Here is a 72,089-nt window from a genome sequence, read left to right as displayed (position 1 = left end):
CATTTCAACCTCATGTTGTATTAAACCAAATGGCAAGAAATTTTGACAATGCATCCAGATTTAAAAAGGGCGTTACTGGTTACTCAATAATGAAGGTAATCTGGAAACTGTTGCGACAGAGTTTGTATTCTAAATTTTATTATTTTTTTTTGAATTTGATAAAAAGTTAATCACTATTTAATAGCCTATTCTTAATCGGATTGAAATCGATTTTAAAAGCCTAGATATATGCTTAGGTTTATTACCGTGTTGGAAGGTACCAGCGAGTGGTTTTTTCCATTCAAGAAAGGGAAGATGGTTGTACATAGGATGTCTCTATAACCGACTGTGGCGGTTTTGTACTTTTGATTGACATCATGCGATTGAATATAAGCTTTGTTATCTGACCCGCGTAGGTAGAACTTGGATTCATCTGATTCATGGGCATATACATAATGCAAAGGAAAATTTTCATGCTTACTTTTTTGGTGCTGGTGTTTACTTTTTTCCTGCTATAGTCGCAGATGCAAAGTTTGATGCAGGAGCAATTCAGCATAATATTTTTTTTAATTTATCGGTATTGTAAGTTGAAAGTAAATAAGGACAAGAATTTCTCTGGTGTATGCCGAGGGATGAATCAATAACTCGACGTTTTGATTACCTTATTATGTTCTTTGCCAGTTTTTGCATTGGTTCTGCTCTTTATCTATACCGATTCGAAACAGTAAACGATTTTTATTAGGATCATCCTACCTCAGTTAGTAAGGCGGACGTAGCACTCATATTGAATATGGACCACCATTGCATAATACAACTCCAGATGTTAACCGCCTTTGTGAAAATTCAACAGTTTTTGGTAACTACAACAACCACTTCTCTCTGGAAAGAAGAAAGTTGCTTTTAGCACTTCCCCATAGCTAGAAAGACCTTGAAGGTTCAAAAGTGGTAGTGGTGTAACCCGAACAGAAAATGTGCGCATATGTGGCTACCACAACTCATTTTGTCACAGCCGTCCGGTGTAGCTTGAATACTGAGAACACCGATTTTTCGGAGGGTGAAGTGCCACCTAAGAACAGTAGTTTAAAGGCCAATTCGCGATGTACAGAATACAAAGGGGGCCCATCCATAAACCGCTACTGTTTTCTTGGCAAATCTGACATTTGGATGACGTTAGTACATAAAATAAACAAACCTTTGCGTGCACGATTTTTTCTATCATTATTGGCTTTCCACTCACTTTCCGTTAGTCTTACTCTTCTTTTCGTTTCCTCATTTTCTATACTGACATTGCGAGGCCGGACTGGCTCAATATTGCATTCTATCATACTCGTGGCCACCTGCTTTCCGCTTCGAAAAGTTCGTTGATTAGGGTGGTTTCCCGCTAACAAAAGTTTCACCCACATGCCCATGACTTCATGCGGAACAGTTGCGAATGCTGAAATGGCAATGCCGGGTTCATAATTATTGATGTAGGTAATATGATGAAGGTAATGAGAATAGGGTTCAGTGTAGGTAATATTTTGATTGTAATGAAAATCAGGTTCAATGCTCAAGGCGGATGAATATGCCATTGACAAATATTGCGCAATTAGGTGAAATCGCAGGAGTTTACGAGTCGAGCCGTCTCAAGTACTTAAAACGAGTTTGACAATGCTGATACATCAAACGATCTTCTTTCGAAAGTACCTGGTAATGTGACGCACAGAAAATAGTCAGCCATCTTATCCTCCGCATGTGGAGCTGGGCAGAGTGCACTGTCTGAAATGCCTACTTTTTCCAAATGACCAGTCATCAGTTCAACCAGCTGCCTACTGCTGCGTTCCTTTAATAGCTGCAGAAGGGAGTGGCAGAACGGGCTCCGAGCCAAAGAAATTGGCCTCAGAATCCATCCTAGCTAAAAAGTCAGAGATCTCGATACCCGCGATAGCCACGTATCCCGGTGCCCATGTTAGCATCAGGATATTATGTCTGCCGACATAGTTCCGGCTGGATTTACAAAGCTTAACTCCCCTTGAAGTGGTTGGAGGGCTGTCTAATCCCATGAGCGCAGCTTTGCTGTCGCTGCAGATGCATACAATAGACCTTTAGGCGTCTGTCTCGTTTTCGCTAGGATGAGGTATAATGCCTTAAGAAAAGCGAAATTAAGAGATGAATGTCAGTTCTTTGGACTGCTGTAGACCGAGCACTGTTTTGGTGCATCCTGTTAGATAGTTCAGACAACAAAATGGCAATGCGAATTAAGCTGTCTGGAAACATAAATGAACTCTTTACATTGGCACTGGCACTATGGGCCGAGAATAAGCCAATGTATGTGAAATATTGCGAAAAATATATGAACCTGTAAGACTGCAAGCCGCTACCTATCGAATTAGATATAATCATGAGCTGGCAGTGTTAGCAAAAAACGAAACTGTGATAAGATTTATAAAATCTCAGAGGATAAGATGGCTCGGACACGTGTTTAGACTGCCCAAGGAGAGAACAACTCGATACAAGGTCCGGAGAATACGGCGGATGCTGAAGGTCCTCCCATTCGAGCTCTTTGAGTGCGGCTTTGACGACTTGTGCAACATGGGGCCTGGCGTTGTCGTGAAGGTGTATGGGTTGACCATGTCGACAGGCAGTGTAGCTGGGAAATGCAGAGCTCCTTGTTGACCATGGCATTCTTTTCGAGCATTTCCCAGTGCACCATGATCTCCGGTCCACCAAACACAATTCATGACCTTCTTTGGATAAAGATCTGGCTTGACTCTCAGTTTTGGCGTATTTTCTGGAGCCACTCACACCTTTCTTCGCTTCATATTGATGTGTAGGCACCGTTTCTCATTTACGTGACAATTTGGTACAAAAATAGCTGTTTACGCAGTTTATAATCGCGTGTTGCTCAATGGCGGGCGAGATTCTGAGAAGCAATTTGAAGGCGACTTTCTTTGTTTTTTTCATTGAGCTCGTGAGGCACCCAGGCTCCTAACTTTTTGGTAAATCCCATTGAATGAAGGTGATTGGGAATCGTTTTATGATCGCAGTTCATTTTTTGCGCCCATTCATTACTGATTTGGCGACCGTTTTCCTTGAAAAGTGATTTCAAACGATCTTCATCGAATTCAGAAGTTCTACCGCTGCGGGACGTCGAAGTTGACATTGTTGAACTTTGTAAACTATTTCCGTGCTGTATACTCGTCTATGACATCTTCTCCATACACGTCGCAAATGTCCCGGGCTGCTTCGGCGGCCTTTTGACCTCGATGAAAAGCAAAGAAGTGCAGGGGTCGAAAATGTTGATTTTTGCCTCCTGGGTACTCTATTTCTAAGCCTCAAACTAATAAAGGGTGGCGCAAAATTGATCGGGTGGCGCAAAATTAACCATTCAACTTTTTACTAAAAAAATTATTTTGAATGACGGAAGTCTTTATTTTGACCCTTACGTGCTCCACTGCTTGTCTTTTTGTATGCTGCAGCTGTCTAGCTCACAAGTGCCAAATATGATTGCCGTAGGACGATATTTGCAAATATTATAAATCTTTCCATAATTGATTAATTTTGCGCCACCTGTTATAAAATTAAATAACTCAAAAATGCAAAATAAAATGTAAAAATATGTAAAATAAAAGAGAATATAAAAGCGCTACGCTTCCCCAACCCAATAGCTAACTAATTTTATTGGTTTAGAATTTCCCCAAAATAAGGGCAAAACAACGACTTTGTAGCAACTTTTTGGTGTAAATAGCTGCACTGAGCATCTTTAAGCCCAAATATCAGTTTTGAACGTCTTAGACCCTAACGAGCAACTCAAAATTTCATGACTTTTCTAACAAATAATCCTGCTCGGTAAGCGAATCATTACGGCGGTTGAACAGTGTTACGGAAAAATGGAATGGTAAATCACACACGCAACAGTTAAAGATGACTAAGCCTCGAGGTGCTTAACTTTGGTTTAAGAGGTTTTTAAAAGGCTTTGTTGCGCTTGCCATTAGCTATGTGGCGATTGATTAAATCCGCGATGAATAGCAATTATTAATATTATTAATAAAAAATAAACAAAAGCGCCAAATCGCCAAATCGCTACGGCAAAATAGAAGACAGTGATTGGAGAAACTTAATTGATGAAATCATGCTAAAATTTAATTACCTCGACTGAATGTAGTTTCTTTCAATAATACTTCAATATTTATTAATGATCTTCGCATCCACTCAGCGAATAAAACTAACAAAGTAAGTTAAATAAGTCCATGTGTATGTATGACTTTATGTGCGGATAGTTTCGTACACATACATAAGTAAGCCAGTTTTATAGCTAAAAGAAGCTTTGACTAAATTAACCAGTGCTTTTCTGAGCATCACACGGTCTAGGCTGCTATGACGGAAACCACTCGAAAATTGGTTATTTAAATTAAATACTTTCATACATACACATATGTATATATATTTGTGGATTTGTTATTCTAATTATAGATGAATTTCTTGATAACTGGAATTATTCTGATTTGTTTTGTACTTGTTGAAGGTCAGGAGCCGTACGCTTCTCCCAAACTGGGCCAGTTGGTGCCCACAATAAGACAACAAAATTATGAATTAAGACCTGAAGATGACAATTACTATCTGCGGTAAGCAGCGGGTATTAAACTTTTTTAAATATTGCTTTAATTAAAAACTTGTTTTGATTTTTTAATATTTTTTTTCATAAACAATAGCCTAACCTCACCTTATGGTGGAACTCGCGAGGAACACGTCGAGTTGCTTACGGACGAGAACGGCAAGAAAGTGCTCACTGTCAAAGGATCATTGAACTTAGTCTACAGAGATACACCACTCGAAGTGACTGTTGTATATGAGGCCGATGGAAATGGCTACAGGGCGAAATATATGTACGTTCCGGCACATACCAAAGAAATACCTTCAATAGCAGCCAGCTTAAATCTCTTAAAATCCGCAGCTGGTTAAAACGAAAAATATGTAGTGAAGTGAATAGTAATATATGTACAGGGTGCTTTCCAAAGTGAACAGGGGCTTTTAAAGAAGGCTACTCTGAATTTTACGACATTTGAACGAATGAGGTGATGGTATTTTTGTGTCATGCGCTCAAAAATTTGTAACGAGCGCCCAATTAATGTTAAGTTTCACCTTCAACTTGATAGATCACTTACCTTAATATTGTGCAATTGAGGAACCAAGTGATGATTATTTCCTTAAAAGTCCTTCGTATACGCATATGCTTGAGAGATAAAGTTTGGACTTCTCCACCTACTTGCATCATGCTAACTTGTAAAAGGAAACACGCACGTGGCTCCTTTGCACAGCGATTGGGATTTAAGTGAGCGGTTTTTCATTGCAGAAGTAAACTGGCGATTAGTCATAGATGCTATTAGTCAGAGGAGTCAGGATTTACTATCGAAATGTTACGCTCATGCCCACTTGGCAACTACGGGCGCTAATGAGTTGTGCACACATTTTCGAAAGGATCGTGGAAACCTAAATGGCAAGCAACATATTGAACAGCATAAATTCGTACTCTATAACACTAAGCGAGAATTCACCAAATATCATATAATTTGTTGGTGGCTCTTTCGCAAAAGCCAATTGATGCCCAAAGATGCTTAGGGTTCTACGTTCGAAAGACATGATCAAGAATTCTTAAAATGAAAAGGAAAAACACCTTCTGTTACAGCATTAATTAAGGAAATTATTTCCAATATCTTTCCAAAATCACGCGCCCAAGGAAAGTGTGTAAGGCGAGAGACGACCAAACTCCCTAATGTCGCTTTGACAAATCATAACTTAAATCAGTGATGTGCCCCTTCTACGATCCCGTGGCGCCTAGATCAGTCCGTTAATGCTATTTTGCTATTTTAAAGTGTTTAGTGAACTAAATCGACAATGTTTGGTTAAAAACATGCAAAGAATTAAAAAATAAAAAAGTAAAATTGCATTTTACTTAATCCTGAATCATTCTCTGTATGTTTGCCTATTTGGCACATTTACTTTATCAGAAAAATGCACTTGCCAATCAATAATCCATCCAAAGAGTTTGTATCGACTTCCTCAAGGGCATCCGAGTCGGCGACTTTTAACTCGCATTCGACATTCCTTTAAACAGCGCATATCGCGACACTGAGATGGAGCAGGACTATTTTGCTTAAAATATATGCAAAAAACCAAAAACGCTTCCATTTATAGTTGAGAATTGTTGGAAAGCTTTTGAAAACACCCTGTTTGCCTCCTTGTACATATATTATATTATAAATACATTAATTTATTAGATAAAGCTCATTAATTTATTTTTGATACGAATGTTAAAGTCATAAAATACATTTGTAGTACGAAGTTATAAAAGGTGATCAATTTAGAGGCATCGGATACTAAATTGAAATAAAACAACATGAAATAAAATAACACTCATCACATTTGCTTTTTAATGATAATCCCTTTCAAATGTTGGCCACAAGTGCGCCGTAATTCGGCCATCCGTAAACACCAATTCTGAATGACTCGCTGTCGGTATCTGTCGCTTCAGTCGGTATCTCGTGAATAACTTTAATAATGTTGGCTTCCAATGCCTCAATCGAAGCTGTTTTATCCCCAAAGCATTTAGAATTTACATACCCCACAAATAAAAGTCCAAAGGTGTGATATCTCACGATCTGGCCATTAGATCCACTGGTGCGACACAAGAGATAAATTGCTCGATTCAGTAAATCCATTGTTTCAGAAATGAATAGTGCAGCCAAATCCTTCCGCATCTGATCCTTTCAACGCAGTGAAGGTTTCCGCTTCCTCTGTTACCACTTTCGGGTATCGTATCGAAAACTTTCGAAGCCCTTTCTTTTGTGTCCATTTGTACGACATGGACTAGCTAGCGGAGCCGCTGAATCTTAATTCGCTGCACCATGTCGATCTCCAGGACACTCGTCGTCACTAACATACAAAGGTCCATAAATCCTCAGCAAGTTATTTCTCCCGAACACTCCAAGAACCATTGCATCAGACCTGGGTATCGTCCGTGCTTCTGCGCTATACTTATATGATATGACGGGCGTGATGAGCGACCTATAGTTCGCCGAGAGAGGACTTTACTGTTGAATTGCCTACTCTGTCTAGAGTAGTTCTTTTTGGCAAGAGAGACTCTCCGTTTGGTTTTAAAGCTGACGTTGTTATCGTTGTTGAAGCTGGTTACCAAGTAGTGGGAGGCCTCTACTTTGGCAAATTTATAACTACCAACAGTGACGGCGCTTCTGAAATTTATAAAATGGATATTCTTAACATTATGTGAAATTCAATTGGTACCTTTACTCGAATAAGTATGTGACCGCCTGTTTCAAAAAGTTCAGTGCATGAAACACCAAATGATAGAATCAAGTTGTTTCCTCGGAAGGCAATGGCAAGCCTCCGAGTGTATTTCTGCCATGAAAAAGATCCTCATAAAAAATATCTGCCTTTCGGAGTCGACTTAAAACTGTAAGTCCCTCCGTTTGTAGAACATCATCAAGACGCACACCACAAATGGGGACAAGCACGGCCAAACACCCAAACGGCTGTAAGGGCCAATTATATAATATATGTACATATATACGTCCTGCCATAAATTCTGTGACAAATTTTACAATACATACGGTGAGGAGAAATTCGCAGAAAAAAGTTCCGTTATTTTTGATTTTGTTCGTGTGCATTGTCTACTCATAAATTATATGCACTTTCGTGGCAAATTTCGCTTGTTAACAATGAAGTGGGGCGCTAAAGAAAATCGCATTGCAATGATTGCATTACAAAAGTGGGGTGAAAGTGCAAGACTCACGAATTGCTGAAGAAACTTAATATTTCGAGAATGTTTGTTTATCGCACGATCAATCGTTTTCCCCAAACGTCTGAAGTGACAGACAGAAAAAGAAGTGGTCGTACTCGTGTGGTTCGAAGCAGTGCAACTATAAAAGCCGTTCAAGAAAGAAGTCGCAGAAATCCCCTTAGAAAGCAGAAAATCATGTCAAGGCCAAATCCATGTCAACTGTCCCTTCCGTCGCTCAACTGGTAATCTTTTGACAACGCCCTTGAAGAAAATTAAACTTGACAGATGCAAGCAGCTTCTTCGGTGGCACGCGGTCAACGGCCGTGAAAATACTCTTTTCACAGATGTTAAAGAAGTTTTTAATAAGCAAAACGACAAAATCTATGCTAATACTTCTAAAGGCGTAAAAAATGCTGTTCCAAGATACTGTTCAGCGTGGCCATCAACCTGCTTCCGTAAAGGTTTGGAGGCAGTGTCTTGTAAAGGCGTTACATCTCTTCATTTCTGCGAAAAAGTGGTTAAGACCGCGGCAAAAGTGTACAAGGAAGTTGTCTTAGGAAGCGTGATTAAGCAGTGGAGCAGAACTCGCTTCAATGAAGGGCGTTTGAGCTGCCAGCAAGATTCCGCTCCAGCTCATAAGGCAAAAACCACCCAGCAGAGGCTACAACACAGTATTCCTGGGTTCATAGCCGCAAGGGTTTGGCTGTCTAGCAGTCCAACTCTGCCACAATTGAACTTCAGTTTGTGGTCAGAATTGGAGAAGATGACCTCTCGAAGATCTCACAGAAATTTGGAGAGTCTCATAAAACTAGCTTCATTTAACTTAACTTGTAACAGAACTTATGGTAGGACTAGGTACATGTCTAGCCGGTAAATGTGTAATTTATATTTCCGTCCTCGTAAAAGAGGTGTCGCTGCTAATACTATTTTTGAGTTCGCTCTAGTAATATACTGGTGATTTGAAGGTGTACCTTCTGCTCAAATATGAACGAGACGTTATCAATAAAACGGTTCGCGGATAACATATGGCAAAAATAAATTTTTTGTTTTTGGTAGGACTGTTATAAGCTTACATGGCAAATTTCAGCGTGATATGTCACATAGTTTGTTTTCTGTGCTACTGTAAACAAGTCAAGCTCGAGTGTGTTCTTCGAATTTAACGATGGAAATTCAAATTAAACAAAGAATTTGTTTGAAATTTTGTTATTCCAACAAAATTTCGGCTTCAGACGCCTTAAAAATGTTGCAGACAACCTATGGGGACTCTGCTCTATCCCGTGCACGTGTTTTCCAGTGGTACAAATCGTTCAAAGAGGGCCGTACATCGGTTGAAAACTTGCCTCATGAACGTCGTCCAGCAACATCGGTAAACGACGAAAACATCGGAAAAGTAAAGGAAATTGTGATTGAAAATCGCACAAATCGCAAAATCGGTTAACGCTGAATATTATTTAGACGTTTTAAAGCGCTTACGCGAGAACATTCGTCTTAAAAGGAAGGAATTGTGGGACAACAAGTCATGGTTCTTGCATCACGATAATGCACCAGCTCACACATCACGTCTTGTTCGCGATTATTTGAACAAAAATAATATTAATATCGTTCCGCAAGCACCGTATTCGCCTGATATGGCTCCATGTGACTTTTTCCTGTTTCCCAAACTCAAGACAATTGAAGTCATAAAAGAGAATTCGAAGAACACACTCCAGCTTGACTTCTTTACAGTAGCACAGAAAACAAACTATGTGACATATCACGCTGAAATTTGCCATGTAAGCTTATCACAGTCCTACCAAAAAACAAAAAATTTATTTTTGCCATATGTCATCCGCGGACCGTTTTATTGATTACGTCTCGTTCATATTTGAGCAGAAGGTATATGTGAAGTCTCGATCGCAGTAGTTGACAACCGTTTGAAGCGTAAAGCTAAATACACACCAGGCAACCGTTGAAGCAACGGTTGCAGCAACGTGTTGCCTTTGTTTAAGAAACACGTTGCGACCGTTGCTTCAATCTCAGTATTGTGTACAACTGTGGTGCAGGAAAGGTACGAGCGGAAGATACGTCAAATTAAATTTTTTAAATGATCGACGAAATACGTAAAATTACTTCTCTTATTATAATTCACGAACTTTTGTACGAAATTGAGGAAGAAGAGATGCAACAAAAGAAGAGAAAGAAACTTTGGTCCAAAAATTGGCTTTTAAAAAAAATCGAATTTTCGAACAAGAGGTTGCTGAAAGAACTGAAGGAAAATGAACCAGCGGACTATAAAAATTACATAAGGATGGACGAAGCCCTGTTTAGAAAATTGTTGGACTTCGTAAAGCCCAAAATAACGAGACAAGATACCATAATGAGAGAGGCAATATCAGCAGAAATTAGACTGGCAATAACTTTGCGGTATCTTGCAACAGGAAACTCTTTTGCGGACTTGAAATTTTTATCAATTTTATTGCATTCATTTTTTAATTGTTCGTATGCTTTTTTTCTAAAATTTTTATTTTTATATTTTTCACTACTTATATCCCACAGCTCTCTCAAATTTTTATATTCGTTAATAAAATTAACATAATTTTCATTATTTTCAATTGCCATTTTTTCCTTTTTCACTTAATTTTACTCCGCACGAACCTTCTTCTTCGCTTGTTTTCAACGAACTGAACGAGTAAAAGCAGTAAACAATGATACACACGAAGCAACGGTTGCAGCAACCTATCCCAAAAATCAAATTTATTTGATATTTCAGGCAACGGTTGCAGCAACACGAAAATCAATTGGCAACACAGCTACACACGAGGCAACGGTTGCTTCAACATGGCCGTGTTGCTGCAACGGTTGCCTGGTGTGTATTTAGCTTAAAGATCCTTTTTTATCTGACGTCACAAATGTCTACGTTCGTCCCGAAAAAAACCGCATTTGCGGGAAGTTATGCTTCCTTATTACCTGTTGAAGAAAAGTGCAGCTGAAACGTGTCGTATTTTGATAAGTATTTACGGTAATCAAGCTCCATCAAATACAACTTGTAAAGAGTGATTTCGACACTTCCACAGTGGCAATTTCGACGTGAGTGATAAAGGATGAAGACGCAAGGTAAACTCTTGATGATATGTCTAAAGCGTTGGATGTTGACAGATCAACCGTCGGTAAATGTGTGCTTGCGATGGGAATAATCCAGAAAGCAGGTAACTGGGTGTCACATCAATTGAAGGAGATGAATATCGAGAGACGTTTGGTGACGTGTGAGATGCTTCTTGAACGGCAGAAAAAAAGGTTTTCTGCTTCGCATCGTCTCTGGCGGGGAAAAATGGATATATTATGATAACTCTAAGCGTCGAAAATGTTGGAGCCTGTCAGGTGAACCAGGTCCATCAATAGCGGAAAAAAATATTCATGCTTCAAATGTTATGTTGTGCATCTGGTGAGATCAGAACGGTGTAATCTATTATGAACTCCTTAACCATCTGAAACTATCACAGACGATCGTTACCGACTGTAGCTAATGCGTTTGAATCGACCTCTCAAAGAAAAGCGACCGGAATGGGACGGTAGACATGACAAACTGATTTTGCTGCATGACAACGCCAGGCCGCACATTATTAAATAGGTCTAGAAATATTTAGAGGGACTGAATTGGGAAATCTTGCCCCCTGCCGTACTCTCCAGACATTACACTTTCGGATTAACATCTGTTCTTATCATTTCAGTCGACCCTTATTGGAGAGCGGTTCACTTCTTTCGAGAGCATCGCAAACTGGCTCAATGAATGGATCAGTCAAAAGAACTCGAATTTTTCGTCAAAGGAATCCGTATGTTGCCTGAAAGATGGAGTAAAGTTGTAGCTTCCAACGGCACATACTTCACATAATATCATGTATTATTTAATTGTTTAAATAATTCATAACTTTGGCTAAGAAAGGACGGAAATTTATTCCCCCCATACCCAATATATTTTAAAGATAAGACATACGAAATCATAGATTCAACGAGATTTTTAAATTTTAGATTTAGTGTTGAGACCGTTCATGCAAAAATTCAAAGGGTGCGAATCTTGATGGGGGTTGCACAGTGTAATGTATGCAATTGACACGCACAACACTAAAGATGAGTCAGCGCCGTGGTACTTGACTTGGGCTCAAGAGGCATTGTTTAGCTTGTCATTTCTATGTGTTAATGAATTATTAGGTGTGCAAGCGATGAATACTCGCACACGTCTTAATTAAGATAAAAAAATAAAACGTCGAATCGCCTCAACTACGTAGTGAATTTACCTAGACAAATTTTTTTATTTTTATTTTTAATACAACTTGAATATTTATTATGAATGCTGAAGCTGGCATATTATGCAATATTTGTCTATCTCTATGCACATAAGTACAGCTTCATATCCATAATCAAGCAAGTTTTATAGTCAAATTAAGTTCTGCCTGAATTAAGCAGTGCTTTGCTAAGCATCAAATAGCCCAGACTGCTAGTAAAATGACGGCAACCGCTCGAGAATTGGTTAGTTAAAATTAAATACATTTGCATTCATATATACAAATCAAATATTTGTAGAATTGCAATCCTAATTTTAGGAGCATCTTTGGCCAATTGGAATTATTTTGGTCTGTGCTGGGCTTGTTGCAAGTCAGGAATCGTACCCTTCTCCCAAGTTGGTTCAATTGGTGCCCACAATAAGACAAGAAAATTACGAGCTAACCGCTAGTGAAGACAAATACTATCTGTGGTAAGCAGCGGGCATTAAAATTTTTAAAATCGTTCTTCCATTAAGAACTTTTTTTTTGTGCAAACAATAGGCTAAATTTACCTGAAGTTGGAAGTCGTGTGGAAAACGTCGAATTGCTTACGGACGAGAACGGCAAGAAAGTGCTCACTGTCAAAGGATCATTGAACCTAGTCTACAGAGATACACCACTCGAAGTGACTGTTATATATGAGGCCGATGGAAATGGTTACAGGGCGAGATATATGTACGCATCAAAACAACCTGTACTAACAAATGTGGCTTATGCTAGTGCAAATCTTTTAAAATCCGCTGCTGGTTGAAAAGTGAAAGACCTCGAAAGAATATACCAAGTCAATGTATACTATTAGCACTGGCGCTTATAAATGGGGGTTCGTAATTTCTTACTATGTATTTCTGAGGGGTTCCTTGTAGCTAGTCCACATACGTTTTTTTTTTTACCTTAACTTTTACTAAACTATAAAAGAATTAGGGACTCAATATTTTGACTTCCGCACAAATGCCAAACAACTTTGTACTTCTAGCTTGCCAGTTTACCTGCATATGCATGTTGAGGTGAAGTAACTTCTCGCCGTTGGACTTGCCAAGAGTTATGGCAGGTATTATGCGGCGCTTCCATGTGCTATCGTTTAATTTCAAAGAAGGGGATAAATTCTTTTATCGTACGAGTAGTTTTGGGACAACTCAAAAGTGAACGTTTGGAGTTCATGGGTACAGGACTTTATTCGAGCAAGGGTATGTTGTTGAGCGTTATGGTTTTTGCTTCATAAACTTCGAATTGGACTTGTTGATACACATAGTGTTTAGCGGTTACCAGCGTCACTAACTTACCTCCTCCACGATATTTAATTTTTAGATTATTTAGAAAACGTAGAAACCAAGCTACCATTCGCAGTAGCAAATATCCATGATTGAAGTGTGAATGCGACACGTAAATGACCTGGTTTTCTTCTTTTGGACGAGCTTTTGGTCAACCAATTCAGCGCCCAAGTGTACCTACAGAAATCGGTGACGAAGGCTAGAACACAATTCGAGTCTTAAATAGCCATAGTCTGCTTTCTCTTCGTGTGCAACCGCTTACTGACATAGCGTCTGCTGGTATCATTTGGAGTCCGAAATAAAACTCAGGCGTATTATTGGTGGAATTCCAGGTGTTTAGTGAAATAATTTACAGTTTGAAATGAATTTTTGTAGATGAAGATCTGTTTATGATAATGACAATCAATGCTGAAACGTAAACCCAAAAAAAGCGTGTTTGGCCGAGCTCCTTCTCTATTTGTCTCGTGCGTCTCGTCGTTGTCCCACAAGTGGAGGGACCTATAGGTTTAACCGATTCCAAACAAAAGATATTTTTTTATAAGAAGCTTTTTCATGGCAGAAATACACTTGGAGGTTTGTCATTGTCTACCGAGGGGCGACCGCTATTAGAAAAAACTTTCGGGGATAATACCATTCGGAAATATCTTTGGGAGTTCATGTCGGCGTATTGATTTGTTAATTGAAAAAAAAAACTCAATATCTCCGACAACAGTGATAAGGTATATGTGAAATTCGTGTGTAATGGCTATTAGCTGCTGTGTATTTTCCGACCATTTTCACATAAAGAGTTCATTTGGGTAAGACTCATTTGGTTCGAATTAACGACTCCGCAATATGGTAGATACCAAGTGGTGGGATTCTCTTCCACGTAGAGCAACCTTGCTGTAGTCATCTCGAAAGGTTATTTTCATAACGCTGCCAATATACTTGCTGAACCATAAGTTACTCCGTAATAATGGGATAATCAACTATCGTTTTTGGCTACACAAACAGAGATTGGCAAGCCTTTAAAATGGCGAATGTCTTGACTAGCTGATCTAATCTCTTTACGGTACGCACTTTCTTGAGCTGATACTATGTCTTCGATTATTCTCCTGTAGATTCTTTCGTGATATAATTACTTTTGATACGACTGTAACGTTATAGGCTTTGCTTGACCTTTAAGACTGAAATCCCTCTTCCTGGCAGGTTCGATTGAAACGATTGGCAAACTCTTCAGCAGTTAAACACTATTGCCTAAAATTAACACAACTCAGCAAAGTGCTTGCTTCTTTTCTGTAGCTCAAAGACGGACTGAGTTGGGGATTGCGAAAGAGAGTTTGTTGTGCATACAACTACACCTGCCACACTCTGGCTTGCGTTTGTATCATCCTAAGCTATGTTTCTTCTGCTTCTTGGTTGGCGTGATAACCGCTAAAGCGATTTGGACCGAGTTTAACCAATCGAGCCAGTCATTTCTTTCTCGTGCTAACCGGTTCCAGTTGAACACGCCAAGTGAAGCCAAGTCCTGCTCCACCTTATCTTTTCAACGCAGAGAAGGTCTTTCCCTTCCTCTGTTATCAACAGCCGGAGCGTTTATATCCATTCGGACGATATGACCCAACATACCAAGTGGCTGGACCTTTAGTTGTGTTTACTCTGTATTTATTACCAAAATATGTGATTTTAAAACGTAGTGTCTTAAAGATAAGAAGAGATCACGGGTGTGGAATCCGGACATTGTGCATTTAGAAGAGATATCGGGAATTGTTTAAAAAATAGTCGGAACTTGGCAGCCCTCTAAGATGTCTTAAAAATCTTCAAAAACCCAGAGTCCAAATAAAATCCTGGAAAGACTTCTACGGAAACATTGAAGAAAGCTCTGAATATTATTATCAGATTTCCTCAAATTACATCTAGAAACCAAAAGGCGGCTGTACTTCTTCGACTCTGGTTCGGAAACTCTTAACTTGAAGATCTGGAGCTTCTCCGAAAACATTATAAGTCAAAAAATGTGGATTGGGTCATTTGGTTCTATAAATTTGGTCCGCATAAGCCCCCAGGACAAGGTGACATCTTTACCGCTAAATTACAAGGGGCCTATGATCCTCTAGCCCTCTTTTCACAAATGTCTGTAAGGCTTGTCTCTACTTTTGCCACACACCGAGAGGAGGACCATGGCCGTTGCACGCCCACATCCGATAATAAATCTATCCGAACTGCATTTCACAGTGTCAGCACGTATACTCTTAAGGCAAGTCCGTGAGCATAGCTCTTATATGGGACTCGCCTTTAAAGAATTTACGCTAGGTATTTTTCTCGATATAGAAGGGGCATTCTCTCTCTTTCAGGCGGAGCTGAATCGGCCAGTGGCAGAATTTGTTTGGCTAATTCTTGAAAAAATAAGCATTGGCTCGGAGATGGGGGAACGAGTAATCCTGGTATGCAGCGAGAGGCACTCCTAACGTAGGGGTCCTCTCTGCCATCACCGTAAATACTTTACTCTTAAAATTGTAAATGACTGGCAGAACTGTCAACGCTTTTGCGGCCTATATTGCAGTCACTTTCTCAGAAAAGCAAGTTCAAGTTCCAATCGAACTGATACAAAACGTTCTTTTAGGTAGATATCTGGCCCAGGGTGCTATTCACAAACAATCATTCACGGTCCCCTCAGTAAATGGGATGGGATTTAATTTGGTACTGAGGAAGATTGGAACAAAAGAATAGAAGAAAGATCCAAAAAACCGGTCACTGCGCTTTCGCATGCAAAACGACTGACTATAGGTAAAGATGCTGAAATTATTATACATAGTACACTGATTGTACCTATAATGCGGTTGTGAGACCCATCCTCCTATACGGTGCTACTGTGTCGTGGCCAACGTTGGAAAAGATGGCAGCCAAGATCCAACTGGAAAGCGCTGCAGTCTATGCCTTCCAAAGCCCTTGAGACTCTCATAGACCTGATTCCCATCGATATCTATGACAAACCTCGACCTAATTACAACACGATCAGACTGACTGCATGCCTACCCTAGAAAGATTTAAGATTTGGCCCCTCGAAATTCTTGAAAACTTCCGGAAACACATAGAATATTGTGTGGAGATTGCAATGCTCCTCATATCTGTAACTAGACAGGTCTGGCCTCTGATAATTATGGGAAAAATATGTGGTTTCCCTCTAATGACTTCTGTCGCAGCTACAGGAACGAGCAGGAGGTGGAAAGCGTTGAGCTCTTACCAGAACACGTCATCGTTGTCTAAACTTTTTCTTCTTCGGATATCTGGTACACTTAGAAACCCCATCTATCGACAATATTTAATAAACGGTTCACTAGACAGGGCTAGTTTACTGGGGCGCCAGCCCTTGGTCGAGAAAAAACCGAGTCATTCCGGTAACGAAGAACCTGCTGTAATGGGAGTCGTAGAGTCCAACCACGATCTACAGCAGATGAAGAGCTCCAGCTTCTCCGTAGGAACCGCGAAACATTGGCACAATTACGTTCTGGATATTGTAGCAGGTTAAACTCATTTTTATCCAGAATCAACCCGAACATCCTAAACATATGTTCTGCAAGTGAAGGCACCCTCACGACACTAACCACCTTTTCACATGCCCCACCAAACCCACTGGTGGTCATCAGATTTTGAAAAATGCGAAATTATTGGAAGCCCCTCAACGCCTTACCTTCTTCGTAAATCAGCATGCTTATTAGGAATTCAGACAACCCAAAATTGACTCGAAACCACAGCATGCTATCGCGAAAGATCACCAGACGGCGGATGCAATTTAACAATAAACATTCCGAATTGACAAGAAGGGGGAATAATTTGGTAACATTTGAGTGCACAGATCTCGTAAATGTAACTCGAATGATGAAGCGAACACTTGAATGATGAAGCGAACAGACATCAATACATCGGAGAGATTCATGTATTCCCCCAAAAATAGGTATGGCAACTCCCATTTTCCAACAGTTTTCTTTGATCGTATTTCTTCTTTTGGGTTTGTCAATTTTTACGAAGTTTGAGTAATTTGCATCATTTGTAACAAAAATATTCGGTTTTTAAGACTCGAACACTCGGAGATATGGCTGAAGTAACTCCTATCCTCATTCTAAACCCTTCGAATATTATGTATTTGGGCAGAGGTGCCCACGGGTATAAAAACTTCTTATGTACAACACGAAAGATTTTACCTCAATAAAAACCAGTTGATTTGCAACAATTTCATTGCGGCATGCCTCCACGTTGCAGCAGTTGATGAATCATTTTCATTCTGGTTATGGTGAAAAAATTTAGAAAGTGTGGCCCATATTAGACTGTTAACCTGGTCTCATCGAATTTGAAATAAGCGGCTCATTTGCTGACGCAACCCGGGTTGACAGCGGTTTGTTAACGAAAAAACTGAGATTATGTCGGTGAGATACGAAAAAATCAACACAAAACACCTACGCTGCTTCGTTGCCGTGCGAGCCATAGATAATGTGCGAGCAACGACTGATTGGTCGAAGGTGTAGATACGTGTGAAATGAGCGGGCGGAATTTTGCTGCCGAATACCGGGTGACATGGCAGCCGAAGTTACTCGCCCATTTTCGTTTTTCACCAACTGTAATTTAATGCAAACAATATACTCAACTTTCTTCCACTGCAGGGATTCTCTTAGCCGGCTTGTATAGAAGTTCAGCTTTATAGCCGCAATTTGTATGGTGAGAGGGTCGTTTGTGATGATTTCTATTTTTGTGCTAAGCAACACTGGGCACAAATAAAGTAAGGGTTGATAAACGAGAGCAGGCAAGATACCGAATCATGTTAGCCAACCATTTTGTAAGACCCATAAAGTCAGTATAGAGAATAAACAAACGAAAAGAAGACGAAGAATAAGCGAAAGTGTGGGAAGCTGAAGAATTATAGAATAAATTGCGTGCGCATATATGTATTTGTACACAAAATTTACAATATTATATTTTATGTGCTGACGTCACTCAAATTCACGAAGAATAGAGTTGTGGTTTGTGGATGACACCACTTTGACTACAACGTTGTTACTGTGTGGTTACATGGTGAAAAGATTTTTAGAGGTGTACTACCTAGCACACCGTTATTCGACTCTGAGCGAATTTGACAGATATGCCGACAAAATTTAGCTGTAGCTTAGTGAAACACAAAACGAATGACGTAGAATTCAAAGTTTCCCTCAATTTTTTTCACCATACCTAACGAGCAAACTTGTCGTTCCCATGACGGTCGGTTCTACGTAACCGGAACGACCCGGATTTATATCCGGGCAACGACTGTCACTTCAACAGCTTTCCTCGTATATGATGTTTATGCTGTTACGACAACAACAACAAACCTGGTATCTATCATCCTTGGCATGGTTACTCATCATCGTAAACGCGCAAAACATGTCAGTTGATAGATCGTAGGCGGTGTCTTATGAGAGTACCAAATAAATAAAAAATACCAACTCAGATTTGCTCCTAAAATTATGTCAGCTGATTTATCTCTTCTATGCCTTTTCTCCTAATATATTTGAACATAAAACAAAATTATATAATGTAATATTTTTATTTATAAGAAATAGATAATTTGGTTTATTTGAATTTCATTCATTTGTATTTTACAAAATAATAAGTGAGTCAAACAGTAAAAAATAAGTATAATAAAAACAACGCGAAAGAGTTTATAAGACAATTAAAATAAATAAAATTAGCTGTTAAGCTTTGGTAATAAGTGGACAGTTTGAATTTACTGTTATCGTACTACGCCTTTCTCTTACTTATTTTCCACTTGTTACATCACAGGCAAAAATTCTCTAATAGCCTAGACAGTTGATGGCGTTAATCGAAAAGTTACGTTTAATACATACATACCTACTTAGTATCGGAACAGCTAATACCTCTATTTGTTGCCTGCGGTGCATCTTTTACTAACAAAACTATCCAACAAGGAAATCAGCTGTTCATTAATTTGCGTAACAGCCATCTGTGATACTACAATTTTAATCAGAACTAACTGCGCCGGTAATCGAAACTAACGCCGCCGTCTGTCTAGGCTGTAGCGGATGCCCGCAATGTTGTAGTCGTCATACTTGCCGCTACTCGGCTGTTAACAAATTTGAGAGGATCAGCTATAGAGCTGCCGTATATGCAGATGTTTTGTACATTGTTTTTTTTTTTTTTTTCTTTTTTCCATTCCGCTCTATTTTTCTTCATTACTTTAATTATTTTCTTATAAATTTTCTCTATTAAATATTTTTTTTTAGTTTCTCACAAATATTATCTACATTCACGTCACGGCCAGTTCAGGCTAATATTTTCACTTTATTCTTGAATATTAGCATATTATTCTATCTCTTTGGTGTCAACTGATTCCACTTGTTAACAAACTCAATACCTTACCAATTGAGGTAGTGTGAGCACCTTATAATGATGTTGACGACGCATAGATGGCGACGAAATTATTTATATCGTATCTGCTCTCACAGGTTGCGCTTAACGCGAAGTAGTTTATAAAGTAAAAACTCTATTTCAACGAATGAACTTGGATCTTAATGCAAATATTATTTGTTTGGTTTATGTACACAGCGATTGCATAATTGAAACAAAGGTCTCTGTGCCACCCTGTTCCGTTTCAATTTGTTCTTCCCAATGTAAAGATTGGTGTTATCAAAAGTACTTACATTTAATTTGTGCCCTTTCTCGTTTTTTGACGCAGCTCTTAGCGGCCAAGCTGTATGCGGCTAAAAAAATGTATGAAATAAACTGCCGTCTGTTATCCGCCCGCTTTCCGTAAATAGAGGTGCGAGTGAGATGATGATAGTTGTAGTGGCAAATCAGGCATGCAGCTAGCAGCTGCAACGCGTATTCGGCCGTACTTCCACTCAGTTATTTTATTTATTTGTCGCGCTTGGTTGTGTTAGAAAATGGAAAGAGCTATGAGATCTGTCGATAATGAGCAGTATGAAGAAAGTCAAGAAAAAACGAAAATCAACCACAGGTTGGCAGATAATGATATCGTTGTGAAAATACACTCCATGAAATTAATTCGCTTAGTACGCGGCCAAGAGGTGCTTTATAACAGTTTTGCGGAAGGCTACAACGACAAGAATCATAAAGAAATAGTTTGGGAGAGGATTTACAGATCCTTGTTCCCATACTATGATACATACAAGCCCGAACATCAGGATGTTATAAGTAAGTATATACATATTCAAATAGGCAGCGAATAGCATAGCTAATGTTTGGGTTTTGGTTCGATGTTCGCTGCGGTGCTTTCGCTTAGTTAGGTATGTATGATTAGGCACACCATCACAGTGGTGCAGCCCGAGTGCGCACTATCTATTTTTACTGGGCCAAATAAAGAATGCAAGAGTGGCATTTATAGTTGAGTTCTGCGTGTGGTTGTTTTTTCTTTTATCTTTTTATCAGAAATAGCTCAAGGAAATGCAATTAGTGATTAAACGATAAACTGTTAATCGATAACCAAACCATGCAGAGTAATATGTTCACATATAAATAATGTCAAATCATATTCAGAGTTAGGAGAATATAAAAGCTTGGGCATAACTCGGTACCGCTAGTCTACTCTCTGAAATTGGCAGTACTATGTGTTGGGCTAAGGTAAATTTAAATCATTGTACATTAACTTCTTTTTTTTCAGAGCCGTGACGTCAGTGCAGAACATAAATGAATGAAAAGAAGAATATAGTAGGCGAAAGTAAGTGGAAATCACACAAAGGTTTGTTTATTTTCTGTACTGACGCCACTCAACTGTCAAATTCGCCAAAAACAAAGTAGCCGTTTTTGGATGTTGCCACCTTTGTAGTTTTTACTTCGTGTTCACATTCTAATTTATTTTCTGCATGCAAATTATTTTCGAATATAAGTTAGGATTATAAAAAATGTATGCAATTTCCATATCCCCTCTTGGTGTATTTAAAAACAGCTACAATAAGGCTATATAAATGAGAACTCACCAATGCCTCGTAAACGTAGATATTTGTGTTCATCCTAGTATAATTGAAAAGAATTATGCGTCATTTTTGTTTATTGGAACGTTTTTTTTTAATATCCGTTCATTTCAACATTCGATCGGTGAACTTACATGTATACTTCGAAGCCTCCTCAACCATCATAGGGAGTATCTTTGATCCCATACGCTGACGATTGTTTGATATTGTCGTCCGGCAATGACTTCGCTGGCTTGTGTTCAAAAGTGGAGCGTTGCGTGTCCACACTTTCACGCTTCTTCACTGCAAGGAACCTACAACTTTCCCGTAATAAATCCACGGCGATCCAATCAAACTACCACCGAAGCTTAAAGTCGATAACACACCAATACCGACAGTCAATAATCCCAAGTTTTTGAGAGTAACCTGCAATAGTTTGTTCTGCTGCTCGGCGCATAAATCCGTATTTGTGTCTAAAATCAAAAACCGCGTGACTGTTACTCAAGTCGCTACGCAGTGAACGAAGTTTCAGATTTGCCCAAATACTGTCTTCTAGACAGTCACGGGAAGTGCTTCTATAACATCTATACAGCGAGACAAGTATGCTCCTTTGTAAGGAGCATAATATGCTCAGTAGGAAATTCCTGCTAAGATGCTACCGCAGGAAACACCAATGCAAGGTTCACCGTAAAGAAAATCGAGATTCTGGCATGGCATGACAGTTGTCCGGGCCATTTCGGCTAATCTATCCACTTCCTCGTTTCCCCTTAATGTCTTCATCAAAATTAAGATTTTGTAATAGCCAATCTTGTTAAGCCCAATTTTTAAAAGGATTTCACCTCCTTTTTGGAGTTCATTCCAACTAAACGGATAAAAATAATAATAATAATTGGCGCGTGGTAGGTGTTTGGCTGAGTTCCTCCTATTTATGGCGTGCGTCTTGATGTTGTTCCACAAATGGAGGGGCCTACAGCTATAAGCCGACACCAAACAGCAGATATTTTATGAGGAGCTTTTTCATGGCAGAAATACTCTCGGAGGTTTGCCATCGCTTGCCGCCGGGCGACCGCTATTAGAAAAAACGTGTTCTATTATTTAATGTTCATGCACGGATATTCGAACCTACGCACTCCCGAATGGTAATTATGCACCAACCGATTCGGCTTCGGCGGCGCGGCCAACTAAATGGGTGGATTGCTGAAATAGTAGACGTGATCGGGTACGATGTTCGGGAGTTTAGCATGTTGGTAAGTGTCATTGAGCGTATGTCTAAACACGGTCCGGTAGTTGTCGGTTTCTTTTGTCCTGGATCTCGTCGGAATAGTTGAAGAGATGCTTCCTGATCCTGATTGGGTGAGGTTGTATTACAACTAGCGTTTAGTTAAACAGAGAAGTGGAAAAATATTAAATAAAAATTCAAAAGCTGTTAAGGACGTCCATGTCAGAGGGTTGGGAGTTCCCGTCGCACTTTACCTATTTTGCTTCTGGATAGATCTTTCAGCCGGTCTATATCTACGGTGTACTATTCCTTGTTTTCTCGTAAGCCGCGTGACAGGTGTATGTGGCTCTAATTGTCTTCTTGGATCCATCTGCGTTGGCATAGGTCTTGCCATGCTTAATTCTCAAGATTCCACTCGCCATAACAACCAACCATGATTGCTTTAGGTAACCTAGTTCATTAGATTAAATTGCGAATACAAGAATAACACAAAGTATCACTAACATATTCATTTTACCCTCTCACCCTTTAGGATTAAATGTTCGTCGTCGTTGGAAAACATTGCGCGATTCCATTTCGCGTGAAGTCAAAAAGAATGCCACAGTCGAAAACTATTCACGCAAGAAAGAGAGTCCAATTATATCTGAACTAGAGTTCCTGATACCTCACATCAAAAGCGCGCATTGCGCAAAGTGAGTTACTCTGCAGCTTCACATTTGTATAATAAAAAAATTATTATAACGCTTGATTTCAGATTGGCTGATGAGTTGGGGTTGCGGGAGTGTTACAGCAGCACCTTGCCGACTGATGGTGATACACAGGATGAGGATAGTGGGAACGATCTGATTGACTTAACAGAGGAAGAATGTGATATTAAACCATTTATCAAGCAAGATGGGTTCCAGTACGACGATTTGGATACGTGGGATGATTCTTTTCCGCATGCACCATATTCTCCGCAAGTAAATATTGAAGTTCCAAATGGGCACACTAACGACATCGATGTGCTAACAGCCCAAGGAGCAGATGACTCGGTTCAATCTACATGGGCCAAAGAATTCTGCACCGTGGCACAGTACAAAGGAGGTGAATTTATTACGCCGATAGAGCTATGTGCGGATCTGGAAACTGGAGAGCATCAAGAGTCAGCAGAAATGGAAAATGAAAAAGAGATCGTAACAGGAACAGAAATTGAAAAAAAGGAAAGGGAAAGTCCAAGGGAGATGTCTACGCCACCTATACATATGAATGATACAACCCCCACCGAGCCTTCAAGTAAACGCTCGCGATGCGAGCCAGAAGAATCGTCTAAAGAATTACAAGCTAAAATTCTTCAATTACTTAGCAGTTTAGAGCATCGCGAACGTAGCGACCATGAAGCGCAAGATGAAGATCGAATGTTTTTATTATCGCTTGTGTCCGATTTGAAGCGTGTGCCTGCGTCAAAAAAAATGTTAGTCAAAATGGAAATTGTAACGGCGATTGCCAAAGCCAATGAATGCGCATGAAAATTATATTATTTATATTAGCTTAGGAAGTATATACCAAGAAGTAGCAGAATAGGGCGCATAAGTTAAACGTGTCGAAGGCGTTTTGTACATAAAACTTCTTGTAACACCTAGCGCGGTGCTTTAATTTTCGTTTCGTTTTAGAAAACTAAGACAAAGCATCGCAAGATCCATCCAATACAATTATTACATATAACAGGCTATGTTCGGCGTGGTTGGACAATAAGAAGCGCAGTGTATAGTTGAGTTGGTGTCCTTCTTTGAATGAAACACATACGTCGAGTACACAGAGATCTGTACTGGACAGTGATGAGGGTTTAGCCTGTCACAGTTTACAAAAAATGTACGTTTGTAACGCGAAGTACTTCGAGCTCTTCGTCCGCAATAGGTGACAGTTTGTTATCGATAATGCCATTTACGAGGCAAGGGCCGTTCAAAACTTCCCTTTAGACCTCATTCCTTTCCTCGTTTTTTAGACCTCATTCCGCCGCCGTTTGTTTACGTGCCATTTGTTTCAGTGACCTTGTCGTTGAGTTCACGAAGAAGCCGTGCGCGCTTTTATTTTTTCACTATGCTGGTTTGACAGCATTTTAATTCAATATTTATTAAAAGAGCTTGATTAATCAAAAGTTGCGGTTATAAATTTAATTACATGACTGATATCCTGGATTATTGCACTGAACTTTAGACCAAAAATGTTAAAAAAACGTTAAAGGCTATTTAAATTTAAAGGCTATTTACGCATATCCTGCGTGTATTTCTGTGCCGTAGATTTCTTCTAATCCACTTTATTTAGCAAAATTAAGGTAAATTTTTTTTAAGTTGTTATGATTAGGGATTTAAGGCTACGCTTAATAAAGTTTAATATATGGTAATTGGATAATTACTGTTTTTTGAAATAAATATAATCACATTTTAGAAATTTCAGAAATGTCACATACTTGCCTTCAGTAGTTACTATTTCCATTAATGTTACAAAAAAAACTAAGTTTTTATTATATGTTTGTAAATAATAATCGGGGAGGTTTTGTTATTTCTTTCGAAGTGAATTTCAAGGAACTTATCTGCGAAGTGAATTGCAGAACCTGTTCGAAAACAGCTTCTTAGTAAACACAAATTGCGTGTTATACTTCTACCATTCTTTATACCTTAATCATCTTTGGATATTTATAAGATGTTGGCTGAAAGTTTGTTGAATTCGTCATCATTGTCAACTCGACTTTGAGGTATAAAATAGTCGAAAAAAATATGAGCAAGCATTTTATACTAGAATAAAGAAGTTATTTAAATAACAACATATGAACTTTATTCATAAATGTATTTATTACAATTACTTATTTTAGTAACATAATTATATTAACATAGCTTTCGGTTTGATGCACCTCGTGCACCAGCCTTAAAATCCAACGGAGAATCTCTCTTGCCAACAAGTGCTACTTTACTACTTTTTACCAAGCGGGCAATCGAGTAGTAAAGTCCCCCCTCGACGAGCAAAACTAAGAGTTTATAAGGCGCTCATCATGCCTGTTGTTGTTGTTGTAGCAGTATGCTGCCGGTCATACTCATCATGCCCGTCCTATTGTATGGCACAGAAGCTTGGACCATGACAGATCTGTATATAAAGAAACAACACTGAGTAATCGAACATATAACAGCAGACGGGGAGAAATATAATTTTTGTGTTTGGACTTTTGCAAAACCTGCCATTTTGGGATTGAATAAAAGTTGGACATATGCGGCATAGGAACAACCAAATAAATTAGTATACTACATTCACTTAATGACGTAAAAAATTGAGAAAATCAAAATGGTGAACGAGAGTCTTATTCAGTAATTAGTCCAGCAGCAGCAGCAAAAATTCGCAACATCATACGGTGCACTATACAGTACTAGCTTTGGGTGTAACCTGCAACAGTCTGCTCTCCTTCTCTGCACACACAACATCAATTGCCACTAAAGTCCAAAATCGCAATAAGGTCCTCAATCGCTTGCTGGCAGTACTTGGGGCAAAAACAAAGAAATGCTGCTATCGACAATTAAGGCAATTGGCCGGCCGGTTCTAAATTAAGATGCGCCTGTCTAGTCACCTGGAACTAGTGAAAGCTTCAGACTTGCCAAAACACTGCTATTCGGACACCTACACAACGAGGCATAGATGTAAGTAAAGGAGCACAATAAACTGCTCAGCAAACAGTTTCCTGCTAGGGTGCTAACGTAGATTTCAACCATGTAGACACTTGCTTGAGCCTGAGCCACCTTCCAGGCACGTCTTCAACTACGCCGACGAGGTCCAGGACAAAACGCACCGGCAGCTACTGGACCGGGCAGTGTTTAGACAGACAATAAACGACATTCATCGGGAGACCCTTACCACCTTCTTAAGCTCCCCAATGCCGTAATGGGTGTCCAACCACTACCCACAGCTGATGAAGAGCTCCAGCTACCCCGAGAGACCCGCGTAACCTTGGCTCAATGACGTTCTGGACATTGTAACAGGTTAAACTCCTACTTATCCAGAATTGACCCCGACATACCCAACGGATGTCCCGCATGTGAAGGCACTTCGCACGATGCTAACCACTTCTTCACATGCCCCATCAAACCCACTCTTCTAACACCCCTCTCCCTCTGGACCCAACCCGTCGAAACAGCAAGATTACTGGGCCTATCGTTAGACCCAAGGAGTTAGACAAAGACGACCGTTAATGTACACTGCCCTGTTGCTGCTACAACAACAACAAAAACAGCACACTTTCTGGGTCTACCGTTGGATGAGCTAGACGAAGACAACCGGTGATTTACACTACACTGTCTGACGGGGCTTAGTATTGCTGCTATAAAAACAGCAACAATATTTACAACGTCATTGCTTGAGTAACAAGAGCAGTGGATGCATGCAATTCAGCAGTCCATGCTTAGCAACGCAGTGATCCTAATCGCATGTTGGAATCACCAGTTTCATTGTTTCATTTATTTAATTAGGCATTTTAGGAATTAGGCATCCGACAAGGAGCAGCATTTCGTGGCATATTCGTTAAGCGGTACAGATGCACAGAAGTCGTTTTTACTATAGCGGATTGGACTTTAAAGCAAGTATTCGCATGAAGTCTACGGATGTGCCAAACTTTTTGAAAGCAAGACAAATACTATTTGCTCAAATATCAAAGTTTCGTGAAGAGCCTATCAGTTTAAGTATTTGGAAATCAGTTAGATTTAACTATTGGGTGTCACCAATTGTGTGGGTCCCAAAGCCGGAGGATTCGGTATGAATTTGCCGAGATCGCAAGATCAGTTTAAAATGTGCTTATTTACAGATAAAAAAGACGAATCATCGAATCAAGTGATGGTAGTTAATACACCTTTGGGGTTATTTCAATATCAAAGGCGTCCGTTTGGCTTCGCCAGTGCGCCTGCAATATTTCAGCGCTGTCTAGAGCAACTTCATAGTGGCACAGAAGAGCTGATAAGTCGCGTAGAGCAAGTCCTCAAGATTTTATAAGAAAATGGCACCAAGCGCAAAAAGTGTCGTTCCCACGACGGTCGTTTCTACGTAACCGGAACGACCCGGATTTATATCCGGCCAAGGACTGTCACTTCAGCAGCATTCCTCGTATATAGTTAAGTGTTGAATTGAAAGAAGTCTTCCTTCTTCTAACATTAGAAAATATATAACAATACAATATATGTTTTTTGTTGGCATTTCGTGAGAACGCTTTTTGTGATCCGTTCACATGCCGAAGTTGAAGCTTTAATAACATACACCTGCATTTTGTTTACGTTTATGTCACGTCTTTAGACTCGCGTGTAAAGTGTCTTCATATGTATGTACGTATGTGTGTTTATTTGGATTTATGTGTTTATATATTTATGTATGCAAGTATGTCTTTATAGAGGTGTCTCAAGTGGCCCATATATGATTATATGCACGGGGAATGTTTATGCTGCTACAACACCAACAACAACAACGGCAGAGATTTTGTTTTTGAAAAGAGAAATTGAAGTAGAAAAATCAATGCTAAGGTAATTCTTCCAGACGACTCGGCTGTACAAGCTGCTAAACTGATTGAACCGCCTGTTGGAACCTGTAGTTAGAAGTTTTTATAGGCAAAGTTAATTACTATAGCCATTTTATTTCGAATTTTTCTCAATTAGCAGCGACCCTTAACAATCTACGTAGAAAAATGCATTATTCTCGTGGGGCACTGAACAGCAAGAGTCATTTACATACATACAATTACAATTAGCATATTTCTCTCTTGCTCTTGCAGCTTTTGCATCGCCTTTTGGTATCGGTGTAGTTTTATCTCATTACAGACATGATGGAAGTGAGAACCCCATTGCTCCAACATCAACTTAAATATAGTCAGATTGGAAAAGAAGCTCTCGCAATAGTGTTTGGAGTTCAAAAGATTCACCAATACTTATGTATGCATATGGAAGAAAATTTATGCTCGCCGACGGCCATAAGCCGCTTGCACGTATTTTTAATGCATGTAAATATCTACCACAAATGACGTCGTCTCGAATTTTGGACCTTTGCGAAGATTTTCGGACCTTTCCACGTTAGTGACGGCGAGTATACTAGGCGATCGAACCACAAGCTGTATGAGCATTACGACGTCATATACAGAGTGCAGCGAATAAAGATCCAGCGACTTCGTTGGCTGGGTCATGTCGTCCGAATGCATACAAACGTTCCGGCTCTGAAAGTATTCTAAGCGGTGCCAGCTGGTGGCAGCAGAGGAAGAGGAAGGCCTCCTCTGCTTTGGAAAGATCAAGTGGAGAAGGATTTGGCTTCACTTAGTGGCGCCGGCTAACACGTGAAAGAAAGATTGACGCGCTTTGTTAAACAACCCCAAAATTGCTTAAGCGATTATCGAGCTAATCAAGAAGAATAAGAGCACGTCGTTTGATAAATGGAGCTATCTTAAGGTCTGATCATGAGTGGATCGTGCGTTAAATGACCCTATGTTCCTCGTACCCATCACGCTGATATCCTCGACTAAAGGATGCTTCTCATATTCTCCAGGAGGTCCATACAGTAACAATTAACTCAAACCCTGTACTAATCACCCATTTTCCGAACACCCTGTGAGGTTCAAATAGCACCTCCTGGTCCAGGATGTGGGACATGGTCCAGAGAGTTAAGAATACATTTTTTGGCATGCGGTGTAGTACAGGATGAAGAGCCCAACTGTCCTCTGTGATGAAGCTCAATTCTAACCCAATGGAGTTTTTACAGCAAAATTGTTGCGTTTGGATCAATACTAATTCTTAACGTCTTCAAAAGCTATGTACGAAACCCCACAACATTAAACCTTTCAATCATATTCTATGGACCTTTCCAGGAGGCTTGCATTTTTGGAGAAGCCCATTTCTCTCTTTGCGGATTATAAAGAAGTACCAAATTACCTTCGGAGTTCACAGAACGGTCAAATCGATCCTTCACCTTGTTAATCTTTAGCTGGATATGTTGTCACTCTGCAGTACTTGCCCATGACTATCTTCGTCCATTGCTGAGCGGGACCTATTTCGAACGCTAATTCATCCAAAAGTCTTAAATCGCTTCCAATGATGGTCCTTGCATGTGATTGGTTGGTTGTTTCTTTTACAGTGATAGTCCAACAGGAACATTTGAATGTGTTTGTCCAAATTTCCCTAACCCTCTCCAACTATCTTTCTCAAGTGCTCATTCAAAATGCGGTTGAAGCTTTCGACCAGAGGCAGAGGTAGTCATGATGTCGTCCAGACAGACCAAATACGTTTTCCAGTGAAGTTCCCTCAATACATGCTCCATGGAAAACTATTTCACACCGGAAAAAGTGTCGAGAATGTCATCTATTCGTGGCGACAGGTAACTGCCCTTTTTCGTGACTTCATTCAGCTTTCTGTAATCCACATAAAATCGGGCGTTTCCATCTTTCTTCCTAACTATCACAACCTTTGAGCTGCACGTGACGATGGCTCAATTACTTCACTTTATTGCCAATCTTGGAATATTTGATTTGCTTCCTCGCCCTTTGCTAATAGAACTCGATGCGGAATTTGTCGAATTGCCTCTGCATCTCCTGTGCCTATTTGGTCTGTGTTTATTCGGTATTTCTGTTGTGATTGGTCGCAGCTAACTATGGCTTCTATAGCTCAGCATTTTCCAATTACAGCTCCTTTATATAGAATAACTGCTGACTTGAAATCATTTAGTACCCTTACTGAAACCCTCGTGTTCTTTCCCGCCTTCACTAGAGTTCTTCCCACGATTATATTCGCCTTCTCCTCAGCAGCTTCAATGACCCACACTTCACTTGTCCCACAGCCTGTTTCCACAATAGCCCGTATGACTTCTTCACATTTTGGCGGAATCCGCTGACGATGATTTAGGTACCTTTCTGAACTGTACGGTGTGCTCATATCCGGTACTCGGAAGCATTTCCATATTTTGGCATGACAGAACTCTTTTACCCAAATGATTTCCGTCAGTAAAAATGTGTGAACTATTGCTTTCAATCGCCCATGATTTCAGTCAGTAAAAATGTGTGAACTATTGATAAAGCTCTAATAACGACCTTGCAAACTACCTATGCAGAAATCGTAGATCTCCCTCATGGTTCCACATTACCGGTTACCAAGTCGGACCGGATGATCAAGTTCGTTGCACCTGCGTCCAAAGTAAGCACGTAAGATCTACCATTTATAGCTCTCCTTACGGCCAAATTGTTACTTTTCCGTCAAATTTGCAGGACAGACTGTGGGGCATTCAGTTGAATAAATCAACCCCTTTTCATTTGCCGCTTCCAGCTTAGTTCTCTTCCAGACCTCCGCCTCCAAGGTTACTGCCGCCTTGTACATAAAATCCGACCGCTAATCGCAATACACTTGAAAGTACCTAAGTAACACCCGCCACTCTCACAGACCGGCTTAACTTTTGGACTTTCGTTTACCATCTTTATAACAATTGAAGGTACAGTGAATGCCACTTTCCTCTATTACCTCTGGAAATTTCACCGTCTTCCCTGTCGTTATTGGCAGGATCCTACATCCTTAGCGACTTTCTATCTCCTAGCGACAGAATTTAATATTTAGTTTTGCTGTAGGAAGTCGGACAAGACAAGTCAAGGATAGTGTGTAGGCAAAGACAGTATAGACGCTGCTAATATTCACTTACAAATTTCTTTTTCTTGATTGGCATGATAACCGCTTGCGCGACTTTGGCTGAGCTTAACAAAGATCCGCCACAACTTTATCGGGTCTCACCGGCGCCAGTTGGCACACCATGTTAAGATAAGTCCTTCTCCCCCTGATCTTTCCTCCGACTACGTCTTAATTTTTGAATATTCAAATTGTTCTTTTTCTGGTGGTGGAGTAAGATTTCTATGTTATACAATGTCTTAATGGAACTCAAGCTGTTGTGAATTGTGAAGCTCGATTTATACCTATCACAAGCAACCGAAACTAGTTGCTTTAATGAACTTATTGGCAACCCATTCGGTTTTTTTGCACCAGAAGCTTCAACTGATTGTATCATTGTGTTTATTGAGAAGAGTACCTTGTTTTTTTTACCAAATGCCGTTTTAGTTGTAAGATTGCAAGTTTTTGGTTGTTTTGGTTGGATGTTGTTATGTTCACTTTTTTCTTCCATTTCGCTTTGGTGCTGGTATGATGTCATCTTGTAACGATCAATTACTGCAACCTAAGAAGTCGCCGTAGCCGAATGGGTTGGTGCGTGATTACCATTCGGAATTCACCGAGAGGTCGTTAGTTCGAATCTCGGTGAAGGCAAAATTAATAAAAACATTTTTCTAATAGCGGTCGCCCCTCGGCAGGCAATGGCAAACCTCCGAGTGTATTTCTGCCATGAAAAAGCTCCTCATAAAAATATCTGCCGTTCGGAGTCGGCTTGAAACTGTAGGTCCCTCCATTTGTGGAACAACATCAAGACGCACACCACAAATAGGAGGAGGAGCTCGGCCAAACACCTAACAGAAGTGTACGCGCCAATTATTTATTTATTTATTTTTTTTTTAACAAGTCTATGTGTGAATAAAATGTTTCGCTAAACGAGAGGAAAATATTTTGTTAGAAACAAGTACACAACACGTAGGTAGAGCACTAACAAAGTAAGGACTATTAGTAATACGACTCGTAGTATACGAGTACATATTGGATTGGCATGTGGAGAACATCTCCAACCGCATGCAACAAGCCCTGAACATAGCAAACAAATGGTGCGCCGCCAAAGGGCTCTCTATTAACCCATCTAAAACTGCGCTAGTGCTTTTGACTAGGAAAAGGATATCAGCACCAAATATCCTATCCTAAATGGATCGACTCTTCAACTCTCCACAGAAGCGAACCACCTTGGTATCAACTTTGACAAAACGCTCGCTTGGAATTCTCATCTTTAGAATGCTACTGCAAAAGCCATAAGCGCATTCTATGCCTGCACAAAGCTTTGGAAGAACATGGGGCCTCAGCCCCAGAATGACTTATTGGACGTTCACTACAGTTGTTAAACCCATAGTTACTTATGCCTCCATAGTATGGTGGCCCAAAGTTAAGCAACGAAGGCGGCAAATGATCTCAACAAATAGTCGGCATAACCGGTGCAATGAAAAGATAGCAAACTGACGCATTAGATGTGCTCCTATGCATACCACCGCGTCCCCTCTTAATTGAAACAGAAGTATGTTTGAGCGCCTTAAGACAAAAAGGCAACTCCGACCTAAAAAGTGGAGATATGAGAGTGAAGATCTTAGAAGACTTCCGACACACTCCTATTCTTCACAGAGTGGACATATTATCTCCCAAACCCATTCTTTTCAGGTACATCCAAGTCTTCATTAAGGAACATACAAATTTAAAAAATCGAATTTTGAATGGGTCTCTACCCAACTAGCTTCCGGGCAGAAATACATGCCATTGATATATAATATGTGTGAGGGCATGTCTCCGTAGTTAAATGAGAGGAACTCACATTTATATACTTTCAGATAGTCAGGCGGCTTTGAAAGCCCTTCTATCAACAACATATATATATATATATATATAATTGGCGCGTACACCCTTTTTTGGGTGTTTGGCCGAGCTCCTCCTCCTATTTGTGGTGTGTGTCCTGATGTTGTTCCACAAATGGAGGGACCTACAGTTTCAAGCCGACTCTGAACGCAGATATTTTTTCTTCTATCAACAACAATCACCTCAAAAATGTTATATTACTGCCCGGATCTTCTTAATAGGGTTCCTGGACACGAGTGAAATGAAATAGCGGACCATCTAGCAAAAAAAGGGGCAAACATGCCCCTAATTGGTGCTGAACCTTTCTGTGGACTTTGAAAGGGCCACATCAACGAAATTCTCGAGAGGTGGGAAGTGAAGAAGTTCATTGAATACTGACGAAACTCTATCGGTCAGTGACAAGCGAAACAATTCATAACGTCGGACAGAGAAATTGCTCATAAGCTACTTACACTTGCAGAGGACACTTAAGACTTTTAGCTGGTTACTTCACAACCCACTGTAGCCTGAGATATTACTTGAACAAATTTGACCTCTCTGAGGCCATCATCTGCCGATTCTGTGAAATGGACACTGAAAATTCAGAACACATCCTTTTTAAAGGTCCTGCACTAGAAAACGGCTACAGCACCTTGGTGGCACTGCTGTGCCTCCACATAAACTGCGGAACAATAAACACTAGAATGTGCCAAAATTTTTAAAAAGCCTTAAAATATTGGGTACCTCAGTAGCCTTTGCGCAATAGATCTACTTTGGTCACAGTGCGCAGTAGCCTAATAATAATAATTACTAACACGAGCACTTAAGGACGCTCCTACGAACGTATCGAGTGTTATTCGTCAGCTACAACAAAAACAATTTCTTTTCCAACAAATATGTACGAGTGGCTGATCTCAAGTCAGTGGACTCGCGATATTCGGAAGAGCGCGTGAGGGAAGAAGAGGAAGTGCGGACCTCACTGGGGAGGCGCAATCTGTGCCAAGCCGTTTTAATTAATAGCTCCTTCATTGAAGTTAGTCAGATATTGCTTTTATTTAAACCGTCACTTTATAATTTGGAATTACATAATCTTAGGTTTCCCGTAATAGTTCATACATCAAAAGTGTTAAAGCCACCCTTTACATAGCTGTTGTTGAGTTGCTAGAAGAAGCCACAGTTTAGGCTGAGGAAGATGCGTTTGAGGGTGGAGGTGGAGGTGGAGCTGATGAGTTTGATGGTGGAGGTGGTGGTGGTGGTGGGGCTGATGAGTTTGATGGTGGAGGTGGTGGTGGAGCACCTCCTGGACCACCCCGTCGTCCTGTAAATATTTTAAATAGTATGTTTAAATTGCATTTACGAATTGAATAAGTTGTTGGGAAACTTACCTTGAACTAGGACGGCTATTAAAGCAATAACAAAGAATAGAGCCGCGAAAAATTTCATCTTTCCAAGAAGTTCAACGTTTGCAAATTGATACTCACTTTAATTTTGGCAAGCCTTATATAGCATAATTTTACTTAGTGAAATATTGAACAAACATTTCAATATTTATTTAAGACTTTATTTATGGCACATTCCTAAGACAAACTAAAGACTACAATGCAAATAAATAGATTGCAGAAAAACAATGTTTTAAAAACATTTCACAGTTCAATAGCAGGCGCGTGTGGTTCGCAATTTCCTATAGCTACTAGGCAATGACGTAAAAAGTGCTAAAAATAACTTTGTCTGCTTGGTAAATATGGCTGAATCAAACTTCATTCTCATTCCTGCTTGACGTGAAATATTAGGACAAGTAAAGAATGTTTTCCGCTGGATGTCCTTAGTAAGTTATATCTCACGATGCATGCATTGTAACGGGTTGTAGTAAGCGGGATTGTAAAGGAGATATTAAGCCTCATTACAGTGTTCACGACTTGCTCTCTTGCTCCACTTTCAGTGAGTTAACGTGTAGCCTACATCTCAGAAGAAGCCACGGTCCCCTCAGATAGGAAAATAACCCTGCGGCTCTCTGCCTAGCCAGCTCACCAGCCTAGCAGTTCCGCAAAGTCTCTTTGAGCAAGTACCCATAAGGGCTTCATATCTAAGCATTCGGATGCATTTAATCTACCCTTTTCGAGTAGTTGAAATCGGCTTTAAAGTCGGCAAAAGTACTCGACTGCTCTCGAAAATAGTCCGGAATGCATAACTTCACTTTCAACTGCGCAAAGGCTACTGAGGTACTTAATATTTTAAGGTTTTTTTAAAATTTTGGCACATTCTAGTGTTTATTGTTCCACGGTTTATATGGAGGCACGGCAGTACCACCAAGGTGATGTAGCCGTTTTCTGCCTAGAACAGAACATTTTCACAGAATCGACAGATGATGGTCTCAGAGAGGCCAAATTTGTTCAAGTAATATCTCAGGCTACAGTGGGTTGTGAAGTAACCAGCTAAAAGTCTTAAGTGTCCTCTGCAAGTGAAAGTAGCTTATGAGCAATTTCTCTGTCCGACGTTAGGAATTGTTTCGCTTGTCACTGACCGATAGAGTTTCGTCAGTATTCAATGAACTTCTTCACTTCCCACCTCTCGAGAATTTCGTTGATGTGGCCCTTTCAAAGTCCACAGAAAGGATCGGGACCAATTAGGGGCATGTTTGCCCCTTTTTTTGCTAGATGGTCCGCTATTTCATTTCACTCGTGTCCAGGAACCCTATTAAGAAGATCCGGGCAGTAATATAACATTTTTGAGGTGATTGTTGTTGATAGAAGAAAAAATATCTGCCGTTCAGAGTCGGCTTGAAACTGTAGGTCCCTCCATTTGTGGAACAACATCAGGACACACACCACAAATGGGAGGAGGAGCTCGGCCAAACACCCAAAAAAGGGTGTACGCGCCAATTATATATATATATATATATATGTTGTTGATAGAAGGGCTTTCAAAGCCGCCTGACTATCTGAAAGTATATAAATGTGAGTTCCTCTCATTTAGCTACGGAGACATTCCCTCACACATATATCAATGGCATGTATTTCTGCCCGGAAGCTAGTTGGGTAGAGACCCATTCGAAATTCGATATTTTAAATTTGTATGTTCCTTAATGAAGACTTGGAAGTTCCTGAAAAGAATGGGTTTGGGAGATAATATGTCCACTCTGTGAAGAATAGGAGTGTGTCGGAAGTCTTCTAAGATCTTCACTCTCATATCTCCACTTTTTAGGTCGGAGTTGCCTTTTAGTCTTAAGGCGCTCAAACATACTTCTTTTTCAATTAAGACGGGACGCGGTGGTATGCATAGGAGCACATCCAATGCGTCAGTTTGTTATGTTTTCATTGCTGCTGTTATACCGACAATTTGTTGAGATCATTTGCCGCCTTTCGTTGCTTAACTTTGGGCCACCATACTATGGAGGCATAAGTAACTAAGGGCTTTACAACTGTAGTGAACGTCCAATAAGTCATTCTGGGACTGCGAGCGTTTTGACAAAGTTGATACCAAGGTGGTTCGCTTCTGTGGAGGGTTGAAGAGTCGATCCATTTAGGACAGGATATTTGATGTTGATAACCTTTTCCTAGTCAAAGGCACTAGCGCTGTTTTAGATGGGTTAATAGAGAGCCCTTTGGCGGCGCACCATTTGTTTGTTATGTTCAGGGCTTGCTGCATGCGGCTGGAGATGTTCTCCACATGCCAATCCAATATGTACTCGTATTCTACGTGTCGTATTACTAATAGTCCTTACTTTGTTAGTGCTCTACCTACGTGTTGTGTACTTGTTTCTAACAAAATATTTTCCTCTCGTTAAGCGAAACCTTTTATTCACACATAGACTTCTTAGGTTGCAATAATTGAATGTTACAAGATGACATCATACCAGCACCAAAGCGAAATGGAAGAAGAAAGTGAACATAACAACATCCAACCAAAACAACCAAAAACTTGCAATCTTACAACTAAAACGGCATTTGGTAAAAAAAACAAGGTACTCTTCTCAATACAATCGGTTGAAATGCTTCTGGTGCAAAAAAAGCGAAAGGTAAGTTCATTAAAGCAATTAGTTTCGGTTGCTTGTGATAGGTATAAATCGAGCTACATAATTCACAACGGCTTGAGTTCCATTAAGACATTTTATAACATAGAAATCTTACTCCACCACCAGAAAAAGAACAATTCGAATATTCAAAAATTAAGACGTAGTCAGAGGAAGGATCAGGGGGAGAAGGACTTAGCTTAACTTGGGGTGCCCAACTGGCGCCGGGGAGACCCGATAAAGTTGTGGCGGATCTTTGTTAAACTCGGCCAAAGTCGCCAAGCGGTTATCATGCCAATCAAGAAAAAGAAATTGGTACGTGAATATTAGCAGCGACTTTACTGTCTTTGCCTACACCCTATCCTTGTCTTGTCTTGTCCGACTTCCTACAGCAAAACTAAATATTAAATTCTGTCGCTAGGAGATAGAAAGTCGCTAAGGATGTAGGGTCCTTTATACCTGGAGTTGCCAATAACGACAGGGAAGACGGTGAAATTTCCAGAGGTAATAGAGAAAAATGGCATTCACTGTACCTTCAATTGTTATAAAGATGGTAAACGAAAGTCCAAAAGTTAAGCCGTTCTGTGAGAGTGGCGGGTGTTACTTAAGTACTTTCAAGTGTATTGCGATTAGCGGTCGGGTTTTATGTACAAGGCGGCAGTAGCCTTGGAGGCGGAGGTCTGGAAGAGAAATAAGCTGGAAGCGGCAAACGAAAAGGGGTTGATTTATTCAACTGAATGCCCCACAGTCTGTCCCGCAAATTTGACGGAAAAGCAACAATTTGACCGTAAGGAGAGCAATAAATGGTCGATCTTACGTGCTTACTTTGGACGCAGGTGCAATGAACTTGATCATCCGGTCAGACTTGGCAACCGGTAATGTGGAACCATGAGGGAGAACTACGATTTCTGCATAGGTAGTTTGCAAGGTCGTTATTAGAGCTTTATCAATAGTTCACACATTTTTACTGACTGAAATCATGGGCGACTGAAATCAATAGTTCACACATTTTTACTGACGGAAATCATTTGGGTAAAAGGGTTCTGTCATGCCAAAATATGGAAATGCTTCCGAGTACCGGATATGAGCACACCTTACAGTCCAGAAAGGTAACACTCAATCACCGTCAGCGGATTCCGCCAAAATGTGAAGAAGTCATACGAGCTATTGTGGAAGCAGGCTGTGGGACAAGTGAAGTGTGGGTCATTGAAGCTGCTGAGGAGAAGGCGAATATAATCGTGGGAAGAACTCTAGTGAAGGCGGGAAAGGACACGAGGGTTTCTGTAAGGGTACTAAATGATTTCAAGTCAGCAGTTATTCTATATAAAGGAGCTCTAATTGGAAAATGCTGAGCTATAGAAGCCATAGTAAGCTGCGACGAATCACAACAGAAATACCGAATAAACACAGACCGAATAGGCACAGGAGATGCAGAGGCAATTCGCCAAATTCCGCATCGAGTTCTATTAGGAAAGGGCGAGGAAGCAAATCAAATAATCCAAGATTGGCAATAAAGTGAAGTAATTGAGCCATCGTCACGTGGAGCTCAACGGTTGTGATAGTTAGAAAGAAAGATGGAAACGCCCGATTTTATGTGGATTACAGAAAGCTGAATGAAGTCACGAAAAAGGGCAGTTACATGTCGCCACGAATAGATGACATTCTCGACACTTTTTCCGGTGTGAAATAGTTTTCCATGGAGCATGTATTGAGGGAACTTCACTGGAAAACGTGTTTGGTCTGTCTGGACGACATCATGACTACGGGTAAAAAATTTGGCAACTTATGCATTGCCTCTGCGGCAGAAAGGGTGTACGCGCCAATTATATATATGTGTATACCTATATGCCGCCTCCGAACGGCAGATAGTTTTTTATAAGGATCTGAAATACATTCGGTTGTTGTTGTTTTAGTTGTTATAGGATCAAAAACATTCCCCATACATGTACGGGGAGTGCTCCTGCAGTGACAGTCCTTGGCCGGTTATATATATAGAAATCCGAGTCGTTCCGGTAACGTAGAACCGACTGTCGGGGGAACGAATATATACTTTACTTGCGAATAGATACGAAAACATACTTTGAAGATCAGCAAACCATTAAGGAAGTTTTTTCCAAATACCAAAAAGTCAAATCAACAAAAACAAAATGCATTCAGTGGTTTGCCATTGCTTGCGGAGGGACAACCGCTTCTAGAATGCTTTTATATCATTTGGTTTTTGAGCCCGTGGTTTCGGACCTGGTCACTACCAAAAGGTAGTCACTCATCAATCCATTCGGCCACAGCGGCCGAGTTCATATGCCATCTTATTTTACGCGGAAAGAATGCGATTTTATCACAGCGTCGATATTGAAACGTTTTCTGAGTCCCCTGGTACAATTTTCCGGTACGTTTTCTGTCAGACATCATTTCGTATTCTCCGTACTCACTATTTTAGTCGGTCTTCGTCTCTTTATCTATTTGAAATCGAGATAATGCCCTCGCGTATCTCGTTTTGAGAATTTGGCCACTGAAATTATCCATCTCTTTACGGTGTAATTTAGAAAAACATATGGACAATCTTCGTATTGAAGGTTGAATCTAATGGAAGATCCTCAAAATGAATGGAAATAGTCAATTAGTGCTCACAACGGACCCATTTCGTGGTCTAATTGGCAAAGCTGTCTCTATGTGCGATGCGGCTGCCAAACCTAACCTCTACTTACTTCTATGTAACTTCTTATATAAAGTTCGATTTATGTTTAAGGATATAGGATTTGTTCAACCATCGCAATTGACAATTTTATTAATTACCTATAGATAATGCAAACCCTGCACGTTTCAATTTAATCCCGATAAATCAGGCTAAATAATTGCGAGTTATATATTCTCAAGGCGCCCTTTTCTCGTTCAATACCATTATTCAACGATAAAAGCTTTCTCGTTCTCTCTTAACAAATCGGCTCCCTTAGCAAAACACTGGGTTGCTAGCTCTAGAAATTTTGAGTAAAAGTGGAGGAAAAGCAGAATTTGTAGAAAAAACCTTTCGTTTTCAAAATGATCTGCTTACGAGCAACAACTCGCTAAAGAGTTTTCATCGGTATGTTCAGGTCTATGGTAGTAAGACATGAGATACATACCGCTTAAGTCAGGACATGATAGAGTAATTGATGCAATCCGAGTTCGATGAGTGGTGAATTTACAAAGCTTTATTTCTTATGATGTGACGATTTTGAAGGAATTTATGTATTGCAAAGAGTTAGCATTTCACAAAGAGTTAAGACAGGCAGAATAATTGGACAGTTCCGACGCGATTGATAACATTGCATACCTCATTATAAAAAAGTTGGGTTGACGGAATTGGTTTCCAATGAGCCCAGATTCCCATAGATGGATGGAGTTTCCAGAGGAGGCTTAGCAAAGCACAGTACCAGCATGAAAAGGCTTCTCATAAAAAACCATCTGCCGGAATCGGCTTAAACTGTCGGACTGTCGGTCTTTCCATTTGTGGAACGCGCGCTACATCTCGGCCAAACACCTAACAGAATTGTACGGGTCGCGATCGGTTTTAAACTTAAAACTTATTTACAAAATAAAATCTTGGTTTAAGTGAAATAATCATTTATATTGTTAAACATAAACTTGTTAAACTTATTGTTTTAATATTAGACTTGGCAATTTTCGCTAATAACTTCTATTTGTACCATTCTTTACTTTAAATATTAATTAAAATTTATTTCTTAAACCGTTCACAGTTTCTTTCCATTTAAGTAAGAAAATATAACAGGTGGCGCTAAAGTAATCCTCCTATCAGAAAATGCTATAAATTTTGCGATTGGCCCCTAATGTCAGTTCTGTTTTGACATTTGTGTAGTAAACACATGCGAAATACACGTTAATAAACAATGTTACGCTACACTGCTCCAGAACGCGGAATATTGCTGACTATTTATTTGACCATTAACCGGTCGGTAACTTTGGCACAACGTGAATTTCGTCGCAGATTTCCTCGCCGTTCAACGCCTACTGGTGAAACACTGCGACGTTTAGCCGCTCGCCTCGAAGAGACTGGCACAACACGAGATGCTGCCAGGCGTGGCAGACCCCGGAGTAGCCGTTCTGCAGAGAATATTGCTGCTGTAGCCGAGGATGCCATGGAAGCGCCGTCGACATCAACCAGACGACGTGCCACGCAAATGGGTATCAGTCGACGGTCTTTACAGCGAATTTTGGTACAAGATTTGAAGATGTTTCCGTACAAAGTCCAGACGGTGCATCAGCTGTTAGCTGCTGACCGCCAATCGCGTCTAACATACGCTCAAGCCATCCTTAATCACCACCAAGAGGAAGATGATTTTTCATCAAAAATAATCATGAGTGATGGGGCCCATTTCCATCTTAGCGGGTACGTAAATAAGCAAAATTTACCCTTCTGGGGCACTGAAAACCCGCGTATAACCCACGAAGAGCCATTACACCTGCTCAAAGTCACTGTATGGTGTGCTGTTTTCGGTGGAGGAGTCATCGGACCTTTTTTCTTCGAAGACGTCGCGGGCCAAACGGTTACTGCCTGTTGGTTCCAACAGGACGGTGCAACGGCACATAATGTACGTGCCACAACCGATATGCTAAAGGATGCATTTCCCGGGCGCCTAATCTCCCGTTTTGACGATTTGCACTGGCCAGCAAGATCGCCTGATTTGACCGCTCCAGACTTCTTTTTGTGGGGCTTTTTGAAGTCGCGGGTTTATGTCAACAAGCCTCAGACTCTTGCAGCTCTTAAAGACAATATCCGTCAAGAATGTGAGGACCTATCGCCGGAATTTTTGGCCAAAGTGATGGAAAATGCCATAAAAAAGGCTCAAATGGCAATCAACTCTGGCGGCGGCCATTTACATGACATCATATTCTCGACTTGATGTAAAAAAAATTAAAAGACCAAATAACAATAATCCACAAGACGAATCAAAGTTTTTATTTTTTTTTTTAAATTACAGCCAAAAAACATCGCAAGGTTACTTTTGCGCCACCTTGTATTTGTACCATTCTTTACTTTCAAATATTAATTAAAATTTATTTTTTAAACCGTTCGCAGTTTCTTTCCATTTAAGTAAGAAAATATATATACTCATACGTATATAAGCCCCTTTTGAATGTCAAACCATCAAATTAAAACCAAAAATTAAGGTTGCATGTTTGTTTGGATGTGCTTTCGGCCGATGGCGAAAGTGTTGGATTTATATCAACAACAAAGCAATAATACAACAAGTCAACAGCGTTAACATGCCTTACATACAACCCGCACACGCATGCATTGTAGGTATACATTTGAGGAAGCTCAAGAAGCCAGTCACTTACTTTGGTTAGCTGGCTTTCAGACAGGTTCTCCCTAATGCCTCCTGTTCCACTTCATGTCTCACACCATCCAATTTTATAACAACCATTTGAAATATTGTGTTTAAAAAGGACTACTGTTGGCATAGTTCGCTTTGTAAGAATGCAAAACTTTGGTTATTTTATCGTAGTATATTGCATTTTTCATCCTTTCGTTTTTATCTGTTTTTCGCACCCTTCAATACACTCAGTTGCTTCGTTCAACGTGATTAGTTTTTCTTCCCTTTTTTCATTCTTCCAATGTTCAATTTCATTTTTCACTTGGGACTGTAGGCGAGCAACTTTGAATTCTGAAGCAAAAGTGCGACCGTGGCATAAAGCGATGATAGAGCAAAACTTTAATACGACATTGCAATTTTTTAGCCTGCTTTACAAGCGGAATAGGGGGGTTCTTTAAGTCCTGCATAATTGCAGAAAAACAAAAATTTAACAGATCTTGTACTAAGATATGCTAGAGAAGGCGTAGCACTTCTTTCGCGTAATTGTAGCAATCCTAAAAGAAACAAAATTAAACACTAGCACAGAATCGCTTTTGTCTGCCAACACTTCGTTGCAAGGAAATGTACATACATACATGGTGGATATTTTTTTAGGTACTGGCTCGAAGGAGGAAGGAAAGGTTGGTGGGATAGTATTCTACAAGAAGCTTCAATTAAGCTAAAATTTAGGCTTTCGGACATCTGTAGTATTTTCCAAGTGGAGGTCACTGTAATAAAAGATGCAGAGAGACTGTATCCAAATGCTTTGGCTTATTTGGGTTTCCGGTCACAGTGGCATAGATAGATACTGCTGGGTTGATGGGCTGACTAGACATGGAACCCTGAGAGGAGCTGCGGTCTACTTCTGGAAAGATGGGCTTCGCGTCAACTCAGCGAGCGCTGGGTTAGCTGGCAAACGTGCAAAGTCGCCAGATCCTCTGAGGGAAAGGGGTGTTAGATGAGTGAGTTTTAAACGGCATGTGAAAAGGTGGTTATTGTCGTGCGGGGTGCCTTCACATGCCGGACATATGTTTGGTATGTCGGGGTCAATTCTGGATAAGTAGGAGGTTAACCTGCTACAATATCCAGAACGTAATTGTGCCATAGTTACGCGGGTCTCACGGGGAAGCTGGACTTCTTCATCTGTAATTGGTGGTGGTTGAACTTCGATTACGGAATTCCCCTTACGGGAGCTTGTGAAGGGGGTAACAGTCTCCCGGGGAATGTCGTTTAATGTCTGTCTAAACATTGTCTGGTCCGTTGGTGTCTGTTTGTTTTGTCCTGGAACTCGTCGGCGTAGTGTAGTAGGTATCTCCTGACGTGCCTGGGAGGCGGCTCTGGCTCAAGCAGGTGTCTGCAAGGGTGAAACCTACGGTAGTACACTAACAGGAACTGCTTGCTGAGCAGTTTGTTATGCTCCCTAACAGGTAGCATGTTGGCCTCGTTGTGACGGTGTTGTGTTGGGGACATTAGGAGGCAGCCCGTCGCTGTCCGAATGGCATTGTTTTGGTATGTATGGAGCTTTATCCATTGCGTGTCACTGGTTCCAGGTGGCCAGACAGGCGCAGCATAGTTTAGAACTGACCGATTTTGGATTTTAGTGGCAATTGTGGTTGTGTGCGCAGAGAAGGAGAGCAAACTGGCGAAGGTTACACCCAAAATTTTAGGATTGTTTACTGTTGGAATTGGGGTGTCATCGACTTTTACCTTGAGAGACAGTTTGACCTCCTTTGTCCAGGTGGTAAAGAGCGTCGCCGTGTACTTAGTGGGGAAAGTTGAAGATTCCTCGCAGTGAAAAAGCGAGAAAGGTCGGTGAGGTAGTTGTTCACTTTGGAGCACAGGCCATCGATGTCATTGCCCGACGCCATTATCGTGCAGTCGTCAGCGTATGTGACCAAGGAACCTCCCTCTGATTGCTGGGGGAGTTTCGAGATGCAGAAGTTGAACAGCAAGGGTGAAAGGACACCACCCTGCGGTACGCCTTGCTTAATCTTCGTCTGTTTAGATGTATGGTCACGAAAAATCTCTGACGGGTGACGACCGCTCGGATAGTTGGCGGACCACCTCTTCAGCCCTGGTGGGAGTGTCGTCTGATAAATGTCATATAGTTGCGAGGAATGGCTGACTGTGTCGAAAGCCTTTTTCAAGTCCAACGCTACTAGGACAGTCCTCTCGGGGACAGTCCAGGGGCGATTTTGGTTAAGCCCGCGGTTTATCTGGGCGTTTATGACGGTGAGTGCAGTGGTGGTGCTATGCACTCGACGGAAACCATGCTGATGTAGGGCTGGGGCCAGATGTTTCGTAAAGAGTGGGAGTAGAAGGGCTTCAAGTGTCTTCACTACTGGCGAAAGGTGAGTTATCGGGCGATAAGATTCCCCTTGGTTGGCGGGTTTTCCAGGCATCAGTAGTGGGACCACTCTCCCTGCTTTCCACTTGTCAGGGATGATGAGAGTGGACAACGACAGATTGAAGACCCTTGTAAGAAATCCTACTCCCAAAGGTCCCAGGTGCTCCAGCATCACGTTGTCCAGTCCGTCAGGGCCAATGGCTTTTGATGATTTTGCTTTATTGATGGCCCCCTGAACTTCATCGCTGGAAAGTAAGTTGCGCACTGTCGTTCGTCAGTTTGTGCAATCGTCTGGTGGCACGACGCTTGGTTCTGTCGGCCGGAGGATGCAGTGTAAAAAGTCGGCTGAAATAGCTTGCGCATCTCTTCGGGTCCGGGGAAGTACAACCATTGAAGGTGATTGCCACCTTGTTGTTGTGCTTCGTCAGGTTCGACAGAGACCTAACGGTGGACCAGAGCTTATTCACACCAGTGGTGAAATTGCAGGTCGTCAGATGCTCAATCCATTTGGTCCACTTATGTTGGTCTACCAGTTGTCGGATCTCCAAATTAAGATCCCTTATGCGGGGATCCCCGGGATCGACCTGGTGTAGGTGGTCACGTTCGTTTGCTAAACTGGCTACTTCGGCTGGGAAATTAGGACGGATGTCCTTGAGCCTTCCAGCGGGAATGAAGCAAGCAGCAGCAGCTGTGAGCATCTTGCGGAAAGCGCGTTCGCCGGCGCGCACATCAGTAGGGATGGGAAGAGCGGCGAAGGTGTCTTCGGTGAATTCCGCAAAACCGGCCCAATTAGCTTTGTTAAAGTTAATATAGGATCGGTGATTCGCGGAGACGAAGTCGGCAGGTCTCTCAATCGAGACGATAATGGGCAAGTGGTCTAATGCAAGCGATAGCATAGGTCGCCAGGGTATGCGATTTATCAGACCAGCGCTAGCAATTGTTATGTCAGGCTAGCTGCTGCAATTGCCCACTATCCTGGTGGGGGCGTCGTCGTTCACAGTGATGAATGTCGAATCGTATATCTGCTATGCCAGTAGCTGTCCCCTACGATCGTTTGGCAGGCTTGAAAGCCAGAGACCGCGATGCACATTAAAGTCACCTACAACCAATCGGTTTTCACCCTATGTCAGGGTGATATCCTGCCGGGCGTCAGGTGACAGGGGGTATGTAAATATTATATATGTATTTCGAGCTCGGCATCGCCTGACCGGACAGCTATACCTTAACATTCTAAGGTGCTGTCCCTGGGGTCGATGCCTTCGTCAATGAGACGATACTGCACAGTGTGGTAGATTATGAACGCAAGGCCACCACCACCTCGCTCGCGATCATGTCTTTGCACGTTATAGCCCTCCCTGGTGATCAGGGAGGACCTAGCGTGCAGCTTGGTTTTTTGGACCGCAGCTATTGTCAGCTTATAAACTCAACTATCTCGTCGATCTTATTCGTGAGTCCGTTGCAGTTGTATTGTAGAAGCTTAAAGCTTCTAGCTAAGGATGTTGTAACATGTCTGCTTGCCTACGTTGGACCTGCTGTGTATTTCGCTGTAGTTGTTGCGGCTTGATGGTGGGGGGCGGCTTGATGGTGGAGTGCAGAGCTCTGCAGCAGGGAGCAACGTAGTCAGTTGTCCACTCACGGGTGGTGCGCAGGCTGGAACATCTCCGAAAGTGACACGAGCCATTGCAAAAATTGCATTTGACTGATGCCAGGTTCCGAGGTATTCTGGTCTGACACACGGAGCAGACTGTGCGGGGGACCAAGAGCTGCTGGATTGTCCCCGCACTGTGTTGGAGCTGGAGGGAAGAGGATCGGGTGTGTTGGAGGAGTTGTGTTGCTCCAATAGGCTCCTTTGTGTGGAGGAATGGATTGTTGTGGCGGTTGGAGGTGCCAGCCTATCAGGAGGGGGTAGTAGCCGTTGAGGCAAAAGACGCCTGCTGGCGGGAGCAACACGTGGCCAGATATCGTGTGGATCACTCCCTATGCGACTTAAGGCCTGAACAGGTCTTAAGCTCGCTCCACCCGTTGCACTTGTTGCACCTAACCTAGGTGGAGTTCGGGTGGAGCCGTTTATGGCATACACAGCAATATAATACTGCTCGCCTTGGATTCGATACCAGCCCTGAAGAGAAGTATTTGGAGCAAGATGGGTGCGAGGAGTTTCTCCTGTGACTTAAGGGGTGGGGTGATAGACTGTTCACTAAACAGGGCTTGTTTACTGGGGCGGCAGCTCTTGGTCGGGAAAAACCAGAGTCATTCCGGTAACGTAGAACCGTCTGCCATGGGAATGATCCTCTGGTCTATGTATGTATCTTTGCATCACTTAAGCGCTTTTCAAAGATAGTACACAAAGTAAGCCAATAACGGGTATTTCGAAAGGGACGCTGGAAACTCATTCAAGTTTAACTGCCATATTGTCCAGTTTGATGTGAATTACTCAGTAGTCGATGATCTATCACCATTGGTGGTTACGGTATTGTTGAATAAAACACGCCAAAGTTTATTGTACAAATAAATGCTTTTATTAATATTGTTGCAATAGCGAAGATTCGCGAACCGAGTGGCAACAATAGCGAAGGAGAGTCCAAGACAAAAACATGAAGTAGCCTTGATGGCGACAACAGATAGGGCGACATTGAACTCTTTCTGGATCTACCGTCACAACAGAACTTGCCAGAAGATACGAGCTGCCAGAAATTACCATGGTTATTAAGCACATGTATATAAGTCGAATAAACGAAAAGTAATAAAGTGATTCATTTAGAAATAAAGTAAAGCATTTTTGTGTTTTATTCAGCAATCCAGTGATCGAACACAGAGAGTTATTGTAAGAGTTTTATTTGAATTTTAAAGTAAGAAAGATCGTAACAGTATATTCCGGCTCTCAAAGTATGCGCCCCAGGCATCACCACTTTCTTCCTCTAATTTCCATATAACTGTACTGGTACCGAGTTCCTCGTTAGAAATCCACCTAATTCGCGAAACGGTGCGAAAATATTTATTTATAAAAGTCTGCAGTTCGACAATTCTTTGGATACCAAACAGTTTCACAAGCAAAGATTGGTTAAATAAGCGGATTCTCGTAGGTTTACTAAACTATTTAGAGCACCAAATATGATTAAAGCTAGCGTGTCCAACTCACGTCTAAACTTCAAAGAGATGCGATTATCTCTAGGTAAATGCAATGATAAACAAAAAACTCTACTAAATACTGACAGGCGAAAAGGTAATTAGCGCAATTCGCTTTAACAATTTACATTTAAAAATCGGGCATCCCCATTGAAAACCCCTTATGAGCATTGCAAAACTCAGCGTTAAAAAGGCATCGCCACATCCTCGCAGGCACATGGGGATACAGGATTGCTTGTGGTAAATCTGTGCAAGGTGTAATTGCATGTGGTTTTTGCCAAACTCATCTTCAGAGGACCCTAAGCTTCAACAGAAGACCCGGAGTTGTGATACGAATTGCTAACGCACACCCACACCCAAGAAATTAGTAAATGTATGCAGTCGAAAGCATGATGAGGTCTTCTCGATGCTTTAACTGGGCTTAAGGGGACAGATACCTGTAAACGGCCATATTTTCCTTGATTTTCATTAAGATTATTTAAAATGAAGAAGTCAATATATTTTTTTCAAAAATGGCATACAGTTTATTTGAACATTTAAATAATATAAACAAATTTTGTTTTTTAATCATTTAAAATGGCGGATGTACTCTCAATTCTGAATACGAATTTCAAGTCAGTTTGGGCCGTCCAGCCTTCAATTACAAGTAAATTGCAAAAAACCCCAAAAATTAGCGAAAATTCGAATAAAATAGCAAAAATAGCAAAAAATGGATAAAATAGCAGAAAATTGCTGTTGAAAAAATTGAAAGAAATCTTTTAAACACAATTATGTATATAAATTTTATTGCATTGTTTATTAAAAAAATACAAGATTAAAATCTGAAAGTGCAAAAAAATTGTAAGATCTATGAAAATGACGTATAAAAAAAATTAGAAGAACGATTTTCCTAACTTTCAAACTGTTGTCCGGTGGTATCGAACTCTTCTATTTTCAAATGATCTACGGAGAGGATTTCTCTTTCGTTTGTTGGTATATCTCTTTTGAGTGTCCAGCAATAGTCTGCCATCATGTTGATATTCCAATTCCCTTGATACCTAGTCTCCATTTCACTTATGTCTTGATGAAAGCGTTCTCCCTGTTCTTCACTGTACTCCCCAAGATTCTCAGGAAAGTAGTCGATGTGAGAATCTAGAAAGTGTAATTTTAGATTCATTAAGCATCCTAAGTTTTTGTAATTTGTCACTAATTCTTCGACTATTGTCCTGTAATTTTCACTTTTATTTTTACCTAAAAGGTTATGACACACATTTTTTAAACTTACCCAAGCTGCTGTCTCCGTATCATTCATTTTACCTATAAAATTAACATCCTGAAATAGAGTTCTAATTTGGGGTCCATTAAAAATTCCCTGTTTTAATTTGGCATCACTTATCGCCTGAAACTTTTCTCCCAAGTACTGAAAACAATCCCCATCCCTGTCCAGAGCTTTGACATATTGTTTCATGAGACCTAATTTGATGTGAAGTGGCGGTAGCAGATAGTTTGAAGGTTGAATTAATGGTGTTCGTATTACATTTTGAGTACCGACATTTAATTAGACTCTAGGCCATTTTTTTCACATATTGATTCTTTCTGTCTCTGCTATCCCACAAACATAGATAGCAGGACTATTTTGTGAATCCTGATTGTTGGCCTAAAAGAAGTGTTGCGATTTTGAGATCCCCGCAAATTTGCCATTGGTGTTCTGAATACTTTATCTTGTCCAATACAATTTCCAAATTTTCATAGGTTTCCTTAAGCTTCGTCGAATGGGCCATTGGAATTGGCGCTAATATGTTTCCAATGTGAAGCAAGACAGCTTTGAGACTTCTAGCTGATGAATCTATAAAGAGTATCCACTCATCGTCTTTATAGATATTAGGTTTTAATTCATCAACCAAGCTTTTAACATTGGAACAGTACACCACCCAGTTCTCATCGTCCTTTGTGAAAAGCTTCCGGAACTCCTCTTCTCTATTCCGATAAAAATAAGTACGATCGAAATTAGTATGTAACGGATCAAAATACATAAAAAATTATGCTTTCCTTAGATCTCAAAATTTGTTTTTTGCCAAAACATCGAATTTTCGCTATTTTTTGGATTTGTTTGCAATTTACTCGAAATTGAAGGCTGGACGGCCCAAACTGACTTGAAATTCGTATTCAGCGGGTCGAAAAACATGCCCGTAGATAGGTGGCGCCCGGTGTACAGACAATTTTTTTTTTTTGTGTGCCGGTGTAATTAATAATAGTTTCTATATGAATTAAAACAAAAGGGGGAAAAAAATTGTGGAATAAAATGCTTAAAAAAAAAATTAGTTTTGTGGCGAATTTTCCTACTATTTTTGCTTCGAAAAAATTATTTTTTTTTAATTTTCGAAAACTTGTAAATTCACATAGAAAGTAATAATATCATAGAAAAGATGTGTGCAAAATTTCATTGAGATCGGTCAATAACTTTTCGAGTTATTGTGTACGTCAATTCGAAGAATATAGTTTTGAGAAAAACGCGTCTGAAGTTTAAATACATGAAATTTCTACCTCTCCCAGCGCTCGAACGCTAAGAATAGAGTCGTCACGGTTGATGATCTATAATATAAGAAATACTAAAATTTACGTTCTAAAATTTTTTTGACATATTCTTAAAGGATTATATTAACATTTTATGAAAAAAAATTTTTTTTTTCGAAATTTTACAGATATCTGTCCCATTAAACGCACACACACTCGTTATTGGAACGATTGTGCTCGTATTAAAATACATACATCTGCATGTCAATCCATATACGAGTATTAGCAGGTATTAAAAGGCTGTTGCAGGAGAAAAGAGATGCTACAGACTTTTTAGATTCCTACGTTTTTCTTGTGAAGAATTTTTTTGTGTCAAACGGCAAACGTCTTCGTTTCGCATACATCCAAAGCATTGCAAAAAGGAAAAGAAAGCTAAGAAAAAACTCGTATGTAAGCAGAAGAGAGAGTATGTCAAACGGTTTGGTATTTACATCAGTTCATACAAACATCAATATGGGAAATAGCAAAGCACGAAAAGTCGTTGCATATATGCCGCTATGTCTTTGGTTTGCAACTCTGTAAAATTTTTGCCACCGTGTAAAATGGCTCCGCGTAATACCGTCAGCTTCATCTCAGAAATGAAAAGGGGCGCTTAGAGCCATTTGATATCCAACACTGTCTGAAGTGACCTCGTATTTCTTTAGACTGATGTCGGAGCTGATGGTTTGAGTCCAGAGTTGAAAAGCTCTGGTACCATTGTCTGCAATAATCGCGCAGTTTCTATGCCAGTGCCTTTCAAATGCCCTTTCGAATTATAAAAAGAGGAGAGAGCAGCGTTGCTTTTTATGGACATGGCTAGGAGGAATTGTCAGATCGAGGAGCATTAATTACAACGAAAACGTGCAGCCACTATAGAACTTTCTCAGGACCTCATTGCCTAGACCATAGCGACTATCCAATATTTACTGTGCGAATGCTCGACAGAGAGACAGAGGACGCTTATATGAGACAGAGAACGCTGAAGAACATTGTGGTTTATCAAACGGAGATCAGTAAATAAATGAAAATGTCACCTTCATGCGCTAAATGACTCCTGAGTGGGCACCATCGACTCTGTTGATTTTCTATTTCCAGTTTGAACAATCAGCTCCTTGACTCATCTAAGTTAGTAAGACCGATTAGTTCAACTTCTTCATCTTAAAAATTCTCTTTTCTCTTTAACGCCTTGCACCATACTTAGTTTGCATACGAGAATGAGTTAGGAAGTACTTGAAATTTAGGGCAGATGGTATTGCCGACTTGAAGCTAATATTTTGCCTGTTAAAAATCACCACAATTTTGTGACTGATCTGTTCGATCAATCAACACTAGTTTACTCAATATCGGTGCGGTCGTGATAACACAAGTAATACTGAAAGTGTTGGTAGCCCAATCGAGGCCGTCATTCTTTTTCTTTTTTAGCATGACAGTTCTGGGTGGACCACTGCTTCCGCTGCATCGTTGGGTTCCATTATCAATCCAAGGCCGTTGTTGCGGTTTAGCGATAATTAGTTTCGGCTAAGAGATTGTCGGCCTCGAGATCCTAGTCCATCCTTGGACGGTGTTCCCCTTGCCTTATTTGATCTCTTACTCTGCACTGGGACTTTCCATGCGATGATGGCCTACCCTACCCATTCGTGCTGCCCATCCTTTCGTGGTGCTAACCCTTTCGAGGCCGTCATACCATTGATAAAATTTACAGTACGGCGAATAAAAGTATACGAACTTGAGAAGGCTGCATGCTCACACATGGAAAACCGAATCCGAAGTACGTAGGTTCGTTTGCTTGTTGGGCAGGTTCAAGGCGGAGAGCAAGAATCAGTGGACTTCAATAACAGCCATTCCCACGTCAATGGGAACCGGAACGACCCGGATTTATACCCGGCCAAGGACTGTCATTTCAGCAGCATATGGGGAATGTTTATGTTGCTTCAACAACAACAACAGCCATTTTACAAACATATGTTAGGTCCGAATTCCGGTTCCGGCACCAGAGGAAGGCCTTCTCTGCGTTCGAAAGATCAGGCGGAAAAGAACTTGGTTTCACTAAGTCTGTCCAACTGACGCCGGTTAGCACGAGAAAGACTGCCGAAATGACTGGCGCGGTTAGAAGATCCGAATTTCGTTAAGTTCAAAGTTAAGCAAAGCATATCAAACAAATAAATAAATAAAAATCAATCCCTATGCAGGTGCCGAAGCTTTGTGTGCACACAGCTCAGTTGTGTTCTATTTAAAAATAGTGACTCACGTGCAGCTTTTTTTGTGCTTTCCCACCCTCATATGTACGTATGTAGTTACTTATACAATATCGTGCAATACACATATTCATGACATTTATTGAAGCACAATGTTAGGCGCATTAGCATTTGAGTATGCCATCAAGTAACTTTCGCTATGTCAGTGTTTCCCAACTACAGTGAGCTTGTTGCTTTTGTCATTGCTACAGCTGCTATTGCATATCCAACACAACCACTCGTTGATGGGCCGGCATTCGTGTTGTTCTTCAAAAGGGTTGTGCGCTCAAATATTCACAGCATACTCGTATCACAAAGGAAATGAGAACGGAAGAGTGTGTCTCGGAGTTGGTGAATGGTTTACGGTAGTGGCGCTCGCCAAGCAGCCGGGCAATGTGGTGTGCCAGGTGTTGGAATGAGGCGACAGCTTCATATTTTATTTATTATTTTAGCTTACAACTGTTTGTACATGTATGAATGTAGGTATGCATGTTTGAGCATGTCTGTTGCAAGCCATACGTATGGTTTTAGTATTATATTCAGAGTTAAATACATGAGTATGTATGTGTGTATTAGGTGATATGTACTACTTAATGGCGTGCAGATGTGCAAGTGTATGACTTTTTGAACTACGGTTAGTGAGTGAGGTTTATGCCGTTATTTTGTGGATTTTTGTTAGCATTGCTTTTGCTACAACAATTGTTATTTTCATTATTATTGCTGCGCCCGCGCTCACTGCGTGCAATCGGGCGGTGACTTTATTAAGTAGGTATGTATGGTATTAGGCATAATTATGCGCGGCCGTAAGCCTAGCTGCCTTCAATCGATTGTTAGCCCTCTCATTTGCCCATTCGTCTGGTAAATATTGGCATTAGTAAATAGCGTAAACAAGAATTGTGAAATCAAATTAACAAAATCGTGTGGAAAATACGTGTGTGCGTTTGTATATGTGTGCGATACTTGTTTTCGTTTTTATTTTGTATTTGGCAGATGGTTGATGGAATAATGATAACATCGCTGGCCTCATGGCATTATCAAAGCGATTACCATATTTATTTTATTTTCATCAATAGGCGCACGCTTTAAATGTGTGCAGCAGTGGATGAAGGAATTACGGCGAAAGCCATATTAATTTATAAAAACAAATAAAAGCAAATGCAAATCTATGCATACTTAAGCAGAAATTTCACTGGCTTCTTAACCACTTGCATTTAAATAAATTTAGAAATGGCAGAGTGAATTGCACGTGCATTATCCATGTATTGGGTTGGGGTATACGTTCGTGGCGTTTTTATATTTTCTTTTATTTTACATGGATTTGTTTGCTGTTTGGCAAAGGGTAAGTATTCATTCCATATATGTAACTCTTTGTGTCTACAAAACAATGTTAATTGTATTTTTGATATATTTTATATTTTATTAGTTTTAAGTCTTAGAAATGGAATACCCAAGAGGCAAAAATCAACATTTTTGACAGCTGGCCAGCTTTGATTTTCATCGAGGTCGTGAAATAAAACCATTTAAAATTTAAAATAATATATATATACATATATATATATATATATATATTGGCGCGTACACCCTTTTTGGGTGTTTGGCCGAGCTCCTCCTCCTATTTGTGGTGTGGGTCTTGATGTTGTTCCACAAATGGAGGGACCTATAGTTTCAAGCCAACTCCGAACGGCAGATATTTTTATGAGGAGCTTTTTCATGGCATAAATACACTCGAAGGCTTGCCATTGCCTGACGACCATACCACGCTAAAAACATCGGTTCTCGTCCGATCACCGAAATTAAGCAGCGTCGGGCGCGGTTAGTACTTGGATGGGGGACTGCTTGGGAACACCGCGTGTTATTGACATCCAACAAAAAATTTAAAGTAAACTTTATTAATATAAATAAGAAGATGGAACTTCGGGACACAGAGAAATCTTTAAGTTGCTGTCGGAGCAGTATCCACTGTTTTTGGCACCTAAAGATGACCTGATACCCACAGTTTCGTTCGGAAGGAAATTTGATGTCAGATTTCCATTGCGTGAGCAAAGGAGCAATCCAGAATGCATGCAGGGAGGTTTGACGGATATTTTCTTTACCGATGGGTCCAAGACTGAAATAGGGTCTGGAGCCGGATGGTACTTAAACGATAGTAATAAGTATCACTATGCTATGGGGGGAATGGCAACTGTTTTTCAAACAGAAGTTTTTGCCATCCTAAAAGTAGCCGAATGGATAATCGAGAGGAGATGGAGCGGGAAACAGATTGGAGTCTTCAGTGACAGTCAGGCTGCATTGAAGGCCCTGGAGAACGCGAAGCAAACCTCGATGATTGTTCAAGAATGTAAGAAGAAGCTTAATTCTGTCGCAAGACAAAACAGGCTTGTACTTATATGGGTTCCGGGACACTCCGGTGTTCAAGGAAACGAAATTGCCGGCGAATTGGCCAACCGTGGATCAGCGGTGCCCCCACAGGGGCCAGAGCCAATAATCGGAATCAGTCCCGCAGGAATCAAGAATTGGATCTGCGATTATGTAGGCAATCTACATAAAGAGCGATGGTCCGGTCTAGAACGCTGCAGAACTGCAAAGTGTTTTGTGACAAGTCCGAACAGAAAACTGTCAATACTAAAACTTAGAAGGAAAGACATTCGGTTGATGGTCGGCATCATTACAGGACACAACCCAGGGGGTCAGCATATGACCACCATTGGAATCATCGAGGACCCGGTATGCCTGTCCTGCTTGGAGGAGGCGGATAGCACTGAGCACTTTCTCTGTGAGTGTCCTGCCTTTGCTAGAGCGCGACTACGGGTATTGGGTTCCGATGTCATGGGAATGAGTAATATTCGTTCTCTAAAACTGGAGGATATTTACAGATTCGCCAAAGAATCTGGAAAATTCTCACAGGACTAACTATCTCTATCTCTGTCTCTATTCTTTCCTATCTCTTTCTCTGATACTTTTCTCCCTCCCTCCTTAACTATCTACCCCCTTTCCAGAGCTTTAAATACAATGGGCTTTTTAGCCTGAGTGTTTTAGGAGCCACCAAATCTCATGGTGCTCCTTGGCTCGACCTCTTCAAATTCAAATTCAAATATAAATAAATCTTAGGGAACAATTTCTTTTAAAAAACCATGACATAAACATTAGAAAAACTTTTCCATCAAGAGCGGCTTATCAGCGGTGTTTTAAGATTTAATATAATATTAAGTTGCATCGAGAATTAAAAAAACACGTGTGCTCCAATTTAGTTATTCAAAGAGAAGAGAGTTTATTCGAACAAACATAAGTTAGCAGCTAGGAAACATTACGCCTTATTCACAATTAAAACAAATACACCAATGCATTTCCGAAGAGTCTAACGACAACTATTTTACAGATGTTTTTCTCTAAGGTAAGGATATTTTTGTGAATGCGCGTTTATCACTCTCGCACATTTTGCGCTTTTTCTTAATGTGTTCGTGCATTTATTAAATGTACATTTCCTACATTCAGAGTCATATGTTTGTTCTTGTTCTTAAATACTTTGTATGTTTTGATAGGTGCATGCCAACTTTTCAGTGCATACTTTCAGGCGGACAGCTTTAAAAGCATTGGAAGTATATTTCATTTTGAGCCACCGAAGATGGATTACAAGGTTTGGACATCCGAAACGAAATTGTAAGAGTGACTGTGGCTGTTCCCAAGGATGATTGTACTAATTGTAGGTACTCTTTGTGTGAGCGATATGTGGTGATCGTTCTTTATGTGTATTAAGATGTGACCTCATTTTGAAATCAGTGTGAAATGCGCTTAATAAATTTATCTTACTTTTTATAAAGTTATACATATCAGGTGTATACCTATAAAGTGAGACTTTTTTTTAATTTTCAAACGTTTATTAACAAAAAATGGTTACAAATTTAATCTTCAAAATAATAGCCATCGCTAGCGACACATTTTTCCCATCTCTCAGGCAATTTGTGGATGCCGCGCCAAAAAAATTGGCCGTCTTTGGCAGCAAACCAATCATCGAGCCATTTTTTGGCTTCTTCGTGAGAATTGAAGCGCTGCTCGGAAAGTGCGTGGCCAATCGATGCAAACAAATGATAATCGGAAGGCGCCAAGTCTGGTGAGTAAGCCGCATGCACCAGCGGTTCCCAATCGTACGTCTCCACCAATTTCCGGGTCCCTCTTGTTCGATGTGACGGTGCATGTGGCGGTGCATTGTCATCAAGAAAAATTACTTTGTGACGCCGATCGGCATATTCTGGGCGTTTTCGGTGTATAGCGCTGTTGAAATCGGCCAATTGTCGTTGGTAGAGTACACCGTCAACTGTTTCACCTGGCTTAAATAGCTCATACCAAATCATCGATTTTTTTTTGGCCGTTGTTTTTGGCTTGTGGTCGGGCGGACCATACGATCGTTTACGCTTGGGATTGGAGAAATACACCAATTTTTCATCACCCGTTACGATTCGATGCAAAAAAGACTTCCTTTTGAACCGGGAGAACAGCATTTCACAAGTGGTTTCACGATGTCGGCAAATCGTAGTTTGAAGGCACGAAATTCGACATTTTTAAGAGCGACAAAAATGCATTCCTGTATGAAACGTAACAAATAATGAACTGGATATTGCTGACAGGTGACAGGCGAAAAAAACAAGACATTTCGGAATGTTTAAAAATACTCCTACCCACATCTATGGACTAATAGCTGAAAGTCTCACTTCATAGGTATATACCTGGTATTTGTCTAAAGTTCCCTGGTAATATACTGTGGGCAAAAAGTAAGGTGAATTTATTTGTCAAACTTCGCGGGATTAAAACTTCGCTCTAGTTATTTTTTTCATGAGTTGGCAGCACTGTTAATAACATCTGGGCCAACTTTCATGTGAATGTCATTATCAGTAATATATTTACGCTTGTGTTTACCAAACGACCAAGAGTGCATTTCTTGATTTTTACAATGTCTGATTTGATTGAGCAGAGAAGTGCCATCAAATTTTGTTTGCGGAATGAAATTTCGGCTGCGGAAACGTTTAGCATGTTGCAGACGGCATTTGGTGATTCGACCATGTCGCAGAAAAATGTTTATAAGTGGTACAAAGACTTCAAAGAGGGTCGAGAACGTGTTGATGACTTGGAGCGCTCCGGACGACCATCGACGCCAACAGAGGACCAACACGTCAATAAAGTGAAGGAGTTAGTGCTCAAAAATCGTCGGTTTACTGTTAAAGACCTTACTGCAAAGACTTACTGGAATATCAGAAGGATCTGTGAAAACCATTTTGAAAGACCATTTGGGCCTACGAAAAGTCAAATCTCGTTTGGTACCGAAAACTCTCAATTTCTTGGAAAAAAGTTGTCGCGTTGATGTGTGTGAAACAATGCTTTCAGACTATCAGGATAAGCTCAAATGCATCATTACGGGAGATGAGACTTGGATTTATGCTTACGACCCTGAAACAACCGACCAATCAAGCGAACATCGTGCTAAAAGCGAGGCCAGACCGAAAAGAGCACGTCAAAGTCGTTCAAAAATAAAGGTCATGATGACAGATTTTTTCGATTTTCGTGGTGTGGTGCACTATGAATTCCTTCCACCCGGTCAAACTGTTAATAAGGAATATTATTTGAGCGTTATGCGTCGTTTACGGGAAGCAATTCGTCTAAAAAGACCAGAATTATGGGCCAACAACTCTTGGTTTTTGCATCACGATAATGCACCGTCTCACACTGCACTCGTTCTTCGTGCCCATTTCGCCAAAAATTCCACGCATATCGTTCCGCAACCACCATATTCGCCTGATTTGGCTCCGTGTGACTTCTGGCTATTCCCAAAACTCAAGAGACCACTCCGGGGAACGCGTTTCGAGTCGATTGAGGAGATAAAAGCTGAATCGAAGAAGGGGCTGATGGCTATACCGGAAATGGACTATTTGGCATGTTTCGGGGATTGGAAAAATCGTTGGCATAAGTGTATTTCATCGAGAGGGGATTATTTTGAAGGGGATGAAATTGATTTACAAGAATAAATAAAGATTTTTCATATTACAACCAAATTCACCTTACTTTTTGCCCACAGGTAGATATAAAAAAATCAACACGGTCTTCGCTCATGTTGCTGCGTTGCTATCTGAGTAAAGATTGATTGGACAGAGAGAATTCGGTTGGCGGGTTCCCTCGAAGTTCCCCTCATTATTTTGTTTTTCTCATAGTTATTGCCCAAACCTGGTAAATCTGTCATCCTTCAGTGGCTAAGGCAAGGAACTATAATGAAGCGGAAACATGAAAACAAAAAAATTGAATGGGGCGAAAATAACCTGTGACATTTCTTTAACTTCCCTATTTTTATAACTACCACTGCACTAAGGTCCAGTAGGTAATTTTTTACGTAAAAATACATTTTTGTATAAATCTTCTTGTTTACAAAAATTTTTATCAGCTTTGGTTACCGGCATGTTGAACAAGAAATAAATTGGAAACTGATGATAGCTGGCAACCAACTTTCTTAACGTGTACTCAAAGCCATCTTTTATGCTGGCCATAGACGGAAAAAATTGGTTGAAGCTCGTTTCGCCACACAAGTGTGGATTTGCAGACGATTTCAGTTTCACGCTGGTCATTGCTGAGTGAACAAAAAAAATGATTTTCATATATAGCACTTATTTGTGCTTGAAATAAGGGGGGGGGGAAGACTTTTTTCACACTTTCAGTAATAGTGTTTTTGTCTACTTCCTAATATTTTTCTAATTTTTTATATTATTCAAATCTGCCACGATTTTAATTTAACATTTCTGTCTTTATATTCATCGCTCCTGTTTTTCTTTTCCCCATGATGGCCCTAGTAGATAAGATATGCTAAGACTACTGCTTCACAAAATATTTTGCTTAAAGTTGCCAGTTGTGCGCTCATGTACACACCCAAAATTTCGAGAGAAATGAGAAAAATCATCAACTACGTCATACACACGCAACCGATTGCAAAATTATGACAAAACTTTGTTGTCCAATTTCGATCGGTTTGCCCACAGCGCCACACAAGCGTCACTCTGTTGAAATTTCTACCGATTATTTCGATTTGTTGTCCGTGCCGTTGCCTGCATTAGTATTTTATTATGTTGTAATTTTTCGCAAGCAAGAAATATAATAATGCTGTTATCAATCTTGTATTTGGTCGAATAGAGCTAGCGACTAGATCGTAAAATTATCTGCATAAGTTTCTTCCAATTTCAGAATTTTTAATTTTCCAGAAGCAATTAAAAATAAAAACTCAGAAATTTCTCAATTTTGGATTGGTATTAATAAAGATTATATGTTTTTTCTTATTGGGTTGGAATTGAAATTCCATTTCTGATGGCTGGATTGAAATTTTTTATGCACTTAGGTCGTATTATTGCCTATTGCTTTTACGGCTGCTCAGAGAGTGAATTTAAAAGATAGGGACAAGTCACAAAATGGCTCCTCGATTAGAAGGTCGCGTAGACCTATCGCGTACAATAAAAATTAGCAACTACGTATGTACACATGCAAGCCAATCTATCTAAAGAAACTGCAACAAATTAAAAAAAAAATAAATAACACGAAAATTCCACTGAAATTAATGTACCTCCATGGCAACATAGAAACATATACAAAATCTAACGAAATACACTAAAAGAAATACAAAAACATCGATTCAAAACAAAAATAATTCAACACAATTTAAGAAATAAGACGATAGAAATCATAATAAAAAATAGTTTAAAAAAACTTGATACAGTAAATATTACAATCATTCTATTGGCAACTACCTATGTACAGGAGGTTATGAAAGTGAAGCAAAATGCATCCCACGCTTTAAACTCTAATTTGAATTACTCTATTTGTATCTTAATTTTTGTTATAATTCTGTTCTGAGGTAGTTGACTATGACTGATCGTTCGATTTGCTATTACTTCATTATAGGTCTCTTTGTCATTAAAATTTATTTTCTACTTTTTAGTTCGATTAGCAAAAAAGCGTGTTTTTTAGTTTCTTTAAACTATTTTTTGTTTATTATGAATGAAAATTATTGTTATCATTGCAGTCAGTGAATAAATGATTCGATATATTCGTGTTATATTTAATTCCTTTCTTATCGACTGTGAGTCTAAAGCTATGCAGTTATCGGCCGTGATAAAGAAGTAATCGGGATGAAGAACTTATTTCGTGGAGGGAGCCTGAGAAACTGATTTACAAGAATAAAAAAAGATTTTTTCATTTTACAACCAAATTCACCTTACTTTTTGCCCACAGGTAAAAAAGAAAATATTAATCCTGGCAATCCTAATAAGGATAATGGAAAACTTTTATCAAATTATTGCATTGTCATCGGTCCTTGATAGGTGTGCAAAATTTCAAGTCGATCAGATTTTTAGAAGCCAGTGAAAAGTAAGCTCAAAGATTCCGTTACATGCATACATACATACATACATACAACCCGAGCTAATAAAAGGGTGTTAAAAAAGAAGCTGCCGTAATAACGACAGTTTTACGTCAAAGTTTGTTCACACAGACGGTGGAATACCCTAGCATTTTGTGAATTTTCATCCCGCCATTTAAAAGTGTAAAGAAATAAAATAAAATATAGGGAGAGACGTGGAGCGGATATACGTTATTCCTCTGCAAATTTCCCACACTTTATTTTCAGTAATTGCAAATAAACCCGAAAAGCTTAATATTATATACATACATGGATTGAATGTAAATCGAGACAAATATCAGAAGCTGCAGTTGTGCCTCTTGGACTCTCAGCTGAGATTTCGAAACAAATTTTATAAGAGGTAGTATTCGCATGCTAGAAAGGTTTCAGTAATCCGTAATATGGCTGATATTTACAGAAGAGCAGTGTTATCCAGTTTGTTCTTGCAAAAGCATAGAATGGAATTGCCAAGTGCAGTAGTTGGTCTTTTGAAAATCCCGATGTTCATTCCAATTGTGAGATACCATCTACAGCCTTTGTTTTCTTGGCGGGCCTTACTTTAACTGCACGTTCTTCAGCACATCTGCATTACTATAAGCTTCTGCGATATTTATCACAACAGCTTCTAGCTTTACGCGTTGTGTTCGCGGTTTGCTGCTTTTGTTTGGCTCGGCTAGCTTTATCTTCGGCTACCCTCATCCTTTTTCTCAGAGTTTTTTTTTGTTCCTGCTGGGCTCATTTGCCCTGGCTTTCTTATAGTTCTCAGATGCAGCCGAACTGGATGCTGTTCGCTTCGAATTTGTCGTCGCAGAGGTGAGCGTATCTGCTGCTGGGTGGGTGGCAGTGTACTTACGGGGGTTCGAGAGCGCCCTTCCGTTTTCTGCTGGCTTCCAGGAACGTCTGTAGTTCAGCGTTACATCCAGCAGCTCAGCCATTTTGGATACTCCAACTTTGACTTCGTTGATTATGTTCTTTTGCACGTCTGAACGCGTGCTGCATAGACCTTATCACCAGCTTACATTGGGAGATCACATGTTCCTCTATCCTCCTCATATTTTTAATCAGCTCAAGCCGAGGAGACATTTCAATTGTGTCGATTGACTCGTCCCATTTGCTGGGGTGGGAGTCACAATGTGTGCGTTCTTTACCGGTGGGAGTCTTAGTAGTAGGCTACTTCTTCTGAAGGCAACTTTCTTCAATTTTTTTCTTAGTGATTTGTTTTTGATTTTGGCTATTCATTTTGAATTCTTTAGAGTCCGGACTTCAGACCGCTATCCTTACACGAAAATGCAGTTTCTCTAAGTATCGCCTTGGTTATATTATAATGGGTTATTCAATAGGTGCGCTTCAACTTTTTTCCGATAGGGAGGGCGAACGACGCAATATTTTTTATTTTTCGCTTGTCATTTGTAAACTTCGTTAGTATACATTTCATCATGGAACGCTACACACTTGAGCAACGATTGCAAATCGTGCAAATTTTTTATAAAATAATCGTTCCGTTGCTGCTACTTTAAGAGCATTACGGCCATTTTACGGTCCATTTAACAAGCCGTCCCGTTTTGGGGTTATGTGAAGCCATTGGTCTACAGTAACAAGCCGACGACGATTTGTGAGCTCAGAGCCAATATTGAACGCGAAATTGCTGGAATTTCGGCCGATTTATGCAAAAGAGTGGTCGAAAATTGGTTTCAACGATTGGACTTCGTAAAACGTGCACGCGGTGGTCATGCAAAAGAAATCGAATTACATACCTAAATGTATGTGTTCAAACTCGATAATAAAAAAAAAATTTGTTAAAAAAGTCAAACCGTTTGTGTTTTACTCAAAATAGTTCAAAAGTTGAAGCGCTCTTACTGAAAAACCCTATATATAATTTTACTGGGGCACCGAAGACCAAAAATCGGTACGGGTTAAGGTGAATGCTCAAGAAAGCTTTGTCCAAGCAAATGTTTACGCATTTGGTAAACACATAAAACTATGTCAGATCGATATGTATGGAAATCAATATTTTGGCTCCTAGTAATATCACCTTAGTAGCTTTGAAGTAGTATCTTCTTATAGTTTTATTTTTATTTTTTTTTTTAAGTCTGTAAATAATTGTTGGTTCTTTTTATACACATAACAGGTACATACATACATACTTAATTATGCAAAAAGCAGCAAACTTTAGCAAACTTACATAATTCTTTTCCGCATTTACGCTAACTAAAACAAAGCTGGACAGCTAATACTAAAACACAATTTCGTGTTGAACGGTGTTATTTATTGACAAAGTAGGTCAAACTACCGCAATATTTCTTTGATTGCCGATTGGTCTCTGTGTTACCATTAACTCACTAATAAGTTACGAAATAGTATAAAAAAGGATAATGATTACTCAAAAAAATCTACAAACACCCAACGCTCTGGACAAACACTGTAAAGGCAAATACGCACACATACACATATTTGTAGGCATGAATGTATATGTATTTCAAATCACGCGCACGAGTATGATTAATATTTAAACGCCGGAATATCTCATCTACCTTAGGGCTTGAGGCGACCTTTAATCAACGGTGCTAAATGCTCGTACACAACATTACAGCAATCAGATACATACAAATCGACAACAATTTGTGTACGATTACTCGATTATGTGAGAAAGCATCCCAGCGGTAGTAACATATTTAGATGTGCATGGGCTCGTTCCTGTATATGTGTATGGGGTAGTGAGCATTGCATACTTTTTTCGATAACATTTCTTTTTTTTTTAAACTAATGCCAAGTCCACTCACAAAAGAGCGCGAGAGAGTAAGTAAGAGAGCAAAAGTGATTGTTTGTACTTCAAAGCTCTTAAACTGCACCCATACAACTACAATTTCGCATTTTGTGTATGGGTTAGTGAGAAGTGTTTATTTCTAAATCTTCTGTGGGTGAAAGCATCGCGGCGCGCCGGAGAGCTTAACAATAATGTTAAAAATGAGAATAAGAGGGTGCACTTGTCAAAAGAGACAGCTGTTATTTCCAATAAATCGTAAAGTGACTTAATAAAGCATTACACGTAAATGAAATTTGCTTTGCCTACCACATGCACTGTTATTGTTGTAATGGCTTTGTTTTTTCTACTTTGCTTTTGTACTCATTAGTAAAGCTAGTGGTATTGTTGTTATTATGATGCCCGAAGTTGGGCGGAAGTGGAGAGCAGGGTTCAGAAGTTATGAAATGGTTGTTATTAATGCCTAAAATGTATTGGATTTTCAAAATCGTTTCATTATTATTGCTACTTGTAAATTTAAAATTGCGAGCATGGATTGCAAACCGTTTTTGTTTATTTAAATAAACGGCGTTTCCGTTCAGTTTAGTAGCATATGTATATATGTATATATGTATATAGTATGTGTGCGTTCATACTCTAAGGGCGTATAAAATAATTGAAGTGATGTAATTCATTATATTTGATTGAAAATAAGACTACACGACATAATTTGAATATTTTCATTCAAAATTCAAACTTCATACATACAGTTAGTAACAGAAGTAAGTATACACCGGACACGTTTTCAATTTTCCCCCAATCGATTCCTGCAAACAACCTAAGTTATAACAAAATTGTGTTTTATTTACATGAATGAAATACAAGAGTCATATTTGATCCAAATAATGACAAAATTTTAAAAAGGAACAAAATTATAGCTTATTATTTTAAACTTCATAAAAATTCATGTCTCAAAAGTAGGTATACGGTTCATCATATTATTAATTTGTGAAATCAAAAACATAATTAAAATCAATTCCTAGTATTTGGTAGGATAACCCTCAGACTTTACAATCGCTTTAAGTCGTGATGTCATTGATTTCACCAAGTTTTCAGTTACAGCTGGTGGTATTTTATTCCATTCCTCTTGAAGGATGTTTTTCAGTTGTTCCTTATTTCTAATCGGATGTTTACGTATTTGCCGTTTTAAATGTTCCCATAAATGTTCGATTGCGTTGGTATCCGGGTACTGTGGCGGTGTTTCAGCTGTTTTCGCACATTGTATAGCAGCCACTCTCGTACAATGTTGGATGTGTGCTTGGGGTCATTATCCTGCTAGAAACGTCCCTCCAAGGCCTAATTTCGTAGCGCTTTCTTTTAAATTATTTTTCAAAATATTTAAATAACCATATCGGTCCATAATATTTCGATAAATACCAAGTTTCCAACCCCGTTCGCAGCCATACATCCCCAAACCATCACAGAGCCGCCTCCATGCTTCACAGTGCCGGTTGCTGTTGTTGTAGCAGCATAAACATTCCCCATACTTACATACAGGGAATGCTGCTGAAGTGACAGTCCTTGGCCGGATATAAAGCCGGGTCGTTTCGGTAACAGTCGTCATTAGACGTTTAAAAGAAAAAAACCTGTTCGAATTACTCTATTGGGATATCAGTCCATAAGTTCGTGCGTTTTTTAAAGGTGGTTTTAAAATTAATAAAAAAGATATTTAAGGTATTTACTAATCAATAATATATTTTCCTTTATTATTTACAGTATCTTCCTAACGTTCAGGCAAATTTTTAATTGCCTGCTCAAAAAATTGTTTGCCCTTGGAGCCAAAATACGCTTCGATATCCCTTTTTATAGCTTCTTTTCAGTAGTAGTTCTTGTTACTCATATGGGATTGAAGTCCACGGAAAAAGTGATAATCACAAGGTGCAATATCCGGAGAGTATGGTGGATGCGGCATTAGCTCCAATCGAGCTCGTTTAGCTTCCCTAATGTTTGCCTTGCGGTATGAGTTCTTGCGTTGTCGTGGTGAAACAAAACTTTGCGTCTATTCACTAAAGACGGTCGATTTTTTGTAAGTGCCTCATTCAGGTTTGATAGCTGATGGGAATAAAAATCAGCAGTTGTCGTCTGGTTTGGTTCCAGAAGTTCATAATAAACAACAATACCGGCCATATCCCGCCAAATAGACAGGAGAATCTTCTATGGGTGAAGGCCATCTCTAGGGGTCGGTTCTGGTGTCTCATCTTTATCTATATTAACTATTGGCGTTTGCGAACAGGATTATTGTAAAGGACCCATGTTTCCTCACCAGTAAAGATATGGTTCAAAAAACTTTCATTTTCAAGCCGTTGCAGCAGCTGAGAATACACATTCACTCTCTGCTGAAGGTTGGCGACGGAAAGTCTATGCAAAACCCATTTTCCCAGCTTTGAAACCTTTCCCAACTGAACCAGGTGCCTGTGAACTGTTCCGTGCGATGAATTTAACCTCTGAGCTATCATCTCGACTGTAAATTTTGGCTCAGCTTCCACGAGTTCGAGCAAGGCGTTGGAGTTAAAGACTTCAGGACGACCAGCGCGCGGGGCATCCTCCACGCCGCAGTTACCACTTCAGAATTTCGAAAACCACTTTTGCGCAGTCCTTACACTCACGGTATCCTCTCCGTGAACAGTGCTTATTTCTGCAGCAGCAGTTGTTGCATTTTTACCACTTTTATAAAAAAAAATACAAAAAATTGCCTCTAATACGCGTTCGAAGATTCCATTTTATTTTTTAACAACGCTTGCTTCTATCCGCGATTAAAATCACTTGTTGGATGCACAACATATCAAAGAAAATATAAATATATTAGTTCCGTTATTCCGCGAATAATTTTTTGTATGCAAAAATCGTACAAAAGCGAAATTATGGGTAAATACGCACGAACTTATGGACTGCCCGATACATTTTTTTGGGCGGTCTGGATTCATCCACACAAGTTAATAATAGAAAATTTAGTTGTACATATATGCACTTACTGCTGTCATAAGTTCTGTTACAAGTTAAGCCTAAGTCTCAAGTAACATTTGTCACATAATTTATGGCAAGACTAAGTATATCTACATATTTTTAAAAATATGTTATGACTAAATTAGTATTGTTTTAAAGTAAGTTTTTAAATATTCTAAATGTTAATTAACAGAAGCAATAAATAGTGTGGTTAATTGCTTCAGAATAATAAATATTCTAAATGTTACAATAATTAACAGAAGCAATAAATAGTGGTGTTAATTTGCTTCAGAATAATAAAAAATCGGATCTCATTTGTTTTCGCTCAAGAGTACAATTAGGGTATATTATGTTCTTTTACCAGTGTAAGAAGAATCTGTTATTATTATTATTTATTTTTTTTTTTTTTTTGCTTTGTGTTTGTTTTGTAATTACACTGTAAATCTTACAGTTAGATCAGACGGTGTGAGCCGCTTTAATCTTCGTTTGATATTTTCTGCCCGTACTATTTTACGCGTTTGTTCGTTTTGGTGGACTGACAGTCGCTGTATGTACCTATATGCTTAGTGATACATTTTGTTTCTTTGGATTGTGTCTACGTTTAAGTCACGATGTATGGCTTCATTGGAAATAAACCAGCCAGGATTTGGTATATTTCGTAATATTTTGGACTGTGTTCGCTGAATAAAGACAAAACTAGACAAGTTATATATACACACAAAAAGACATCAAAATATAATCTTACTTTAAAAAACAACAAAATAAAAATCTGCCCAGCAGCAAAATACCTTGGAATAACTATTGGAGGTTGAATTAGTTTTAAAGGTGACACACAGATGGCGCTATTTATCACTTTATCGCGTTGGCAATACTGAATATATATTCATGACAAAGCCTCATCCCTAGGCTTTGTTTATCAGTATCTGTCATTTCGCTGAAGTATAAACAACGCAGTGTTTTCGTGCTCCGAGTATGTCAACTTTCGTGCCGTCGAAACGCAATTTGCGGGAAGCTTTGCTTTTCTGCTTCAATTTGAAAAAAAATACAGCCCAAGCCCGTGAATTGCTGCAGGAGGCCTACCCAGACCATACTTCGTCGATTTCAACATGTGAGTATTGGTTTCGACGATTCAAAAGTGGTGATTTTCACACCGAAGACAAGGAGCGTCTTGGCCAGCCCAAAAAGTTCGAGGACGCGGAATTGGGGGAATTGGTAAACGAGGACTCGTGCCAAACCCAAGAAGAGCTTGCTGAATCATTGGGCGTTGATAAATCAACCGTTTGCAAGCGTCTAAAAGCGATGGGAATGATCCAAAAGCAAGGACATTGGGTCCCGTACGAGTTGAAGCTGCGCGACGTCGAACGGCGACTTTTTACGTGCGAATTGCTGATCGAGCGACAAAATCGGAAGGGCTTTTTGCATCGGGTGATGACTGGCGACGAAAAATGGATCCACTACGATAACCCAAAACGCAAAAAATCATGGGGTTTACCCGGCCACGCATCAACGTTGACGGTCAAGCAGAATATTCACGGCAAGAAAATCATGCCCTGCATTTGGTGGGATCAGGTCGGCGTCGTATATTTTGAGCTGCTCCAACCGGGCGAAACAATCACGGGGGATCGTTACCGACTGCAATTGATGCGTTTAAGCCGGGCATTGAAAGAAAAACGGCCGGAAACGGTAAAAAGGCACGACAAGGTTATTTTGCAACATGACAACGCTCGGCCGCATGTTGCTCAACCTGTCAAAAAATACCTTGGAACGCTTGGCTGGGAAGTGTTACCCCACCCGCCGTATAGTCCAGACATAGCTCCCTCCGATTATCATTTGTTCCGGCATATGAGTCTCGATTTGGCGGACCAGCGGTTCTCCTCGTACGAGGCTACCAAAATATGGGTTGAGTCATGGATAGCCAAGCAGCGGCCAGAATTTTGGAGAAACGGCATCCGGAAATTGCCCGAAAGATGGGCGAAAGTTGTAGCTAGCGATGGCCAATACTTCGAATAAAATATTTTGTACCGTTTTTTCACAATAAAGCCCCAAATCTTCGAAAAAAACCTTTAAAACTAATTCAACCTCCATAAGTAAGACAGCTTTCCTATTTTCAGGAGGTACTTAGCTAAGTTAAGGGTACTATGGGTAGGGTTCGATACTCCTCAATAGTACAGCACTACCCAAAGTACTTTTAACGTGGTCGGGGGTGAAGGGCTGGATTAAGGTGTGATGCGACCCGTGCCGAGAATCTGTCAGGCTTGGGGCCCTTCTAATAAATAACCAAGTCTCGAACGGAGCTTACGGATAACTGGCGCCCTCCGTAATAACTAGCCTTACCCGTGTAGTTTGGAGCTATGCACGGGTGGGCATCCTTTCTCCGACACTCGTGGGTCCAAAAATGCAAAGCGACAATTCAAAAATAAACAACAGACCGATAGGAACAAACAGTTCCGCAATAAGAGCAACGGTCGCACCGAGCTCAAAGAAAACGCCATCCATCGGCTTAATAAGTCGATCGAAGCAAATAGCGACAGCCACAGCGAAAGCGAGGCCAGTAGCTACACAATCAGTACTGGACACAGGTCCAAGTACAAGTAGAGGTGCACTAGCCCGGCAGTCAACTGCGACTCAGCCCCCAAAAACGGTCCCGACTGGAAGCACTGCTACTGCTAGCTCCGGTACCGAAGGATGGCCGCTTGTGAGGGTGGTAGACCTTCACATTTGATAAAAATGAGAATAGCAGTGTCAGGCAAGAATAACTTCTTTTGTACATGTACGTATGTATGTATGTTTGTAGTTATATACCCAAAATTCTATATAAATTCTAAATATATATATGTATGTATCTCACATATTCAAACACACATAAATACATATGTACATGTGCATGCATGCACATAAAACATATTTAGATTTTTTTTGCAGTTAATTGGACGATTTAATTAAATGCCGATTTCCTTGAATATCGTTACAATTAACTACTAACTATGTCGATTTGGGTTACTCAATGGCTTTATCAAAGCACTAGCAACAATAACTTAATAAATATGCATAAACGGTATGAATGCTTAACATGCATACCTATGTACCCAACTATGTAACTAACCTCATGTACAGAAATTTTGTTTTGCTGTAATACACAAAATCGATTAACTCCACAAAAACTTCGCACTTTAGGGTGCGTGCATGTCGGAGCTGTGATAAGCGATAAGAGCGTCGATAAGAGCGAAGCGTAGAAAATTAATGCATGTATTTTAATAGAAGTGTGCATGTCGGAGCAGCGCGCTAACTCACTCTTCGCTCGCTATCATCGATAAGAGCGTAGAAATTATAGGTTAGTAATTTCTTCGCTATTATCGATGATGGACACAGAAGATTTTATAGGCGCAGTATTTTTAAAACCTGCAATTTGGGATCAAAAAGATCCAAATCACCACAACAGGTTCATTTTGGATAAATTGTGGCAAAGTATTGCAGCTGATACATGAACTGGTTAATAAATCAATACCTATTTATATTGAATGTAACACTGAAAACACCACGGCTAGATGTGATGACAATGCACAAAACAATATTCACAATATTCTAAATGTTTAAAATATTTCATTTTTTTTTTGTTATTTACCAATGAATATGTTAATTTTTCTCCAATAAAATTATTCGTACGTATGTACCTTATTGTAAGCATCAATCGTTCCTCTTGCAAGATTGGTCTGTTGTGGCAGTTTTGCCAATTATGCTGCAGTCGATCCGAAATTTGAGACAGAATATAATCGAATGTATCGCTTGTCATTCTCATATATTCGAAAAACTTTTTTGGATCCTGTCTCAAACTATTATAGAGATGGTGAAATTCTCCGAGTTCTAGTCTTGCTTGGTTTAGAGGATGCGCCGAAAACTGACGGTTTTCCCTTACAGTATTATGTAGATGATAATATGCAGCAATAGGCGTCAAGAACAACATATTTTCTTCCTCTGAATCACTCATTATTATAAATATTATAGCTCTTCACTTTTCAAAACTTAAATTTCAAATGCAACTAACGCTCTTATCGCAGCTCTGTTGTATACACCACACAAAACTAAAGCTCGACGCTATGCTTTTGTCGCTGCTCTTATCGACGCTCTTATCGCTTATCACAGCTCCGACATGCACGCACCCTTAGATAGCAGTACTCTAACAGCTCTCCCACTACCCCCCTAAGTGCTCACATACCATTTCTCATCGTCGGTGATTTTTTCGCTGCAAGAGCGACTAATAGCAGAGTATGTTAATAGGTACACTCGGCATCATAGTTGGCGGCCAGTCGAATTGTTTGTCTGCATTTGTATGGTTTCTGGAAACGTACGACAGTCGGTAACATTCTACTTTTACTATACCTTAAGTCCGGCGGAACAACAATGTAGGCAGCACACAAGAATGATATCATTCATTTAATTATCATAGCATGCGGCTGATTTGTTTGCATTTCGCAATACTTTCATTGTGACATCCCTTTGCGTTTTTTATGATATTTCATCGAATCCATTCTGGCGGGCCTATAACATTGTCTAATTGTTGTGTGTATTTTGTATACAAAAGGAAATAGCCATTGTGGGATCTCTTAGAATTTACCTAGATACATATTCAATACAGAGCCCTGGCATTTCTGCCAGATAATATTACTATTTCAATGAATTGGTTATATTTTTGAGTACAATATACCGCATTTACCTTGACAGCGTGTATAAACCAATTATCAGATAGTACTAAATGCAATTCAAATTCAGCGGAGGAAGGGGATCGCACGATCGTTTTGCAACATTTCAGCGCGAAAAAACGATTCCCTTGCGAAAAAATGCGCAACAAAAAAATTGCATATCGGCGCGTACATACATACATACATACATATACTAATGCCTGCGGGTATTTACGGTATTTGCTAATGTAATCTCATTTCGACAGCACACCCAAATAACATAATAAAGCAGAACAGCGCGCTCTCCGCAGTGTAACTCTCTGCAATTTGCCAACATCCCCGATTGTCTGCTCTTGCGCTCTGCCACACTATTTCTCTCAATTTGCGTGTGGTCTACTGTTCGTGGCTCATACAATCACAGTAATTTAGTGCCGTTAACAGAAGTATTGTAAAATTACCTTTATTCAGTCGGTCGCTCATCGGCCAATTGGTATGTTAGTGTTTTTAAGCGGCACAAAATGGTGACGCACTAACTCTGTATCGCTCGTCGCTGGTGGAGAAAAAGCACGCATCCGCAAAGGCGTAGAATATGGCGTTAACGACACGCCATGCAAATAAGTATGAATGTTGGTTTCATAGGCGCAGGAGAGGCGTGGACGGTAGGATTTGCTGTTT

The 72,089-nt window shown here is 40.1% G+C and overlaps 3 protein-coding genes and 2 pseudogenes across 3 annotated transcripts; 4 read left to right on the top strand and 1 right to left on the bottom strand.

Moving 5' to 3' along the window:
* The first annotated feature begins 4,431 nt into the window (after positions 1-4,431).
* LOC128857635 (uncharacterized) lies at positions 4,432-6,346 on the top strand. The gene is made up of 2 exons (XM_054093382.1): positions 4,432-4,583; positions 4,671-6,346. Exons 1-2 carry the CDS (start codon positions 4,432-4,434, stop codon positions 4,918-4,920), a joined length of 402 nt encoding a protein of 133 aa, XP_053949357.1. The 3' UTR covers positions 4,921-6,346.
* Positions 6,347-12,172: 5,826 nt separating this feature from the next.
* Positions 12,173-12,906, top strand: LOC128856672 (uncharacterized). The gene is made up of 3 exons (XM_054091985.1): positions 12,173-12,259; positions 12,334-12,485; positions 12,556-12,906. Exons 1-3 carry the CDS (start codon positions 12,236-12,238, stop codon positions 12,803-12,805), a joined length of 426 nt encoding a protein of 141 aa, XP_053947960.1. The 5' UTR covers positions 12,173-12,235; the 3' UTR covers positions 12,806-12,906.
* A 7,055-nt stretch (positions 12,907-19,961) lies between these two features.
* On the top strand, positions 19,962-25,303 carry LOC128858689 (uncharacterized). The gene is made up of 3 exons (XM_054095155.1): positions 19,962-20,501; positions 23,008-23,167; positions 23,230-25,303. Exons 1-3 carry the CDS (start codon positions 20,231-20,233, stop codon positions 23,981-23,983), a joined length of 1,185 nt encoding a protein of 394 aa, XP_053951130.1. The 5' UTR covers positions 19,962-20,230; the 3' UTR covers positions 23,984-25,303.
* Positions 25,304-34,152: 8,849 nt separating this feature from the next.
* LOC128857633 (uncharacterized) lies at positions 34,153-61,930 on the bottom strand (annotated as a pseudogene).
* Positions 54,316-54,434, top strand: LOC128859441 (5S ribosomal RNA; annotated as a pseudogene).
* Positions 61,931-72,089: the final 10,159 nt, after the last annotated feature.

The sequence above is a fragment of the Anastrepha ludens genome, chromosome 3, assembly GCF_028408465.1.
Source record: "Anastrepha ludens isolate Willacy chromosome 3, idAnaLude1.1, whole genome shotgun sequence".
Taxonomy (NCBI): domain Eukaryota; kingdom Metazoa; phylum Arthropoda; class Insecta; order Diptera; family Tephritidae; genus Anastrepha; species Anastrepha ludens.
Note: the sequence above shows the minus strand (reverse complement) of the source record. Positions and strands in the feature narration are given on the sequence as shown.

Bases quoted from the DNA above. Each gene is read 5' to 3' on its own strand.
- LOC128857635 (XM_054093382.1), top strand. From the start codon at position 4,432: ATGAATTTCTTGATAACTGGAATTATTCTGATTTGTTTTGTACTTGTT. The intron at 4,584-4,670 runs GTAAGCAGCGGG...CATAAACAATAG, and splicing joins GATGACAATTACTATCTGCG to CCTAACCTCACCTTATGGTG.
- LOC128856672 (XM_054091985.1), top strand. From the start codon at position 12,236: ATGACGGCAACCGCTCGAGAATTG. The intron at 12,260-12,333 runs GTTAGTTAAAAT...TCCTAATTTTAG, and splicing joins CGGCAACCGCTCGAGAATTG to GAGCATCTTTGGCCAATTGG. The intron at 12,486-12,555 runs GTAAGCAGCGGG...TGCAAACAATAG, and splicing joins GAAGACAAATACTATCTGTG to GCTAAATTTACCTGAAGTTG.
- LOC128858689 (XM_054095155.1), top strand. From the start codon at position 20,231: ATGGAAAGAGCTATGAGATCTGTCGATAATGAGCAGTATGAAGAAAGT. The intron at 20,502-23,007 runs GTAAGTATATAC...CTCACCCTTTAG, and splicing joins CGAACATCAGGATGTTATAA to GATTAAATGTTCGTCGTCGT. The intron at 23,168-23,229 runs GTGAGTTACTCT...GCTTGATTTCAG, and splicing joins AAAAGCGCGCATTGCGCAAA to ATTGGCTGATGAGTTGGGGT.